This window comes from Humulus lupulus, chromosome 1 (assembly GCF_963169125.1).
Source record: "Humulus lupulus chromosome 1, drHumLupu1.1, whole genome shotgun sequence".
NCBI classification, from domain to species: domain Eukaryota; kingdom Viridiplantae; phylum Streptophyta; class Magnoliopsida; order Rosales; family Cannabaceae; genus Humulus; species Humulus lupulus.
The window spans coordinates 134,853,431-134,925,519 of NC_084793.1; the positions used below are offsets into that span (position 1 = coordinate 134,853,431).

The following is a 72,089-nucleotide window of genomic DNA, read 5'->3' on the forward strand; positions in this document are numbered from 1 at the left end:
TGTCTATTGTTCTTCAAGGAAGCATCAACTACACCTCATGGGTTCGCTCAATCAAGCTTTCTCTGGCTGGCAAAAACAAAACGACCTTCGTTCTTGGCACAATTTCCACCTCTCCTATCAATGATCCCAATTATAATTCATGGACTCATTGCAACTCTATGGTTATGAGCTGGATCATTAGCTTTGTCTCTCCCAGCATAGCCAGTGGTATCATTTACCATGATAGGGCTTCACCTATATGGCAAGACCTTCGTGACAAATTTCATCAGAGTAATGGCCTAAGAGTTTTTCAAATGAAATAGTATCCATCTCCAATCTTCAGCAAGGTGAGGTCGATATCACAACCTATTTTACTAATTTGAAAACCTTGTGGGATGAACTCAATGATTGTCACCCAAATATTGTCTGTGACTATGCTTGTGGTGGAGGCAAGGAAATCCCTGATTATCAACATAAGACTATGTTGGAACTTTGTTTTTCAAAAGTAAAAGTGGATTATTAAAAATTGGAAAAAGTGTCTTTTGTGTGTAATATGTGAAAAGTCTCACATATATTGGGAACACTCTTCCAAGAGTGTATATAAGATGCAAGTGCTAATCCTTGGAGTGTGCCCGAAGGGGTACCCAGTTTTGTGCGCATGGGTGAGGACTCACACACTTGACCACCACACATGTGCGTTGCTTTTTTACCGATCCGAGCTGGGCGGGTGGTGTGGTGTCACACTTTATTTTTTATTTGGAAAAAATTATTTAATAAATATAATTTTTATATTTTATTTAAAACATGCTTAGTGCAGTCAAATTGGGAGACTGAAATATCTATTCTTTCTCCTTAATTTTTTGCACGATACGACTTCTCCCCCACATTCAGAAAAATGTTTTCTTCTTCCTGTTACTTCTCAGATATGGCTTTTTAAATTCGATAATTATACAGATTAGAGAAACTGAAGAAACATGCCTTTTATAAAACAAAAATATTCTTTTTTATTCTCTAGATTTTCTTGAGCAATTATGGGGTGTATGTGAACAACTTCCTTCAGTGCAGAGGGATATCGTATAGTGACGAACTGGGTTGGGGACAACGTTGTTGATAGGTTTTTGTGCACACTTGGGGCAGAGTTGCGAAACGTCTTAAAGAGAGCGACTTGATCTGCGACTCAACTAAGAAAACTATATCGGTAATTTTGTTCCTATTTTATTCTATGCAGCAACAATTTTAAGACGTTGTTTCTTCCATGTCTACTACTGATGAGTTTTCTAGTTCTGCTAGTGTTGATATTAATAAACCATTTCGATTTGAGGGATTGCATTTTAAATGTTTGAAACAAAAGATGTTGTTTTATCTTACCATAAAAAAGTTGCTTCTATTTTGACTACTGAAAAACCTGTTGTACCAGAATCATCTACTGCTATTGATAAGGATAAAAAGGATAAACTTGAAAAAATGATTAAGGAATTAGAGTCTTGGGTTGAGAATGATTTCCTTTGTATGAATTTTATATTGAATGGTCTTTCTGATGATCTATATGACTATTATGATTTTGACAAATCTGCCAAGGAAATCTGGGAGGCATTACAGAAGAAGTATGATATAGAGGAAGCTGGAACAAAGAAATATGATGTTAGTCACTACCTAAAGTATCAAATGACAGATGACAAATCTGTGGAGGCACAACCCATGAGCTTCAAAAAATCGCACATGAGATTATCATAGAAGGTACGACTCTTGATAAACAATTTCAAGTTGTTGTTCTAATTGATAAATGACCCCCTTCCTGGAAGGATTTTAAGACTAAGGAGTTTTCCTTAGAGAGTTGATTACCCGCCTTCGCATTGAGGAAAAGGCATGAAAGCAAGACCCGAAAAAAGAGGTGCTCAACAACAACATCTCATATAGAGCTACTCCAATCGTTGATTGATAGTTATTGTTGTATGAAAACTCAATCAATGGAAGATACTTACTCCAGAACCCCTTGAAATCTAATACACATGCCCTAAGTATATCCTCCAGCATCTTAATCGTCCTCTCAGACTGCCGGTTTGTCTAAGGATGGTGAGTTGTCCTAAACTTCAGTTGAGTCCCCATAGCCTTCTGCAGGACTCCCCAAAAATTGGAGGTAAAGATTGGATTCTGATCTGAAATTAGTGATTTTGGAACCCCATGGAGACGTACAATCTCCCTCACGTAAAAATCTGCATACTGGTTCACGGTAAAGTTTGTTCTCACAGGCAGAAAATGAGCTAACTTGGTATATTTGTCTATCATCATCCATACCAAGTCCTGTTTCCCCACTGCACATTTGGGTGGTTGTATGGCTGCATAAATAGATTGAACATTGTTGAGTGTTGTTTATAATTATTAAGCATGTTATTTATAAGTGTAATATGTTGATTGTATGCATGCTTAATTGAGTTTTCTTGCTGGGTCTTGGCTCACGGGTTCTACGTGGTGCATGTAAGGGCAAGGTGAAGTTGGACCAACAATGAGTTGGAGAGCTTCGATGGCAACGTGTACATATGCAACATGCTCGACCGCCGCGGTCGAGACTTCTTTTGGAGATCTAGGGTTTAGTTGTTTTGCCGCTTAGGTCGACTATTGTGTACCTTGCTTATTTTTGTTTGTATCTGTTGTAAACTTTCTTTTTGGGATCCCGTGTACATACCAAATCTTTTAATGAAAAGTCGAATTCGTTTGACCAAAAACTTTTATACCAAATTTTTAATTAACCCTAATTACATGTTTTAGTCCAAACAACTCGCTTAACGAGTTGAGCACAATTTTAAACATACAGTGTAACGGTCTTGGTTTAGGAGGGGCGTTACATGGATTGTTGGAACTTTTTTTTCAAAAGTAAAAGTGAATTATTAAAAATTTTAAAAAGTGTCTTTTGTGTGTGATACGGGAAAATCCTCACGTGGATTTGGAACACTCTTCAAAGAGTGTATATAAGATGCAAGTGGTAATTCTTGGGGTGTGCCCCAAGGGGTATCTAGTTTTGTGTGCATGGCTGAGGACTCACACACTTGACCACCATTCACGCGCGCGGCGCCGTCGCAGTCTGTCTGACTAACCAATCCGAGTTGAGCAGGTGGTGTGGTGTCACACTTTATTTTTTATTTGGAAAAAATAATTTAATAAATATAATTTTTATTTTTATTTAAAATGTGTTTAGTGCAGTCAAATTGGGAGACTGAAATATCTATTATTTCTCCTTAATTTCCTGCACGATACAACTTCTCCCCCACATTCAGAAAAATGTTTTTTTTCTTCTCGTTACTTCTCAGATCTGGCTTTTTAAATTCTATAATTATAAAGATTAGAGAAACAAAAGAAACACGCCTTTTATAAAACAAAAATATTCTTTTTGATTATCTCGATTTTCTTGAGCAATTATGAGGTGTATGTGAACAACTTCCTTAGGTGCAGAAGGATATCTTACAGTGACGAACTGGGTTTTTTATCATGGGGACGACGCAGTTGATAGGTTGTTGTGCACACTTGGGGCAGAGCTGCGATACATCTTAAAGAGAGCTACTTGGTCCACGACTCAACCCAGAAAACTATATCGGTAATTTTGTTCCTGTTTTATTCTCTGCAGCAACAGACTACATCTTGCATTTTCTAATAGGGTTCAATGAATCATATTCTCAAACTCAAATCCTTATGATGGATCCTCTTCCCTTCATCAACAAATGTTTTTCTTTGGTCATTCTAGAAGAAAATCAACGTAGTCTTTCCATTTTGCATCCACCATTGGCGCCCATGTCCATGGTCCCAGAAACAATGGCAAGAAACCCCTGTTATGTACACACAGTGGCCTTCAAAATCACACACGAGATAGATGTTACAAGCTCCATAGGTTTCCCCCTGGTTGGAAGCCTAAATCAAAAGACAACAACCGACCATGGCCCAATCCCAAACAAGATTCTCATTAGAAGCATTCTTCTTACTGCTGCCGCTGTTTCAAATAAGGCCTCCACTTCCTCGTTCACTCTTGCCCATTTCCAGCAACGGCTAACCTTCTTGGGCAATCAGATGCAAGCCCAACCACCTCAAACAATACAAGACTCAGGTATGACTACTACCTCTTCTTCTTGGCTAATAGATACAAGGGCCAATCACCACATTTGCAAGGATAAATTTTTATTTGAATCATTTGGAAAAATACTTTCCCTAATTTTGTATCCATGCCTAATGCAATGACTACTCCCATGATTTATTTTGGCACTGATAAGATATCTCCTTGTTTAATTTTACACAATGTGTTGTATGTGCCCGCTTTCACACTAAATTTATTATTTGTTAGTGCTTTATGCAAACATTCAGACTATATTGTTACATTTAGCTTAACAGAATGCACCATTCAGGCAAGACTCACCATTCACTGATTGGGAGGGCTAATTGCATAGGAAACTTATATGTGTTGGACGTTCCTTGGATTGCTGCCATCTCCACTGATATATGGCACAAGAGACTTAGACACTTGCTTTAAAAAAACTTGCATCTTAAGATTGCTTACTGTCTTTTACTATTTTGAATAAACATGATAGTCCTTGTAGCATTTTTCATTTGGCAAAGCAAAGAATACTCTCTTTTCCTTCAAAGAATAATATTTCCAGTTGTATTTTTGATCTCTTACATACTAATTTACGGGGCCTTTTATACATGAAACTAGGGAAGGTTATAGATATTTTTTTGACAATTGTTGATGACCATTCTAGATATACATGGCTTTTTTTATTAAAAATGAAATCTAAACTTGCCACTATTATACTTCATTTTTTTTCCATGAATCATACTCAATTTGGTTTAAAAGTAATAGGAGTTAGGTTGTATAATTCTAGAGAAATAGCTTTTGATACTTTTTTGAAGACTAAGGCATAGTACATTACTTATCTTGTGTTGAATGTTCTGAGCGAAATGCAGTTGTCGAAAGAAAACACCAACACTTACTCAATATTGCTAGAGCTCTAATGTTTCAATCAGGTGCTGCTTTAAATTATTGGTGTGATGATGTCCTTACAGCCACTCCCCTAATAAATAGGCTCCCTTCATAGCCTTTAAAATAGTGTACTCCATATGAGGTATTATATTCTAAAACTCCCACTTATGATTATTTAAGACGCTTTGGTTGCTTGTGTTTTGCTTCTGCTCTACCTAGCTCAAGCCATAAATTTTATATAAGAGCAAAGACATGCATTTTTTTAGGATATCCACAAGTTATGAAAGCCTATGAGATTTTGGATCTTGAAACTCATAAAATTTTTATTTCTAGAGATATCATTTTTATGAGAAAGTTTACCCTTTTTATCATAATTCTTCTATTAATAAAATAAAATTGTTATTTTCTAACACAATTCTACCTCTATCTGTGCATGCGGGCAATCGTGGAGCTGCTAATTCTACACTATTTTTTTTATGAACAATGACTCAGAGAAATCTCCAACACATTAACCCAACCTTGCCACCATTTCCAACAACCCTCCAGCAGTTACCACTCACGCGGGGAGACCTTCTAAACCCCTTGCTTTTTTGCAAAATTATCATTGTTATCATCTACTGCTTCACAACACAAGGCGCTCCATTTCTGGGTTTCGTGTATTCTTCAACAACTCCTTAGTCTCTTGGAAATCAAAGAAGCAACACACCATCTCATGTTCTTCCGTTGAAGTTGAGTATCGATCCATGACAAATGCAACCACTTGAGCTATTTGGCTCCTCTCTCTACTCAAAGAACTCGACTTTCCACAAACAAAACTGGCTCTTGTTTACTGTGATAGCCAAGCAACTCTTCACATCTCATCCAACCCCACCTTCTATGAACGAACAAAGCATATTGAAATAGATTGTCACTTAGTTTGGGACAAGATATTGCAAGGCATCATAACTCTCCATGTCTCTTCACACACCCAACTAGCTGACATTCTTACAAAAAAAACAAATATGCAAATTCTGCTAACAGGTACAAAACAAGTATATATATAGGAACACGAACATGATAATCAACGGACGGATCTGCATCTTCAAATATGGCAGCCAAAACATAAATTTTTCGTCAAGGGAGTAAAAACATAATTTTTTTTTAAAAAAAGGTAAATTATAAACAATTCTACATGGACAAGCTCTTACATAAAAAAAACATCGTTTTGATCAAAAATCAAAATTTCATAATTGCATTGCAAAACTATCGAAATATTAATTTTGCATTGGAAAAAAATTATTCTGGCAAAAAAAATTAAGTTTTCATTATTGCATCGCAAGAACATCGAAATTACATTTAATTTTGAATCGAAAAAATATTATTGTCTTAAAAAAATCAAGTTTTTATGATTGCATCACAAGACCATGAAAACAGCATTGATTTTACGTCAAAAAAATATAATTTTAGCTAAAAAATAAAATTGTCATAATTACATCGCAAGACAATTAAAACAATATCAATTTTCAAGTGCATCAGATTCAAATTTTGCAAGTTTCGGATGAAAAAAATTGTATCAAATCCAGTCCGAATTTTTCTAGTTTTTGTTCAAATTTAAGTTTCGTCAGATCGGGCAAGATCAAATTAGGGTTGGGCTGAGCCAAGGAGGCTTTGGGCAGAATATGGACATTGTTACAAATTTTTCAAAAATATAATTTTTTTATATTTTTTTTAATTTTTAAAGTTTGTTGTTAGTTTTGTTCAACTGATTAAGAGTAGTGCCCCCAATGTGGCAGCTTTCTTTTAGCTTGAATAAAATCTCTATCAATGCAAAAACAGATATATATATATATATATAGAATCCCAATGAGCAACTTGAATCTGATTGTTCTGTGTTTCATTTACCCAAAAACCTTGGTGATGGAGGGTGGAAAACATGGGCATCGAATTCTTAGGTTCGACCTAGTTAGTCGGATTACTGAAATTGACTCGATCAATTTATGTCTTATCATTTCATCATCAGACTATCTGATTTGAAAGAAGCTAAAGACGGTGTTCACTCTCAAAAGTGCTTGTTGGGTCCTTAATGGGCGGCCTCCCAATCCATTCAAAAGAAGATTTGGGAGGCCAAGATTCAAGAGAGAAGCAAGCTGTTACTGCTGCAGGTTTTTTTTCCTCCCTTTAGTGCAATAAGCACTTTTGAGAGTTGACCAGATCCAACAGTAGAATTTCTGAATACGAAAAATAACCATATATAAAATACTACGTATTATACCAAATATTTATAATGATACAAATCGAACAGTTGTTACAAAAAACACCATCGGAAAAAGTCTGGAATTTAAAAAAATAAAAAAACTCACTTTCCATGTGAACACTTTAATCCTTGTTCACAATATCGTATTTGATGGAAGGAAACAAGAACACAAATTATATTGGCTTAATTTGAAAGGACTAATTAATAGTAGTAAAACAACATATCACAAAAAAAATTGTATTATAGATCATAAATATAGATCTTCATTACGACGAACGAGACCATAAATATAGATCTTCATTAACCCCTAAGCTCCTTCGCTCAAAACTAAATGAAATAATGTTCACAGCCGTTTCGCTATTTGAGCTATCGCAACTTTAATGAGTCTAAGATTGGTGCATATAGAAATTTCAACAATACATTTGTCTAAATTTAATATTTTAGCATCCACCGCTAACCAAAATCAAAAAGCTGCAAACAAATCTCAAGGGTTTACATCTGAAGAGCACAACAAGAAAAATTATAGGACTCAGAATATGGATTATCGGCAAGGACTACAACAGTCCACTACGACGAACGAGACCATAAATGAATATCTTCACTGTCCCTTCTACCAATTGTTTGCAATATGTAATGATCATATCAGAAACTGCATTCCTTCTCCACTGTCGAACACTATCAATAAATACATACTTCTTCATATAAAAAAAACAAATTAAATAAAAATTAATACCAATCATGAAAAAGAACCAATAAAGCAGAAATATGTATATAAGCTAAATTCAAAGATATAGGTCGTCAGATAGGAGCGAAAGACTAAGAAATATAATAATCACAGATATTCATCTGAACTATGCATTATAAATCATCATACGACCATACTTAAAATTAATAAAATAAAAATATTTAAAATTTAGCCTCGGAAGGAAGGCAGTAGTGGTATAATGTAATCACATTGATTCATCAATTGGATAATACCAGTCTTTTCTTCATTGGCGATTTTCAAAATTAAAAAATAAATAAATAAAAACACTAGAAATCCTTGTTATTCTCACAAACCCACATAAAAAAAAATTAAATCAACCTTATTTTTTTATAACAGGGCCTCATAGAGAAGATTAGTGAGTTCCACACAGTAATTTCAGACATATGCTTGTCTAAATTTAATATTTAATCATTGGCCCCAAACAAAATCAAAATAAAAAACAAAAGCAACAGAAAAAATTAGGGTTAATGAAGGGACACGAAATATGGATGGTGATGATATCACAGAGTGGTCGGAAAGGACTTGATAGCCCATTTCGGCTAACAACACCAGAAACTCGGCCATCCACAAAATTAATTGTCCTAATTGATGAACCAGGACAGAGGTTGAGGAGAAAAACCTAAAACTCTCACACCGTAAACATTTGAAGTAGTAATTTGATCTGAAAAGAAAATAGGTCGGGAAATGATTAAAAAAAAGTGGAAGATTATCAACTGTTACAAGCTAATCTCATAAAAAGCAAACATAAGATAATGTATGCATACATCAAAAAGAAATAACAAATGGTAAGTGTGAGAAAGAGCATGAGTTGCTCAGTTGAGTTCCTGCTACATCTAGGTCAAGAGGCGGCTTAAGGGGAGGTGCGAGGCAGCTAGGTTAGAAATTATAACTTGGGTTATACATTGACAGGGGTATATATATAGAACATTATGGAGAAATAGAGATGGTAGCGGTATTATTCTAATAATAAAATATTAATATTTTTAAAATGTTGTATTTTTATTTATCGTAAATATAAGTAATATTTTTATACCAAAAAAATTAGTAAATATATTCAATCTTTTTATAATATTGTACTTTTATACTTATTTTTTCTATTTTCAAAAATTATAAAAAAAAAATGAAAGAAAAATATAAAGTTTTAATTATATTTTAAATTTTAAAATATTTTCACTTTTTTATTCTTTCTCAAAATAATAAGAAAAAACATTTAAGATTTTAAAATTAATCAAAATAATTAAAGCTTATATTTTTCTTTCATTTTTTTTAATTTTATTAATTTTAATAAAATATATATTAATTTTTAATTTAAAATAATTATTTTAAGGAATAATAAGAAAAGCAACCATAGGTACTCTTTTTTTACGGCTAAAATATCTTCCGTCACACTTTCTTGACAACCATAGGTACCTCGTCGTTATGTGACACCAATAGTGCCACATGCCGAGATGTCATTGGTCCGCATCATTGAAAATATGTCCAGTCAGCAACTTGCATCCACATCATGAAAAAATGTCACATAAGCCATGTCATGTCATTATATTTAAAAAAAAAAATATTTGAAAAATAAAATAAATGTGATAATTAAAACCTAAATATCATATGCAATACAACCATTGTTGTCTGGAACAAATAAGAAAAACACAACAAAACTATTATCGTCTTCAATGGAATGGTGGTGGTGCGATTGCGAGCCTCCAAAACCAGTTGTCCGTATTTTCGTCAAGATGACACGTGGCACTCGTTGAGTGTTCATAATTCTCGGGAAGTTGGTTAGTTGATCATTCTCGGGAGATATTCATGCCCCAGTCCCAAATAAGGCTTCCTTAGATCATTCTAAGTATTCTTTAGCCTCTTAGTCAAAGAGTTATAACGTGACGGTTCACCGCCCCGGAGAATGATGCCAGCCGTCAAGCATAACATCTTAGGGACCACCAACAACCTTCTCACACATGCCACGCTCCGCATGTAGTGGTGTCGTTTCCATGCTCGAGTCAAATAGCATGTCCCGGTGCACCGCCTGACACAGGAAGATGTGCAGCCACTCTCTGACACTGTTAGCAGCGTGTCCCCCAAAAAATTGGTGGGTTGATACCTCGTAAATGGGTCGCGTGCGATCTGTACAGGCCTTCCCGTTTATTATCACAAGAATTGTAATAATTGGGACTAAGGTCTCATCATTATGAGAAATAATAATTATTAAAGTCCCACTTAATTATCTCTAGCCACTATAAATAGGGCGGTGATACTCCATTGTAAGGGGTTCGACTATTGTGTAATTTGAGCAGCATATACACTGCTAAAAACCTCCATTGGAGCTTGATCTCTCAAGCTTCAAGCATCTCAATGCAATAGACTCATGGACTAGGGTTGTTTTATAACTTGAACCACGTAAAACTCTATGTCACTTTCATTTTCTTTCAAGTTCTCTTTATTTAAAGTTGATAGCAAAAAAGACAATAAACATTTTGGCGCTTTCATTAAGAGATAGAAAGTGTTGGGAATAGTGCCCTTAAAGCAATTGTAGTTGACAAATGTTTTAAATGAAATAAATAATTGAATTGAATTATTATATATATAGACCATGTCCGATATTATATGATAATATTAAGTGAATATCAGAAAATTCCCAAGTTTATCTATGTGGTCTTAATCTCATATTGGTATGGGAGGATCGAGATTAAGATAATAAACTTAAATAGTTTGCAGTAAAATAAAGTTATGGAATCTTTTGATTAATTACTGCAAGTACGGTCCGCTAGTATTATGAATACATGTGACTTAGATTTGGGTTACTAGTGTAGTAGGACACTTTAGTGGAGGTACTTTGCATGCTGAGAGTATGTAGAACTGGACTAGATGTGATTTGTTAATACTTGTTTAAACACTATTTCATAGTATTAATCAAACACATCAAACGATGATCATATACACGATGATCTTAATCCTGAGATTGCTATGAACTCCTATATATGTCATCTAATTATTTGATTCATGCGTTAAGGTTTGTCAAAAATGATCAGGCTAAGAACAATTGTTTTGGGGACTCGATGATGTATATGGTTAGGGACGTAGTTTAACAAATATGGAATATATACATTCTTATAGATTGAATAATGGTTCCATATTAGGCTGACTTTTGGAACTGAAAAGGTTATGAGCACTCACGTCGCAAACATGTTATGACACAACCTTCACTAGTAAAGTCAATGGTACTCTAGGAACAAGATATACCTAAAAGGGTAAAACGGTAATTTTATTCTCTTTTAATAATGAACCATTAATAGAGGATTAACGTTGTATGTAATGATTATATCAATGGATACTTTATTCTTAAAAAAGTACTCAGTAATTATATGTCTATGATTATCAAAAGTTAAATCTCATATTTTTAGTGGAGTAATCTTGAGATTAATAAATATGATTATTTAATCAAAAAGCTTTGATTAATAATATAATATTCACTGAAGCTTGATATTATAGGTTCATAGGTCCTCTGGGTGGCTCTATCAACACCATATCAAGGTAAGAGTTGATACAAGGGTATAACTGTAATTTGGGAATTGGAGAAGAATTTTGTTCTTCGGTCAAGTATGCAATTATATGATAATTGAGGTTGAATAATTCATTTAGATTTAATTATTAATTTCAAAAATATATATATATTAATTTAAATATATAAAATTTCCAATTTCATATATATAAATTAATTAATTAATTTTTTAAATTAATTATTTTATTTGAGTGGGAGAAAATAAAATTAGTAAGTCAAAAATAGTTTTTGATTTATTGAATTTTAAAAGATGGTGATCATCAATTTAAATTTAGAATTTAGAATTTAAATTTTGAGTTTAAATTTTGAAATATGGTTGTCATATTTTCCTTAAAAAGATTAACATCTTATTTTGTGGGAGATTGATTTAGTTAAATAATTAAATAAAAAAATGGAAAATCCCTGAAAAGGGAATAGCAGTACACGCTTGACACAGTCCAAGGACCGTGCCATGCGTGTACCACTATACAAATATTGTATTCGTGTAGTTTTTGTTTTATTTATTTAATTATTTAATAATTTGAAAATGATTTTTCAAATATTGTAAGTTAGACTTTTACCTAAAATCTAATCCTATCATCATTATTATAATATTTTATATTACTATTATTATTAGAAATAATAAAGTAACATAAATCTCTATATATATGATATAGAAGAATAATAAATATACAAGAGACACACAATAATATAGAGAAAATTTATAATAGTTCTCAGACCTTTTGTTAGACAAAAACTCTCTATATTTCTTCTTCTTTATTCCAGCCATTCTGAGTCCATAATCCAAGTTCTCATGTGTTGAGAAATACTTGTGATTCCTAAAATACAAACACATGTTCTCTATGTGCCCACACATATCTTGAGGTGTAGAGAACACTCCGGAAGATCATGGTTTGAGTACTCAAAGTTTTGGATAGGAAGATCGATAAAAATACGAAAAGACTCAATGACACTTGGTAGACTTCAAGAGGTAAAAGTTCATGTTCTTGATATTTTGTGTTTATATGTTGTATATATAAATATATTGTATATATATATATTTGTTGCATGGTTAATAGTATTGTATGATAATGTTTCTGGATTGTTTTCTTGGTCTTATAAATTATTTATTAAGATTATTGAACATTTTTGTATTTTGTTGTTGTTTTGTTTCATAAAAATAAATCAACAACGGCCCCACCACGAGAAGTTTTTTGTTGCGTGCTCTGATTGGTTTTCCAACAGAAGGAAGCGTTGAAAAGTTCAACAATGGTCACAACAACAAGAAATGCCAACGATGACACTTCTCCTCACAATGTTATTGGAAGAGAAAAAAATAGTTGGTCACCTCCGCCTGCAAACTCGGAGGTAGCTCAAGACGATTACCTTGAAAATGTCGAGTACAATGCTGAGTATGGTACCGAGTACGATGGCGAGGACAATGGGTATTACGATGACAATGACTACACCTAATCCATGTACACGGAGGAGACACCAGAGGTGGCGCTTAAAGGCCAGATTGCCTTTCAAATGCAGAAGCTTGATACCCATGAGGGGAACATAACTTCCCTACAAGAGATAGTTAATGCCATGAGGGCCACTTTGGCAGCCCAAGGGATGCAAGTGGACCCCCATGGCGAAGTACCACCAAGACAGCCAGCTAGCGTCCCTCCCGTGCACCCGGTTGGGGTGCCACCTATGAATTCCGAAGGTGTTCCTCATGAGCACCCCATGGACAGGGCAGACGATCTGCCAGCAGGCGTGCCACCAGTGTAGCCTGCTGTGCTGGTTTTTGATCACGTGATTGACAATGCAGTGGAAGCATGGGATAATATATCAATGCAATAATAGCAATTATTAAAGCATAAGAACGAATCACTCTAGGAACCATAACTAGAATGAGATATTTCTCATGCACATGAATCTGAATAAAATAGCAAATTACAAATACATTTTCTAGATATAGAACACGTGTATATCAAATATCGTGTTAGCCTCCTAACCCACCATCTTCCATACAATGTCTCGCACAAAGAGAAGGAGACAGGTGGATGTCTATGATATTTGGTAGGATACACAAGAACACACTTTTGAATCTCAACACATGATCACAATTCCAGAGAGAACAAAGTTCTCTATTTTTCTCTCTTGGCAAATCTATCGTGAAAATTGCATCTCATTTTTTCTTGATGTTATACTCAATTAATATAACAATAGAAATAAGACCTAGCCCTAATCATATTAGGCCTATGCGTGGGCCACAGTCCATTTGGACTGTGGTTGGCGCCAACTACAAGGCTTTGGGCCTTGTTGTATTTTATCTCTATAAAATGCTATTTGTTGGACCTTTATCATATTATTTTATGTAGTATACAATTATACCACAAAATTAAATATGATTAAATTAATTTTCAATAAAAAATACTTTTACAAAATTATCAATATAATTTTATTTGCCATTAAATATTATTTCACAAATAATATTATTTATTAAGATTAAAAATAATACTCTATTATTTTTAATTATTTCCTTTTAATACAAAAATCATCCATCTGTGTTATTGAGCTAGTATGAGGACAGTATGGACCCGTAGTTCTAAGCTCCAATAATTTAATTAATTTCACTAACTCTTAGTTCCATTAATTATTTATTAACTATGAATTATTCCACTAAAAATTCATAGTTGAACTCTCAAAACTATAGTCTTATATTATTAGAAGTTACAACTATAAAGTCGTCCATTTATTTAGTCATTGCATGAGTTATGACCCTCTGCTAGTTGTTCATATTAAAGCCATGTCTTAATGTCCGTTAACCTCTCTAATTATGTCTTTATCAATTAGTTCCATTGATCCTCTAATGAATATTATTCTATAAATTTAATTATAGAATGAAATTTTTGTTCGATAACAAAAATTGAGCGCTCTATATTCAAGTCTCAAATCAACAATAAAAGGAACAACTAATATGTTTTCATTTAAGTAAGGGGTAGATTTCATATTTGTGAAGTATGTTCCTAGCCACTTGTAATCTATGACTCCAAGATATCATGAATTCGGTCGTAGGAATATTGAACTTTACCCAATAAGTCAAAATTCATAAAATCAAAATAGGAGTTCATTACTCACTTCAGGATTGAGCTCAAATCTCAAATGACCATCGATTGATGAATGTTGAACTTATATATTTTAACGAAGTTTATCAGAAGTTCTTTCTTTCATCGTGTCCCAGTCCAATAAAATCTATATTGTATACGATATCTCTATCTCTTTGTGTCACTACACTTAACAGTCTGGATAAACTGTTCTGTCTTAAACAGAAGATAGACCGTACTCATAATCTTTACTAAATAAAGTTCCCACTTTATTTAATAATTACGAACAATTTTTATATTATTATCTTGAAATAAATCATTTTGTACATATATCACTATACACACTACAACAAAACCCCCTTTCAATAACACATCATTATAATACATTTAAAAAAGTATTATAGTATATATATAAAGTAAGTCAGTAAAGTAACACATGGCAAAGTGAAAAAAAAAGCGGCAAAGTATAAAGTAAATGCCTAAGTCTTTTCCCTATTATGTACAGTAGACTCCCATTTTCATCTCTTTCTCTCTCTGTCTCATTTTCCTTCGTGCTATACCCATTTTCCTTTCTCTTCCTGCTATACCCATTGACTCAACCTTATCACCACCTCCTCCTCCTCCTCTCTCGGACCGAACCACCTCCTCATCTCTTTTTTTATTTTTGGAGTTCATCTATCACCGAGACGTTGGCAGAAGTCTGGTGGGGCTCGATCGGTGTAGGCGGGGCGGGCTCGATTGGCACAGCTGTAGAGGGCTAGGACTTAGGGACTCAGGGACGATTGCGGATGGCTACAACGCGTGCGAACTAGCAGCTGTACTATCCTCCAGTCGCTCGAGATGACTTTTGCCCCGACAATCGATGTGGTGACAGGCTTTGTCGGGGGCTCCGAGCTTCATGGAAACAGGCTTTGCAGCGACAACTTTGGTTGGGGCAAGGTATATTTGTTTTTTTTTCTTTAGTTTTCTAGGATGAAACCGATCAATTTGACATTTGGTTCTTATTATTTTTTTTTTTTTGGAAGTTTCTCTGTATGTGTATTTTGTGACCTTTTTTCTTTCCCCTTGGTTTCAATAGAGAGTGAGCAAGGGATATTTGAAGAAGTATTACATGGTGACCTAGACTTTTCAACAGACCCATGGCCTAGTATTTCTAAAGGTGCCAAAGATTTAGTAAGGAAAATGCTTATTAGAGATCCCAAAAGGTGGATATCTGCACATGATGTTTTGTGTGAGTTTCTGTCACTGGTTTGCTTTCATAATTAAAATTTTTGTGTTTGACCTGTGTTGCTACTAAAATTAAAGGGGACTCATTTCAGTTGCTTTCCATGAAATGTTTATCACAAGTGATGAAGTTCCAGGGGACTCATTTCAAAAGATGTCGTCCTAACCCAGCAAATGATGCCCCTGAAAGTGATAAGGACTTGGTTAAGCACAGATCTCCTGTTATTCCAGATGATTTTAGGTGCCCAATATCACTTGAGTTGATGAAAGACCATGTGATTGTCTCCACTAGACAGGTAATAATATCAAGCCACCGCCTTCACAGATTATAACATGTGTATATTGACAATCATTTTAATTTTAATTGTCTAACCTTTTTGCAGACATATGAAAGATCCTGTATTCAAAAGTGGATAGACAGACCTGGCAGTACCAGGGATTGCATGTCCTCGTCCAGTAACAGGTCTACTCTAGTTATCCATTTTCTCAAGTAGGACTAGTTATTTTTATTTTTTAATATAATGAAGAAATCTACTTTTAGGTTGGTGATTTATGGCTTGTTCGGAGATTCAAATGGCTGTAAAGAATGAAGATTATGTAACTATATGGGTGTCTAAGATATGGAAAGACAGTCACTTGACATTTTCAGTATGCGACTTCTAGGGGCTTAGGTTTGTTTTCTATATACTTAATTTCTTTGCCAGAACCTTATTTTGCTATAGGACATAATTTCTTTTAGGCATATAAATCAATATCATTAATGCTCAATGCCCTTGGTATACAAATGTGTATATATATATTTATATACAAGAGAAAGTTTAATTGAGTTCAAATATATCATTGAGAATTTTGTTGCTGTAGATGGGAATGCTTGATTTTTTTTTTCCTTTTGGTAATTGGAATGATGGTGGTAAGTTTAAAGATGCGGCTTGCAAATGATGGAAATTATATAGAACTTAAATGGTTTATAGCTTGGAAACAAAGAGAACAAATTGTTGACTTTCAATTGCCATTTGAGATTTTCGGGGCTGTGTAACAAAAGTGAGCACCATTTTGTTATGACTTCATTCAATTTTTAGATGCATAAGTCCAAACTTAATCTAATATGTTGAAAAAAATAATTTCTTTAAGTTCTTACTAGAAAACTTGATTATGGGATTGGATTCTTAGTTGAGTGACTCATTTTAGTTTGAAACTTTATGAAGTTAAGATTAAGTTTTATACAACAATGCTTATGGTTTAAGACAATAAAAAAATCTGCACTCCATATGTTTGGTGAAATACCTTAGAGACATAATATAGAGTATTGATGTTAATGTTACACATTAATTCAAAAGTTCAAGTGCTTTTTTCTTTCTTTATTTCTATTATACATACTTTTCTATAGTTTTCTTCATTATAGGCTTATTGTTTACCGAACAATTTTTTTCTTTGCCATTGTTATATAGTGGTATATGTTTCTTTCGTTTATTATTTTATTTGTCATAGAGGCATTGTGCTTTTATTTTTTGGCTTAGTTTCCTATATATCATTTCACTTTTAGCAATTGGTGGAATTACTAGTAGTGAATAGAAGCCTCTCTTGTCTTAGAAGTAGGCAGTCCATCTCATCTCTAGCTACACCAAAAAGCGATATTGGTTTGTGATTTTTCTCTATAAATATTTGTAATCAATTATGTCTCTTAACATAATATGTTTGTTACAATGCCTCTAAGAAGCTTGTATAAAAAAATATCAAATTTGTTGCTTGTGTTGTGTACCAAAAGTAAAATATCTCTTGCTCAAGATGTGATATTTTTCACCAATGTGTATGTTGTGTATGTGACATCATGAATATTTAACTTGTTGACTTACATTATTTATGAATATTTTGCTAAATAGGTTTATCAAATTCATAATTAAATTTTCTCAAAGATGTATGTTTATTTTATTATTGGATTCTATGTTTTTTTTTGGAGATTTTTTGCTTCATTTGTTATGTAACCTAATTATACATATATTTTGAGACATATAGCCATGAATGTAGCGTATTAATTTTATTAATAAAACTAGTGCATCATGTATTTTTATGTTGTTGAACAGAACAAGTCTTTGCAAACAACTTAGATTTCGCTTTATTTCATTTCATGGTGAAGAGATCCAATTTATATGTAAATACCTCTTGGAGAAGACCTCTTGTATCTTATTATGCCCAGCTCACCCATAACAACTTGTATAGGATTTATATATTAAGACATGAATTAGTTAGATCTCAAGATATGTCATTCGTAATGTGAAAATTGGACCTTTTATTTGGTTAATGAACTTGAAAAATGATTTGTACTTTTACTTTTTCTTTTTTGATAGAGCATTTGTAGAGAATAATTTCCATAATTTGAAAGCTTATATTTAGTATTATGGTATGTATTTTATAATACTTTTTTGGTCTTCTTGAAAGCAATTTTTCTTGAAGTGGACTATGCTTTGATGTTTTTTGGAACTGTTGGTGCTTGCATCCATGGGGCTACTCTTCCTGTTTTCTTTGTATTGTTTGGTATGGTATTATGGTCTGGTAGGTTGGGCTGTGTTGGATTTGTGGGCTGAAAATGAAGTATCAACTATTGGCACCTACCACTTGTTATCATTTGACCCACCTTATGTCGGTGCTGTTATTTTCTTGAAATATCTAAGCGAACACGTGAATGAGGTAAAGACACATTTATATAGAATCTTTTCATTAAGCTGAAAAGTTCAATGTGTTTGTTTACTATGATTACATATTTTGATATATTTCATAAGTTAATTAAAGTATGTGATGATTCTCAATGAATCACTGATAAGTGAATTGGCTATATGGAAGTTTAGTTAGTTATATAAACTAGTTCATATGCTGTTAACTTTTGAGGCTTAAGTTAAAAAAATTGATGAGAAATAAAGAGACTCTAGTTTTTTACAGAAGATGATCTATAAAAATAAAGGTCTCTCCCCATCTTTCCGTGCTATTGGGGGCTATTGTTTCTCATCATTTTTTAGTTTCTGGTATAGGAACTTGAAAAGGAGATAGTTTTTGTTGTGCCAAGTATATCAAGAAGAACTCCACAAAACAGAAGCTTTAATCAAGATACAAATTTAAAGACCAAAAAAATTGATCAAACAAATAACAGTAAAACAAAGAATAATAAAATAACAGGAAACAACACACTAGAATTTACTTGGTTCGAACTAGAGCAAAATTGCTACTAGTCTACATTTAAGGGGCAGCCACTATTATTGATTCTTTCTTATACAATTCTCTTTACAACCTTGACAACACTCTTGTCTTTGTTCCTCTCAAGATGTTACAATTTTAGAGAATAAAACTTGTTCTTTTTCACGACTAGTGAAAAAACTAAAGTAATACAACAAACTTAAAGAAATAGAACCAACAAACTTAACAGAAACAATTAGAAGTTAGTTTCCTGGACCAATATAACAAATTTCCTCCTTGGTTCAAAAACTAAACTTGAACTAGTGACTGCCCAAATAGCCCCGTAGGGCCTATCCATCTTGTAATTGAATGAGATCCAAGCAGTGATAAAACTTGCTGCCTGGAAGTACAAGCAATAGCAGTTTTAAAACTCTTAGGTTCATCATCAAGGGAGAATCTTTTATCTATGTAAGAAAGAAATCTAATTGTTGTTCTCAAATTGATGATTTTGCTATCAGCCTATTATAAACTATATGTGGTGCCCCCTTGCTTCTCTGTCATTTCCTTTTTGTTCTCAAATTGATGATGTTGGCTTGTGCTGTTATAATCTGGATTGGGATGGGAAAAAACCCTATTGATTCTACAGTGGTGGCTCGGGTATGCACTATGCACATATCGATACATTTTGTATTTTTCTTTCCTTGGTATTATAATAGAATGCTGTCTAGATTTTCCTGACTATGAATTGATCTTAGTTTTTCTTTTTATTATGACATGAATACATATGAAATGGTTAATAATTACGCTAAATCTCTTTTTCCTATGCTTCCAACATAGTTACATACCAGGCATTATAGCCAGTATAGCGGAAGGCTCAATCATTTTTATTGTTTCATTTTTTTATTTATAATTGTATGCAAAAATTCCAATTTAGCTTCCAAAAGTAGCGAAAAAAAAATATAAATAGCCCCCTTTAATAAAACTATGGCTCCATGCCGGTCCAGTACTGTTTATGGTCCATGATTAAGTTATTGCTTTCTAAGGCTACTTAGGGATTTCTAGTTGCTTTCCCACATTTAAGGATTTTCCAATGGCTTATTTGTGGTACAACATACACTGTAAACAGGAGATTACTTTTGCAAAGTGTTCAAATAAGATAATTGGCATGTCTAAGATGCTAAGTTAAAACTAACTTTTCTTATTTTGTGCTTTCTATGAGTTAAATGAACAACTGTTAGTGATAAATTGCTATAACCTTGATTGCAATATCTTCTGATAGAACAAAGAAGGTTATGATACTTTTACTTCTTCATGGATTAACATTATATTGGAGTTGTGACAATAATATTATTGATTTACGCAGGTATATGTAGAGGTTTTTGCAGGAGCAATGCTTTTATTAGCTGGAGCACTAGCTTGTTATGGTAAGCAATTTTCGTTCAAGTTTATCTGCTTTCAATTGTCAGAAGTTCTAGTTATCATCTGTTTTGTTCATTTTCTAGTAATTTTTGTTTCGGTGTAGGAACTAATTAGGTCATTGTTGGTTATTTTTGCTTGATGGGATGACCCAATACATAGTTTTTGTATTATGGTGTCAGAACTTATTACACTTCACAAGATGCTATTGACTTATTTTTAGTTGAATGAAGTAATATAAAGGTTAATACTTAAAAGAATCGGAATTCCACTTGCTTCCATATTTACAAGAATATGCAATTTAAGTATGATGTATTTCATTTACAATAAATAAAATAATAATTTCTGACAGCTATAAAACTATAAAATATGTCAAGCAAAAGTAAAGGATTTGCCCCAAATTAACAGGACCTCACATGTAATTTCAAATTCAACACTGATGCTTCCTTGATTTTCTCTATTACATTGAGGCGTTAATATTGACTCAGATTGTTTCAATTGATTCAGAAAGTTTGAGTTACCCATTTTTTCTCAGAAATTGATGGTTTTAATTCCTTCCAAAGAAATCCTAGAGAAAAAATAAAATCATGATCATTAGAGTCTATTTTTAATGGATTTTGTTATTTGTATTTTTCATCATAAGGTCAAAGTGTTTATATATAATGAACTCTCAGGAGAAGTCACTATTTGGACACTTTTCCATATGTTTGATTTTTCAGAAATTGGAAAAGCACAGGTTGTTTTACACATGTTTTCTTTTACCATTAGTGCATGCTAATTATTCTGTTATGTGGTGCGGTGAATACTTTTTACGATCAAAACAAATTACTTGGGTCCTTTATTATTATTATTTAAGTTATAATTTTTTTTTTGTCTTTCTTTTTTTCAAGGAATATTACTATGCCTGAAAATGAGCAAAGTCAGAACTGAAAGAGCTTCTTCAGAGCTTTGGAAGGTACTTTTTTCCAATTCATTCTTAATATGATATTACCTTCTTTCTTAGCTGCTTTGAGTTTTGCCATCTCTGATGCTAAACATTCTTTACTTTTCAACTTTATCCAGATATAAGATTGCTCAAAAGGTTTGTTTTTTGGCATATAAATTGAAAACCTTTTTATGAGCACTTTCCATGTTTTTTTTTCATGAAAGTTGTTAAGTTGTGCTGAATGAATGTAACTTTGGGTTTGCAGGTTGCGGGTTTAGTTGTTGTTTGTGTTATATGTTTCACCTCTAATGCTTTTGTGGCTTTGTTAACTGACATTCCTGTAAGTTCCTATCTATAGGGCATGTAATGCCATTCATTTTTCATTCAAACATCTAACTCGGTCTAATAGATCTCTAGCAGTTCATTCTCGTAATTTTAAAAAAAAAATTTGCAGATGCTTTATCACTGGCATGACCAGGAAGTGAATGGTGGTTGCATTTCTCTTCTAATTGTGTATTATTTTGTAGGTAAGTAATGCTAACTAACCCTTCCAAATTTAGTTACTTTGTAGATTGCCAAGGTTCTATTGTTAGATCTCTCCTTAGCCCCCCTAATGATTACTTGGAGTTAAGCATTGATTAGCAGAGTTAGATGTAAATTTTCTTGTTGATAATAAATAATAGCTCTTACAGGTTGAACATGGTTAAAATATTGTTCTTCTCTCTAGTAAAATGCTCTTGGGAGAATTGGTAAATTGTCTGTTGATTTGTTTTATTCACTTTTGTGTGCTTCTAGGTTCATCAATCCCCTCAGCTTTTTTATTATGGGTAATGAGAGAAGCACCACCATTAATAACAGCTTATGTACAACAAGAATCAGTTACATTAACTTTCGTAAGTGATAGTACAGCAGCAATACCAAATCCTCAGCACTGGACGACTGCGCCAAGTGTGAGAAATCAGGTCTGTATTATTCTCCCTTCATATTCTTCATCTATGTCATGTATATAGACACTGATAAAGTCAAGTTTTTGGAGTTGTTTATGTATCAAAGTTGAAACTTTGTTAATGATTTTATGAACCATCTTTGAAAAATAAAATTTCATCAGGGTGATAAAGTCAGAGTAGTACAGACTCTACTGTTTGTTGAAGGAATTAACACACTTCTTCAAACTCTCTTTGGAACCAGACTTCCTACTATTATTGGAGGGTCTTATGCATTCATGGTCCCTATTATATCTATCATTCATGATTCATCATTGGCTAGCATTGAGGACCCTCATGTCGTAAGTGCAACCCTTCTATTCTTGAATAAGGCATTTCCTTTTCCTTGATATCACTAAAGCATTCTTTTATGGTATGACTTCTTTGCTATCTTTGTGTTGTAAGGAAGCTTACTTTTCTTGTACATTTTTCTAGAGATTTCTCAACACCATGAGAGCAGTCCAAGGTGCTTTGATAGTAGCATCAAGCATACAGATTATCCTAGGATACAGTCAAATTTGGGCCATCTGTTCCTGGTAGGATTTATCAATCTTGGAATTAGAGGTAGTTGATTCAGGTATAATGCTGAAACCTAAAAACAACAGTATAATAGCTTGTGATTCTTGCTATTCAAATGGTTCTTTAGAGGGAATAAAAATTGGATGGTTCCTATTCCAAGGGGGGAAACAATGATTCCTTTGTTTTTAAGTGTCAAGTGCAGTACCAATCTTTCAAAATCCTGATATTTCTATGCAATTTATGGTATTGAACTTGGTTTGGTCACATTTTTAGTCTTATTGAACCATTTTCTCTAGTTCAGACATGATATGGACTAGTCCTTTATGAATGCTGAATGGACATTTGACCATATGGTCCCCATGCATTTTTCTGTTGAAATATGTTTTACTGTACATTGGCTTTAAGGTCTGTTAACTATTTTTTGCACTTTGGAATTGGCACAAATGGGAATCTTCAATTTGTTGTGTTTTGATTATTTAAAAATTTGCCAAGAGTTTCTTTTCTTGATAGGCTTGTTTGATTTTTCTATAAATATTTTGGTTTACCTTGTTCTTTCTATTGATATTTTTTTTCTTTATGCTCTAGGCGGTGTGTTTTGCTTTAATGGGCATTGGCAGCTCATTTCATGCTCAAGAAACTGCTGTGAGTGGGTAATTGGAGAGTCGAGTGTGGTAAATACTGTTTTTTTCCTGTGTACTATGTTATGTTTGGGGTCATTTGGGACATGTTACTTTCTGATTCTTTTGAGATCTGCATGTAAAAGCCTCAACTTATCTGTTTGCAAACATTTGTTGAAAACATCAGGTTCTGGCCTTCGGGTACTATGTGACTTCAGGCCATCAACTACAGAGGTTAACATAACAATAAAGCTTTTACTTGTGTTGCTTTTCTCGACAGTGGAGTTTTGTTGTCTCAGTTCACGTTTTGGTGGCATGATAAACATGGAATCTGTCGAGGACGTGGCTAATATTTCTAATGTGTCTGGGATTACTACCCATTCTTTGCAACTGTACAGTCATTGCTGACCACTGGACCATCTCCCTGCAACTGTACAGTCATTGCAACTGTTGTTTATTTCTTTGTGTTGAAAGTAGTAACTTTTAACTATGTTGAATATTTAAGACTCCTTGAATACTTAAAGAACATTTTGTTGTTGATGACAGTGTTGAATGTTTTAAACTAATTTGTGGATTGTTAATACAATGTTGAATGTTCTTACTTTTTGTTATTTGAAAATCAAGTTCATTTGATGATGCTAGTATATATTAGAAAGCTAATTTTAATTATATAAAAAAATTAAAATATAATAGAATAAATTAGTATTATATAAATAAAATATATAATGAGAATTTAAACTTATCTAAATATTAAAATAATACAAAAATTGTGTTATAATATCTATTATAATAACAATTTTTATGCAAAGAATTGTGTTATGCAAACTTCATTATATAACACAAATAATGTGTTATACTAAAGTGTAGTATAACAGAAAAAATGTGTTATACTACACTTTAGTATAACACAAACAATGTGTTATACTAAAGTGTAGTATAACACAAATTTATAAGTATTGAAATGTGTTATATAATCGACTATAAATAACATAATTAAACACTTATCTATATATTAAAATAACACAGAAAATGTGTTATCGTTGACAGTATCATAACACATCTGTATAACAATGATAAAGTGTTATGTAAAGTACCCTAACCTACGATAACATAGTCGGTGTTAACACATCAGAAAGTGTTATGGTATGTTTTGATAACACATTTTCGGTGTTATTAAAAGCATTTTTTCTTGGAGTGACATACACTTTATTCAAGACCACATCAATAATATTGGATCTTCATGATAAATGACGTGTATTATTAAATACAAATATGAGTGCAAAATATTAAATTTATTTAATTAACAGTAATCGTTCATACAAAAATACGCTTTAATGGCACAAATCCCAACAATCTCTCACTTGCCCTAAAGAAGATGAGACATGTCGCGTAATCCTAAATCAAAGAAATGACTATCAAAACTCGTAGCAGGCAGTGTTTTTGTAAAGGGGTTAGCATGGTTGTTTGCTGATTCAATCTTCTGAACGATTACATCCCCTCTTTCTACTATCTCTCTTATGAGATGGTACTTACGCTCGAGATGTTTGACTCTCTTATGGATTCTCTGTTCTCTTGAGTTGGCAATTGCTCTACTGTTGTCACAGTAGAGTACATATGGTTTATCCATGTCTGGAACAATTTCCAGATCACCCAAAAATTTCCTAAGCCATACAACCTCTTTGCTGCTTCTCTTGCAGCAACATATTCTACTTCCATGGCGGAGTCAGCAATGTAAGCTTACTTCATACTCCTCCATATAATTGCTCCACCCCAAGCATGAAAACTAATCTAGGCGTAGATTTCCCAGAATCTTTTGGAAGTCAAAATCTGTATATCCGATTGGAATCAAATTCTCTCTGGAATATACTAGCATATAGTCTCTCATTCTCCTAAGATACTTGAGAATTTTTTTGACTGCTACCCAGTGGTCGAATCATGGATTTGACTAGTACCTATTGGCTATACCCATAACATAGCAAATGTCAAGTATGGTACATAACATTGCATACATTAAGCTTCTTACTGTGGAGGCATAGGGTATCCGTCTCATTTCCTCTTCCTCTTGGAGTGTCTTAGTACATTGGTTCTTGGAGAGGTGAACACCATGACGAGATGGGAGATTTCCCTTCTAGGAGTTCTACATTGCATACTTCACAAGTATTTTATCTATATAAGATGCTTGAGACAATGCCAACAACTTTTTCTTGCGGTCACAAATTAATCGTATCCCAAGAACGTAGCTTGCCTCTCCCAAATCTTTCATTTGGAATTAGTTGGCTAGCAAAACTTTTACTCAGATAATTTATTCACATTATTCCCAATGAGTAATATATCATCTACATATAAAACTAGAAACACCACTTTGTCCTTATCAATTTGCTTGTATACATAGGTCTCATCGACATTTTGATCAAAATCATAAGAATTAATAACTTGGCCAAATCTTATTGTAATTATCCAAATTTCCTAATAAGGCTTAGGGCCTTGATTAGGGGGCCAAGATGGAAAATCTTGGAGTTATATGATTATGTGATATTTATGTGTATCATTATGTGATTATGTGAGTTATATTATAATATGACTAGATATGCATGTTTATGTGTAATAAATATGCATGTGGGCCCAAATCTATTCAATTGGAAAATTTTCATATTTTGGCCATTTTGGGTATATTTGGCATATATGTGGTATGTGTGTGGTACTTCATTATTATTTGGTTATGCTTGGGTTACTCAGCATGAGGCGATCCTAGGAAGCAAGCTGGTGGGAAAGTCACAAAGGGATTCATACTTGACTCGGAGTGAGTCAAGGGGTATTATGGGTATTTAGCACATTACTGGGATATTGGGTAATGGGAATAAATATTTGATGATAAATTGGGAGTTAGTGAGATTAGGAGAGAATTATGAGAATTTTGACTATTTTACCCTGGGGGGCATTTTCGGGACCCCTGGCATTAGGATTTGCTTGAGGTTACTTAAGCTTGAAGTAACCTGTTAGAATTATAAAATAGAACATTCAGAACGTTCTCTCTCTCTCCTATTCCCTTTTTGACATCGATCGCATTTTCGAAGGAAACTTGATCTTTAGGACTTGGATTTAGGCAAGGATCGAGGCATAGCAATTCTAGGGAAGATTAGTATCTTTTTAGCTGGAGAATTTAGTTGGGAAACGACTTAATCAGAGGTAATCCAAGTTTTAAGTTTTGAGTTTTTGCGTTTTTAAGTTTGAATTGGATTTTATGTTTGGATGATTTGAAGCTTGGATTTTAATGGTTTTGGTTAATTAGGATGTTTGGGAACTTTGATTTTGGGATTTGGAGATGTTTGGATAGGTTTTTGGACTGTTTTAAAATGAAGAAAATGAAGGTTTTTGGCTGGTTCGTGGTTGAGCCGCGACCCTGCTTTAGGGCACCGTGACCCAAGCTTGATGAAGAGGATGAGGTTGGCTGATGGGTAGGTAGGGCTGCGGCGCAAGGTTGGTGCGCTGCGGTGCAAGGTGCAGACAGAGAGGTGGTCTGGCTTCTATCTAGAGGCGGGACGCGACTCAGGGTTTGGGGGTCGCGGCGCTTAAGGGCAGTTTTGCCCAGATTTGGTTTTTAGTCGTGGGAACTTAACTCTAAGGGCCTGAGATCAATCCTACTACCCAGTTGAGTAGGATTCGACATCCTAGAGGCTTAGGTTGGGTTTGGAAGTATTTTTTTACTCATTTTTGATGAGGTTTTATATTATGGTTGTGACTAGGTTATCGCTAGGGGCTTGGAATCAAGATCGTGCTTAAGGATTGTTTATTGGTAACTTGTGCTTGGACCAAAGGTAAGAAAACTGCACCCAGTATGTGACATGTAGGGTTATTGATGAGGCATGTTGAGTACTCTATATATGGACATTGATTGCATTGAAAATGCATAGCAGCACATGTGATTAGGACATGACATGAATATTGAATATGGAATTGATCAGAGCTTAAGTCTCTATAAATGTGCATCATAATTATGCTAGTGATTGATGAGTAAGCATGCAGAATGCCCTGTATTTGAATATTTGACATATGATAAATGCCTAGTTGCATTGCTTACTTGTGAATGGTACTGACTTATTAGTCAGCAACGGCAATGGTGTCAGTATTGATTGTGAAACTATGACTTATTAGTCAAGTTCGGCAGTGGTACTGGGCACTGGTAGTATGGTATTGGCTTATGAGTCAAGAACGGTATTAGCGTGTTTAACGTAAGCTGAAAAGATTAGATCTAATCGACATAAGCATTATCAACATAAGCATGAAATTCTTGACCGACCCCAAGTTCGATGAAAACAAAAGCGCTTGTCTGGTCTAAACGCTAGTTACATAGAGCCAGGGCCAAAAGGCTCAGGTGACTGTAACATCACATGGCTTAGGGTGCGAAGCCCAAGTTCGTGACTTATTAGTTACTTATCTGGTTCAAGTTCGTGACTTATTAGTTACTTATATGGTTCAAGTTCGTGACTTATTAGTTACTTATTTGGTTCAAGTTCGTGACTTATTAGTTACTTATCTGGTTCAAGTTTGCGACTTATTAGTTACTTATCTGGTTCAAGTTCGTGACTTATTAGTTACTTATCTGGTTTAAGTTCGTGACTCATTAGTCATCTATTCAAAGAACATATTCTCAGATTGACTTGATAGTCATCTATACAGGAGGGCAGGGTCCACAATCATTTATTTGGACTTGCTTACATGCATGAATAGGGCTATTATTGCTAGGCATGCTATTATGATTCAGTGACATGTTATCCTGTTCATGAGCATATTGAGTTTTCTTGTTGAGCCTCGGCTCACGGGTGCTATGTGGTGCAGGTAAAGGCAAAAGAAAGCTGGACCATCCTTGAGTTGGAGAGCTTAGGTGACAATGTGTACATATGCGGCTGCTCGACCACCACGACTAAGGGTTTAAAGAGGAACTAGGGTTAAACCTTATTTTGTCACTTAGGTTGGCTGGTTGTAAATGTTTTCTTGTAATTAACCTTTAAAATATATTTTGGGATCCCAAAGTATACAGCAAACGTTTTTGTGAAATGTTGTATCTTTAACAAATTTTTTTAACCCTAAACCGTTAATCACATTTAGCTACACAATTATGGCCAAATGACTTGGTTAGTGAGTTTAGCACTGTTTAAAATGCACACCGTAACGGTCCCTGGGTAGTAGGGCATTACACTTATGTTCCATGATTTGGATGCTTGATTAAGTCCATAAATGGACCTTTGTTGTATGCAAACCTTTGTTCTTTGCCTTGTTCTATGAAACCCTTTGGTTGTACCATAAAGATACTTTCATCAATGTGGTCATTCATAAAAGCCATTTTGACATCCATTTGCCAAATCTGATAGTCAAAATGATTGCCAATGGATAAGAAGATCCAGATGGATTTAAGCATGGCCATAGGAGAAAATGTTTCTTCATAATCCACACCTTCTTTCTGTGTGTAGCCTTTAGCAACTAGCCTCGCTTTGAAAGTCTCTTCTTTCCCATCAACTCCTCTCATTCTCTTGTATATCTATTTGCACCCAATGGGTTTTATATCTTGAGGTGGGTGATATTGATTTAATATGCACAATTATATGCAATCATCTCAAATAATATAGATAATAAATCCAAATCGTTCCCACAGAGACTATAAGAAATTACCAATAATTAATTCTTAATTTCTATTTGACTGCTAAAACTAGAATGATTATTAAACTAAATTGCAAAATTCAAATTAAACATAAACAATAATAAAGAATAATTCAATAATTAAAATCCTAGGGTATATTAATTTCATAAACTTTTCCACTTATCATTTTTACTTATCAGAACAATCAATTCTTCAATTTTTTATCCTAATAGCAGGTTAACAAAAACAATCTTAATTATTTTTCAAGGTAAAAAGATCTCAATCTATATGCAAACTTTCCACATATCTGTGATAAATTTTAACATATAGCAAACAATAAATGTAGAAACCCTCAAATGATATAAATACTATCGTCCTATATGCAATTTATGTCTGTATGGCTATAGAATATTCAGTTCTCCCCTTTCGGATCTCGAATCAAAATCATTGAACATGTAAATATTGATCGGGTATTCACAAGCATTAAGAACAAACCATACAAATATAGGATAAAAGAAGAAGAAATTCATTGACTTTCATAGAAAATTAACAAGCATCCAAGTGACTACATTAAACCCTAGAACTAAGTGTTTAGTTCATATCAGACATGACAGACAAAAAAAAATAATTATTCATACTCATAAAATTTAATAGTTTGAAGAAAAAAAATGAAATATGGAACTACAGAAAAATAATATCTAAGAGTCATAATTGCTCACAAATTCGTAATCAAAACATCTAACCTCTCTTTTTTAAAATCTAAATTCTGAACTTATATAAAAAAAAAACTAATCCCTCTTTGTTAGCAAGGCGGTCCAGGACTTGGCCTTTCTTAAGTCGCGGCCCGTGTCTTTTCTAAGGCATCTCAGCATTCGTTTGGGCCTTCAGGCATCGTGGCCCTCTTTAGCCAGGTCGCGGCTCACGTCTTCTAAGGCCTCCTGGAATTGTCTCGATTTCCTCCAACACCGCGACCCTCTTGACCAAGTCGCGACCTTTAAACTCTTAACAAATTAGGCAGCCTTTGACTTTGCTGAGTCGCAGCTTGCTTGACCAAGTCGAGACCCTAATTCCTCGTATGCTCAATTTTCACTTTTTAGCTCTTTTCTCCACCTCAAATCGTCTTGACTTCTCTCGGATGATAAGAACTAATGCCAAATGACTACAAACATCATTAAAATTGCCCATTTTTGTCCACAAACTCCGCTTCTTTCCATTCCATCCCATGATTCATAGAAAAATCTAAAAACAAAACAAATGCGTAATATTGCACAAAACACACAAATAGACTCAAAACCACTATAAAAATACACTCTAAAATGACCCTAAAACGAACTTATCAAACTCCCCAAACTTAATCTTTTCTCGCCCTCGAGCAAAAGACACAAACTCACAAAACATAGCTTAAACACAAAACATAGTTTTAACGTGAACCCAATGAACGAAATTTTTTTTATATGCCTCAAAGTCATGAATGTAGATCACAAAATTCTCATAAAATTACTAAACATGAATTACAACCCAAATTTTCAGTTAAACTAATCCTCTAAAACACTTTAACCTATAAACATCAATGACAACCTACTCATTCCCAATAAATAATACACTCAACTCATTCATGCATATCAAATTCCCATCCAACAAACCAACTTTCCAATTATTCCATAAGCTCACTTACTTGCCATTCTCCACTAATATAAATCAAAATATGCTCATAAATCAATAGGACTTTGTAAGCTTATAATGTTAGGCTTAGGTATAGGTGGATAACAAGATAATTTTTTTAAGATAAAAAATACCATAAGCACATGAACAATCTAATTACAACCTGTTATCCATATTTTCCACCTTGTACACGTGGCATGGCCAAATGGTTTCCATGGGCTCCCAGGAGAGATCCGGGCCCAACAAGGGCGCAATGTCCGATGAGCAACCAAACCTTGTTGTCCCAAACCATGCCGAGCCCAATAGCTGGCGAGTAGCACGAGCATAATAAAGGGACTAGAATTGAGATACAGGCCCAAACCACCTTCCCGGGAACATGTAACCTCTATGCCCCCGGATGTAAATTATGGTGGCGGATGATCCAGTCCGGGAGACGAATCCCATCGAGTGGGATCCAAGTGAGGTTTCCAGATCCATTGCCAATGCTTAAACTCGCCATCAAGATGTCCACCCTGGTAAATGAACACGGACCACATATCCGAGTAGAACAATCCCAATCTTTCCTGCAACTAACATGTGCCAAAGAAATTCGACATTTGGTCTCTTTGACTAACCTGCAGAATGGGGTATGCATGGAACGTACAATGTTCCTAGGAAACGGTACCGCCATTACTCTGATAGATCCTATCCCCAGGATCCCCTTGGTAGCCCACGCGGCCCAGTTTGTGCCAACGTACAAAAGGCAGTTGTAAGGCTCTACCACACCTAGACTAGCCCAACAGGCCTAGATTAACAACCTTTAATCATGTTACATTCTTGTATTATGGCTCTATTAACAAGCATTTATAAATATATCCTTATTGGGCCCGAATTAGTCTGGCCCAAGTCACATGAATGCCTATAAATAGGGTCATTCGTGCATTGTAGCAAGGGTCTCAATTTTCTCTTGTAAGCAAAACGCTGCTGAACTTGCAGAAAACCTCCATTGTTAAACTCTCTAAAGCCTAATACTAGTGACTCGTGGACTAAGGCTCATTAACGCCCCAACCATGTAAAAATTGTGATCTTATTCATTTCCTAGCCTTTCTTTTTAGCTCTTATTTTTCAATATATTTATAGTTTCCGAAAATCTTGGAAATATTTTGGTACTTTCGTTGAGAGCCTGAAGAAAGCTTGAATCAATCTTTGTCATCAACGAAGATGGTGAACACCAGACATACCGTGTTTGATCCCGCTCACCACCAGCAACAAGACAATGGAGAATCATTACAAAACCAACAACTTCCTCAGAACCAGCCAGAGGATGTGCCTTATCATGGGCCTCTGCCTGAAGACTCCCAGAACTTTGGAGAAGGGGTTGAATATGATGAAGATTATTATGAGGAAGATGGAGAGGGGTATGAGGACCACGAGGTCGAGAATCCTGTTGATCTTGGCGAGAATTATGTTGAGCTTGAACGGAAGGATCCAGAAGTGGTCCGTGTGAGGCAATAGGTCCTCGACAAAGAAGTAAGGATGGCGGAACAGCAAGAGATCAATAGCCAGATGCAAGAGTCCCTCCTAGCTCTTCAAGCTTTTATTGCTACTTAGGGACTTACAGTCGTTCCTCCCCCAGGAACACAACCGCCTATCCCTCCTACAGGGATTGGCGTACCCAACAACACTACAACCCCTATTCCTCCTTGGGAATGATCCCCTCATCTTGGAGCCGGTCCATCGAACCCAACTCAAGAAAAAGGGAAAGACAAAGTGGTCTTTCCCATCGAAAAAGAAAACCCACAAAAGAAATCTCCTTTCGCTCCAAAAACTAGGGCAGACCCAGGGTAATTCCCTAGGAAAGAACGGATGAATCCTGTCCTAGGAAGGAATCATCCGAACAATCTATAGGGGAAATACTCACAGGGTACTAAGCCCCGGAATGTCCCTAGATAGGACGATCAGGGAAGGCGAATTTATCCCAATGCCTCTGTGAACAAGGATCACGAAGGACGTAGATGCGGGGAGGAGCCAAGAGTGGTCAACTCGAGAGACGACACTTCTGCATGAATTTGCGAGTCAGACTCAATGCCCTGAAGGAGCAGGCTCGAAAAGAAAAGATTTACCTTTGAGGAGGCAACTTGAGGAATAACCTTAATGACAGGGTCAACGAAAGAGCTCCCCTTGATGATGGAATGGCTAGGCAATTCATGGAATAGCTGGCCGCTCTCAAAAAGGTCATAGACCGCTTGGTCCGGAAACAAGAAGGTGGATGTTCTGATTTTGAAGACAAAGAAAAAGAACCATGCGCCAAGCACATCTTGGACATCATGTTACCTAAAGGGTTCAAGATGCCGGACATACCCACCTATACCAGAAGCACTGACCCTAGAGACCATCTATCCCACTACAACCGCCTGATGACTGTAGCTCATGTATGCGACAATTGCAAGTGCCTGTGCTTCTTGATCACCTTGGCCGGACCCGCCAAAGAGTGGTGGAAAAGGGTCAAGACAGGGTCGGTCTAGTCTTGGTCCGGATTGCAGTCAACTTTCCGTAAACAATTTGTGGCCGCTGAAAAATTGGACATGGAGGTCAGTGCGCTGGCCAACATTAAGCAACACCCCACTGAAACCCTTAGGGCTTACATCCAATGCTTCACATAAGAAGCTTCAAAGACTAAGGTGGATGATGGGCAATGCCTAGTAGCTCTCCAGTCCGGAATCAGAGCTGGATCCCCTCTCCAGGATAACATGCAACCCAGCAAGGTGGCCACTCTTGAAGAATTTATAAGGAGGGCATAAGGCTTCATCAACTGGGAAGAGGCTCGAATCCAAGCCTATGGATGGAAACTGACATCTCAACCAACAACACAAACTCTTCCCGGGTATGGAGCGCAGTACCCAAAAAATCTCTATTCGGCACCTCTAGAGATGTCCGGACTCGCTGGAACACTCGAGATGCTGTTCATGACGCTGACCATTTATGGGCCCACTTCATCGAGATATGCTCCAGCTCTTTCAACCCCTTTCTCTGGATAGGATGTGGCACTAACTGGATACAGTGCTACTCCCGGAGGTGCCCAACCATCCTAGACTGAAGCAACTAAGGCGAGCATAAACCCTTCTTGGGGAAAGAGATTTGGAAAAAGTCAGAACTGGTCCGAACCCACAAAGAAGGGAAAAGGGGGTACGAGCCCCAATACACAGAGTATACAAACTTGGTGGATACCCGGGAGAACATCTACCTTGCAACGGGCAATGTAGTCCATTACCAAAAACCAAGCCCCATGTTTAAAGGGGGAAAGAACCTGAGGGACGCGAGCAAAATGTGTGCCTATCACAAGGACACAGGCCACACAATTGAAGAATGTCATCATTTGAAAGATGAGATTGAAATTTTGATTAATCTGGGGCACCTTCACCAATGGTTCAGGATGATAACTGGAGTTTTGAGACTGCCCATAGCTCTGAACAACCTTTGGCCCAGGGAGCGCAGGTACCATACTGAACTCCGTAGGAAGGGTATGTTCTAGGATCGAGAGCACAAGCCCCTCAGGGGTCCCCAATAGTGAAATCACCTGGAGGTCCTATGGCTTTCGGGTCTAGGATGCCATATCCCCCTAGAACCGCACCTCCTCGATTAGATGGCCATGTAGCCACCATATCAGGAGACCCGCACCTAGGAGGACCATCCCAGAATGACCAGAAGAGGTTCCTTAATGAGCTTGACCATGAGCATGAGGTGTGTGCATTATTCTAGATCCCGACCTAGCTACTAAAGCTGATGAATCTGCTAATAACGTTCATGGAGGAGGATGCCCAGAATATTCACTTCCTGCATCATGACCCCTTGGTCATTGATGCTCAAATTGCCAACAAAAGAGTATCTTGATTGTTGGTGGAAAATGGGAGTTTTGTCAATGTCCTATTTAAGTCGGCCTTCACAACAATTGGCATAATAGAAGTAGACCTAGCCTCGTGTCCAACGCAGATCTACGACTTCAATGGGGATTTATTACACCCGATGGGCATGATTCAACTCCCTATCACGTTGGGGAACGAGGTTCAGAGCTCATTCAAATGATGCAACTTCGTAGTGGGGGATTGTCCCACTGCGTACAATGTGATTTTTGGGCGCTCCGCTCTAGTCGACTTCAGTGCCATCACCTCCATCCACAACCTATGCATGAAGTTCCCGTGTGATAACGACGGAGTGGGGACAGTACGAGGTGATTAGAAGAGCGTGCGAAAGTGTTACCACATCTCTGCCCGACCAATCTTCATGGTTGGCGAAGAACCTCTCTGTTATCACTCAAAATTCAAGAGATGACATGGCGAATGAGAAAGCAGCACGTGGCATCACAAGTCATGGAAAAAATGGCAAAGTATTGAAAAAGGACTGATGAACAAAGATGGATTGGTCTAGGACCAATAGGGAAGTTGTAACGCCTTACTTCCTTAGAGTCGTTACTAAGTGAGTCTAAAAACGTGCATTCAACTCGCTAATCGAGGTTTTAGGTCAAATAGTGTAACTAAGCCATAAACAGAGGAAAAACTTTAGAAATAATATCGTTTCATTGATAATCATAAAAGTTTAACACTTGGGATCCCAAAATACAGTTTAGAAACATTTACAACATATAAATTGAACCAAGTCGACTAAACGACAAAATCTAGGTTAATTTACAAACATCTCCCAAAATCCACTGGCTGTGGCAACCAGGCTGGCCAAACATGTACACGCTGCTTCACGCCTGCTACACTCATGGTTGGTTGGCTTTCTCCTTACCCTTACCTGTGTTGGTTTTTATTGATCAAATCAGAGATTATACGCAGCGGAACAACAATCAAATTGTTAGATTAATCCCATAAGATTTCTAGATCTACTTCTTCACATGCATATATATATTGAATCAAGGACATGAATAGAAAAATTACCTCAGGTCTTTCCTTGCTGCTATCTTTTCGTATGTCTAAATCCTCGAGATCTCACACCAAGATCTTCCAAAATGTTCTTAGGCACACAAAGAACGAGTGTGGGCTCGCTATACAAATAATAGGCAATAAAATATTTATCAGATGTTCTCAACACATGAGATCTGATAAAGTTTGGACCTAGGTTTTGTGAAGAACAATGACTTTTGATTATGTCACTGTTCTCTTTTTCTGAGAGAGATTTCTAGATATTTTTCTATCCCTGAAAAGTTATGTTCTGTGAAAAAACTGATATCCTATATATTAAAATATTTGTTATTTTAAACAAATTCAAAATAACTAATCAGTTATCAGATTTTTGTTTAAATAATAATATTTTAATCATATTAAAATATCTCATTATTTATTTAATATTTAAATAACTAAAATTGTGGAATCAAGAGACTGAGTACACTCTCTTATGCGTGTAGCACAGTGCCTGTGCACTGTGCCACACGTGTACCACATGCTTGTGATGGCATGTGATTTTTCCCAATTTTTATTATTATTTAAATACCAAAAATCTCAAAAATAAATTAATTATATTTTTGTTAAATCAAATAATTAAATAATTATTAATTAATTAATTACACATAATTAAGCAATAATTATGTTTGATACATAGAAAAATATTTTACTTGTCACATAAGTCCTTTTTGCCCATTTTTGTATTTACCTTTGTCAGTGTTTGTTTGAGCCATTTCGGGGACCATGGACCTATAACATTAAGCTCTAATAAATTGAAACTAAATAATTAAACTCTTTAATTATAATAGTTAATTTATTAATTATGATATTACTCCACTATAAATTCAGAATTGCACTTTTTATGTTATAGATATACTTTTACAGAAATCTTTTCTTAAGTCGTCCATTGATATAACCATCTTTCAATAGTTCAACCCTCTAATTAATTAGTTCATAAATTAGAATGGAAGAATTACCATTTTCCCTTTCTAATTTACTTCTTATTCCTTAAGTACCATTAATTCACTAGTGAATAATTAATCTATAATCTAAATATAGATTTGAGCTCAAAATCATTCACTTCCAGAATTAACCCTTAAGGGAACTAATATACGATCCGTTAGGAAAGATTAGATTCCGTATTGTTGATACATGTTCCCAGCCATCCATGATATTAAATCTCCAAAACAAAAGTCATTAGCCTCATTCTTTGAAGAGACCTTAACGAATGAATCAAAAGATTTAATAAACATGAACAGGAGTTCATGAACACTCAAGATTTAGGTTGATCTATAAATGATCATCAGTTATGATATGAATTACAAGTCTTTATTATTAAATGGTTTTTGGATAAAGACTTTAATTCATATCGGTCCATGTCATATATAATCAGATTATATAAAGCACCTTTACCGAGATGTCTTTCCACATCAATAATCCGAATCTAGATTATTTGTATCATTATGATACTCAGTAAACCGTACTTACAACTCCAATTAAAGAATTCCATAAATTTATTTTGTTGTTGTTGACTATTTTTATTCATTCATGTGATCTTAATTCTCTTGTACTAATACAAGATCACATCCTCAATAATGAATATGGAATATGGAATTTTTCTGATATTTACAAAATTATTCAAACAAGAATTTAACAATATAAATATGACAATAATAATAAACCATTGTATTTATTTATTCATAGAAAAAACAAATGTCTTTACATGCTTTTAGGACACACTCCTAACAACCTGCACCACAGAGCATCTGTGAGCCGAAGCCCAGCAAGAAAACCCACAAACAGATAACATATGCAAAACATACACCAAGCATATATAACAGGCCATCAATAGGCTAACACATACGGCCAAGCCGTCCCAGACGCTTTACCAGGCTCTGGGTTCGCGATCCACACCGTGAGGATATCCCAGGTATCCTTTAGGGACTCACCCTGGAAACTCGCACTCCACGTGCTCAGCGCTGCTCCCGGCCCCTTGCTGTACTCGGCCTTGAACTCAACATGCCTAACGCCGTTCCCGGCCCCTGTCGACCTCGGCCTACACCGTTCCCGGCTCTTGCCGATCATTCACATAATTGCACTCATATCATAATAAACAAGTACAGAATACTAGCAAATACAATAAAAGGGGCAATGCCCTGCAATTCAAACACATTGGGCTCAGCCCTGCATATAAGCTCTATGGGAACAAGGGTTTTCTTACCTGAGTCCCGAGCTCTCCGAGCACCGATGTCCCGAGCACAGTTCTCTAAATTGAGCCTCGCCGAAACCCTAGTCACAACACATTAATAATATCCATCCATCAAGTTCTAATCCAATAAATAACTTTGAGCTATAACCCTAACCTCCGGGACCTTGAATTCTATCAATCTGGGTGATAAAATCCATCCCGAGCCTAAACACCTTAAAAACGCAAGCTGGCATTAAGAGCCGCGACCCTACCCACAAGCGCTGTGGCTAGCCTCAAAACAGAGGCTAGCACCACACTGCCACCCACACGGGCCGCGGCACGCATAAAACTTCTCGGCCTCCCATGGCCGCGCGCGCACACTGGCCGTGGCGTGCCCATCCTAGGGCCGTGGCCTTCACCTCCAAACCCAGAATTTTCATCATCTTCCCTGCATTTTTCCTCAAACAAACTCACCCAAAGCTTATCTAACAGCCCCAGATATTCAACACAAGCATCCAGCTCAGTATCAACATCAAAACCCATCAAAATCTGCTTCAAAACTCAATTAAAGCATTCAAGAACAGATCAAAGTTAACTAACATGCAAACTCTAGCAAACCAGCAACAATTCTAAACATAACCTTTATAATTAAAGCTTACCCTTGCTTGAAAAAGCCTCAGAACCAATTCCCTATGCTCCAAGCTTCAAGCTCCCCTGAATCCCTAGCTGCAATCCCTTAGCTTCAACTTAGTTTCCCCCAAGTTTTCCTTGAGTTTGTCTTAGAGAGTGAAAGAGAGAGGAAGATGAAAGCTATCTTCAGCTGAGAAGGAAAGTGTATGTCGGTTTCTCCAAGTTTCCCAACTATTCCTCTACTTTGTTTTATTTAACTTAATCTATGTGGTTACCTCAAGGCTCGGGGTACCAAAACGTCCCCGAGGGCAAAATGGTAAATTTCCCCAATATTCCCTCCTAGACATTCTATCCTCAAATATATCTCCAAATATTTATTTTCACAGCCCGATAACCCCATAACACATCTAATACCCGATCTACCCCTCGACTCCCCCCGAGTCGGAATCTCAACCCTGTTGTGACTTTCTGGCTAACCGCTCCCCAGGACTGTCACGGATCGTGCTGCACAGACAAATCACATATATATATATCATTTATCGCATCTATACCCCTTGTTGACCCAGGATTTGGCCAACTGACACGGAGTCAGAATATGCTTGATATGAATGAATATGTAGAGAAGAACGTAATGACAAAAAGTAATAACAACACGATATTTTTATAGTGGTTCGCCCCCAGGATCTTGTAATAACCTACGTCCACTTAGACTGTTATTGATATGAGAACCAAAGGAGTGATCAAAGAACAAGGGTTCAATGAGTTTCACTAACCTCTCAAGAACAATACAATATCACTAGGAGAATTACTATAGTCTCAAATGATTCAAAAGCCAAAAAGTCCCTTCCTTGAGCTATCTTTTGCTATTTATAGGCTCAAGGGGGATTACATAAGATCGTTACAGATATTCTTTCCTGAATAATCGAATACTCAGGAGATTGTGTGAGTTAAATTCGGGATTTACAAAGATCTTCTCATTAATGTTGCTTTGTATGCGGAACTATCGACCAGACTGGTCGCAGGTAAGACTAGGCTGCTTACTGCTTCTAATGCATCTTCTGGTCGATACTCTAGCAAAACTTTTCCAGGTGTCAGCCACGTGTCCAGGGATCACTTGCCACATCATCAATGCTAATTTTTTGGATAACACCCCTAATATCCAAACGGGGCCCACATGCACATTTAACTCAACTAAACGTGCATCATTATCATATATTCACATAAATCCACATATTAACATATTAAATCATTTATTGATCTCCTGGCACACTAATCAAGGCCCTAAGCCTTATTAGCAAATTCGGGTCGTTACAACTATCCCTTCCTTACAGAAATTTCATCCTCGAAATTACTTGAACAACTCGGGATACCGCTCCCTCATCTCTGACTCAAGTTCCCATGTCGCCTCCTCAACCTTGCTGTTTCTCCACAGCACTTTCACCAAGGCGATGGTCTTGCTCCGCAAGACTTTATCTTTTCGATCAAGAATCTGAACCGGCTTCTCCTCATAAGACAAATCCTGATCAAGCTCCAGATTCTCAAAACTTAGAACATGCGTCGAATCTGACATATACTTCCAGAGCATGGACACATGGAAAACATCATGAACCTCTGATAAAGCCAGAGGCATCGCTAATCTGTAAGCTACCTCACCTACCCGTTCCAGAATCTCGAAGGGGCCAACAAACCTAGGGCTCAGCTTGCCTCGAACACCAAACCGTTTCACACCTCTCATGGGTGAAACCCTTAGGAACACATGATCACTAACCTGAAATTCCACGCTCCTGTGTTTCAGGTCTGAATAACTTTTCTGTCGACTCTGGGAGGCGAGCATATGCGCTCTAATCTTCTCAATCGCCTTATTGGTCCTCTGAACCATCTCTGGACCCAGATATCTCCTCTCACCTGTCTCATCCCAATGAATAGGTGATCTACACTTTCTTCCATAAAGCATCTCGTACGGAGCCACTCCGATGGTCGCCTGGTAACTGTTGTTGTACGAGAACTTGATCAAAGGGAGATACTTACTCCACGATCCCCCTAAATCTAGCACACATGCTCGCAACATATCCTCCAATATTTGAATCATCCTCTCAGACTGTCCATCCGTCTGAGGATGATAAGCGGTACTAAACCGTAACTGCGTGCCCATAGCCTTCTGTAGACTCTCCCAAAGCTTGGAAGTGAAGGTGGGGTCTCTGTCGGATACTATCGTCCTCGGAGCCCCATGAAGTCGAACAATCTCCTTCACATACAACTCAGCGTACTGCTCCACAGTATAAGTTGACCTAACAGGCAAAAAGTGGGCGGACTTAGTACACCTATCCACAATCACCCACACCGAGTCATGCTGTCCCACAGTTCTCGATAACCCAACCACAAAGTCCATAGTAGTGTCTTCCCACTTCCATTATGGGATCCCTAGAGGCTGCAGCAGCCCTGTTGGCCTCTGATGCTCAGTCTTAACCTGCTGGCAAGTTAAGCACTTGGCCACATAATCCACCACATCCCTCTTCATGCCCGACCACCAATACAGAGCTCACAAGTCCTGGTACATCTTCGTCGTACCTGGGTGCAAAGAATAGGGAGTGGTATGCGATTCATCTAAGATCTCTCGCCGGATATCAGAATCCATCGGAACGCAAATCCGACCCTTGTACTTCAGTAACCCCATCTCTGAAATGGAAAAGTCCTTAGTCACTCCGACTAAGGCACTCTCCCTATGACCTCTCAACTGGGAATCTTTCCCTTGCGCTTCCTTGATCCTCTCAAGGAGTGTAGACTGAAGAGTGATGTTGGCCAACTGATGAACCACTAACTCTATACCTGCTCTGGTCATCTCCTCAGCTAACTTATCTGATATCTGCCTCGAACTAAACAACTGTCCTGGGCCTTTCCGAATCAATGCATCAACCACTACATTAGCCTTCCCAGGATGGTATAGGATATCATAATCATAATCCTTAACCAACTCTAGCCACCACCTCTGGCACATATTCAGGTCCTTCTTAGTAAAGAAATACTTTAGGCTCTTATGGTCGGTGTATATCTTGCACTTCTCACCATAAAGATAATGCCTCCAAATCTTAAGTGCAAACACCACCGCTGCCAACTCTAGATCATGCGTAGGATATCTCTGTTCATATTCATTTAATTGTCTCGATGCATAGGCTATCACCTTACCAGCTTGCATCAGCACGCACCCCAAACCCTGTCTGGATGCATCACAATAAACCACAAACTTTTCATTCTCTGTCGGCAAGCTTAACACTAGTGCAATGATCAGTTGCCACTTCAATTCCTTAAAACTGTTCTCACATCTGTCCGTCCAGACATACCTTTTCTTCTTCTTTGCCAGTTCTGTCAATGGCATAGCTATTTTGGAGAACCCCTCAACAAACCGCTGATAATACCCTGCTAAACCCAGAAAGCTTCTCACTTTAGGAACACTGCTCGGTCTAGGCCAATCTCTGACCGCCTCAATCTTACTTGGGTCAACCAGAATCCCCTCCTTACTGACAATATGGCCCAGAAATGTAACTTGTGGAAACCAGAACTCACACTTACTGAACTTAGCATATAACTTATGCTCTCTCAACCACTGTAGAACCAGCCGTAGATGCTGCTTGTGCTCTGTCTCTGACCGAGAGTACACTAGAATGTCGTCGATGAATATAATCACAAACTTTTCCAGAGAATCCTTAAAAACCCTATTCATCATGTCCATGAAGGCTGCTTGGGCATTGGTTAATCCAAAGGACATGACCAGGAATTCATAATGCCCATACCTCGTTCGGAAAGCAGTCTTTGGTATGTCCTCCTCTTTAATCCTTAACTGATGATAACCTGATCGGAGATCTATCTTGGAAAACACTGTTCTTCCCTGTAACTGGTCAAATAAATTGTCGATCCTAGGCAGTGGATACTTGTTCTTAATGGTTAACTTGTTTAGCTCCCTATAATCAATACACATCCTAAAGGATCCATCCTTCTTTTTAACGAACAACACTGGAGCACCCCATGGCGAGAAACTTGGTCTGATGAACCCCAAATCAAGTAACTCCTGCAACTGAATCTTCAACTCCTTTAACTCCGCTGGAGCCATTCTATAAGGTGTCCTAGATAATGGCTCCGCTCTTGGTACCAACTCTATAACAAAGTCAATCTCCCGCAGCGGCGGCAACCCTGGTAGATCTACTGGAAACAAATCCAGGAACTCACACACCGATCTAGTCTCACCCGGTCCAACCGACACCACCCTAGAGGTATCCACAACGCTCGCTAGGAATCCTATGCAACCTTCTTGCATCAGGTCTCTAGCCTTCAATGCTTAAATCGTTAGTACTCGCGGTCCACTAACTGTCCCCACAAACACAAAGGGTACCTCCTCTTCTGGTTCAAAAGTCACCATTCTGCGCTTGCAGTCAATCGTTGCCCCATACTTTGATAGCCAATCCATCCCTAGAATCATATCAAAATCATCAATCTCTAATTCAATCAAATCAACAGACAGTTCCCTTCCATCTACCTCTACTGGCAATGCTCTAATCCACTTCCTAGAGAATACCAATTCTCCCATTGGCAACAAAGTCTGAAATCCCCTAGCATACACACCACTAGGTCTACAAAGCTGATCTATCACTCTAGCAGATACAAATGAAAGAGTAGCCCCTGAATCAAACAATGCAGTATACAGAGAACCCGCACTAGAGATCTGACCTGTCACAACTGAGGGGCTAGCCTCTGCCTCGGTCTGTGTCAAAGTGAATACCCTGGTAGGAGCAAGATTGTCACTCTGCCTCTGATCCTCCTTCTTAACTTGAGGGAAATCCCTCTTCAGATGACTGGCACTCCCACAAACAAAGCAGGCCCTGATCCTGCACTCACCCTGATGTCGTCGCCTGCACCGCGGACACACTGGAAAACTCCTCCAGTTGTCACTGCCACCCTGACGGCCAGTGGAAGCACCCCGTGCCCTCCTATCTGAACTGGGAGGAACAAAGAAATCTGGGGCCTTCCTCTTCTGCTCACTAAAGCCACCACCATGACTGGACCCAACGAAAGGAGGCACTGTCCTCCTGGCATCGCACCTAACAGCGCTTTCCTTCCAAATATGATCTTCAACCCTCTCAGCAGTAAGAGCCTTGTCCACAACTTGGCCATAAGTAGTAGTCTCTGGATCCAAAGTAATATTCACATCGCGGGCAATCATAACATTCAACCCCCGTACAAACCTGTCCCTTCTTACCGCATCAGTCGGCACTAAATCTGGCGTGAACTTCGCCAATCTGTCAAACTTTATAGCATACTTTGTCACTATCGATCGGTTCTAAGTCAGGTTGATAAACTCATCAACCTTCGCAGCTCGAACTGCCACACTGTAATACTTCTCGTTAAACAAGTTTCTGAACTCTTCCCAAGTCATAACTGATACATCCCTTCTCTGAACCACCATGTCCCACCATATGCGGGCATCCTCTCTAAACATGTAGCTAGCACAAGCTACCCTCTCATTCCCCTGAACTCTCATAAAATCCAGAATCGAGGAAGTCATATTCATCCACTGCTCCACCCGCAGTGGGTCTGATCCACCCTCGAAGGTGGGAGGATGCTGCTTCCTGAACCTCTCATACAAAGGTTCCCACTTATTCTCCATGGCAGACTGCACTGGCACTGGCGCTGCAACCTGCTGCACTGGCAGCCCAGTAACCTGAGGTGGGGCCTGCTGCCTCAACTGTCGCAACTCTTTCTCTGTTCGATGCAGTCTCACTTCCATCTCAGCAGACATCTCTTGCCAATTCTGTGGGGCAGGTGGAGGGTCCTGACCCTGGTTGTCATCCTCGGCCCTACTGCCGCGGAGTCTAGCTGATTACCGAGGCATCTCAACAAATATGCCTTCAACCAACGACGCCACTCATCAGGCATGATAACATCATCCAAAATCCACCTCCCACACATTAGCCATCCGCAAGCAATAACTCATATAGCATATAATACACAACGGGCCATGCCCTGGCATCATGCATATGTTAACTCATTCATCATGCTCTATATAAGATAAGCAGGCAAACAGGGCATTCAAACACATATTCAGGCATATAAGTCAATCTTACCAACCAACCCTGAGTCGAGCTTGTCACTGACAGCGAGTGTACATGTTCGGTCAATCTCCAGAACCAATAACCTTGGATCGCTTTGATACCAAGTTGTAACGCCCTACTTCCTTAGAGCCGTTACTCAGTCTAAAAACGTGCATTCAACTCGCTAATCGAGGTTTTAGGTCAAATAGTGTAACTAAGCCATAAACAGAGGAAAAACTTTAGAAATAGTATCTTTTCATTGATAATCATAAAAGTTTAACACTTGGGATCCCAAAATACAGTTTAGAAACATTTACAACATATAAATTGAACCAAGTCGACTAAATGACAAAATCTAGGTTTATTTACAAACATCTCCCAAAATCCACTGGCAGTGGCAGCCAGGCTGGCCAAACATGTACACGCCACTTCATGCCTGCTACACTCATGGTTGGTTGGCTTTCTTCTTACCCTTACCGGCACCACAGAGCATCTGTGAGCTGAAGCCTAGCAAGAAAACCCACAAATAGATAACATATGCAAAACATACACCAAGCATATATAACAGGCCATTAATAGTCTAACACATATGGCCAAGCCATCCCAGACGCTTTACCAGGCTCTGGGTTCGCGGTCCACACCGTGAGGATATCCCAGGTATCCTTTAGGGATTGGCCCTGGCAACTCGCACTCTACGTGCTCAACGCTACTCCCGGCCCCTTGCCGTACTCAGCCTTGCACTCAACGTTCCTAACGCCGTTCCCGGCCCTTTGCTGTTCCCGGCCCCTGCTGATCTCGGCCTACACCGTTCCTGGCTCTTGCCGATCATTCACATAATTGCACTCATATCATAATAAACAAGTACAAAATACTAGCAAATACAATCAAAGGGGCTACGCCCTGCAATTCAAACACATTGGGCTCAGCCCTGCATACAAGCTTTATGGGAACAAGGGTTTTCTTACCTGAGTCCCGAGCTCTCGGAGCACCGATGTCCCGAGCACAGTCCTCTAACTTGAGCCTCGCCAAAACCCTAGTCACAACACATTAACAATATATATCCATCAAGTTCTAATCCAATAAATAACTTTGAGCTATAACCCTAACCTCCGGGACCTTGAATTCTATCAATCCGGGTGATAAAATCCATCCCGAGCCTTAACCATTGAGTTCCCGAGCCTAAACACCCTTAAAAACGCAAGCTGGCACTAAGAGTTGTGGCTCTACCCACAAGCGCTGCGGCTAGCCTCAAAACAGAGGCTAGCACCACACTGCCACCCACACAGGCCGCGGCGCGCGTCACCAAGCGCCGCGGTGCGCATGAAACTTCTCGGCCACGGCGCGCCCATCCTAGGGCCGTGGCCCTCACCTCCAAACCCAGAATTTTCATCATCTTTCCTGCATTTTTCCTCAAACAACCTCACCCAAAGCTTATCTAACAGCCCCAGATATTTAACACAAGCATCCAGCTCAGTATCAACATCAAAACCCATCAAAATCTGCTTCAAAACTCAATTAAAGCACTCAAGAACAGATCAAACTTAACTAACATGCAAACTCTAGCAAACTAGCAGCAATTCTAAACATAACCTTTATAATTAAAGCTTACCCTTGCTGGAAAAAGCCTCAGAACCAATTCCCTATGCTCCAAGCTTCAAGCTCCCCTGAATCCCTAGCTGCAATCCCTTAGCTTCAACTTAGTTTCCCCCAAGTTTTCCTTGAGTTTGTCTTAGAGAGTGAAAGAGAGAGGAAGATGAAAGCTATCTTCAGCTGAGAAGGAAAGTGTATGTCGGTTTCTCCAAGTTTCCCAACTATTCCTCTACTTTGTTTTATTTAACTTAATCTATGTGGTTACCTCAAGGCTCGGGGTACCAAAACGTCCCCGAGGGCAAAATGGTAAATTTCCCCAATATTCCCTCCTAGACATTCTATCCTCAAATATATCTCCAAATATTTATTTTCACAGCCCGATAACCCCATAACACATCTAATACCCGATCTACCCCTCGACTCGCCCCGAGTCAGAATCTCAACCCTGTTGTGACTTTCTGGCTAACCGCTCCCCAGGACTGTCTCGGATCGTGCTGCACAGACATATCGCATATATATATCATTTATCGCATCTATACCCCTAATATCCAAACGGGGCCCACATGCACATTTAACTCAACTAAACATGCATCATTATTATATATTCAGATAAATCCACATATTAACATATTAAATCATTTATTGCCCTCCTGGCACACTAATCAAGCCCTAAGCCTTATTAGCAAATTCGGGTCGTTACAGAAGTCAACTAGGCCTAAACCCCCTAGGGGTGGTTGGCCTGGCCCTAGCCCCCTAGGGGTGGTTGGACTGACCCCAAACCCTAGGAGTGGTTGGCCTAGCATGCTCATGAGCCACATGGGATGGTCAGCCCACCTTATTCTTCATAGGGTGTTCAGCCTAAACTCCCAAATACACTCTGCTGGATAAAGTTCACGCTTGTTCAAGCTGAAATCAATAGGCCTAGCACCCAGAATATCAACAGGCCTAGCATCCAGAAGATCAACAGGCCTAACACCTATGCTCTAAAGGGTCATCGAGCCTAACACCTAAGTCTCATAGACCAACCAAGAGTTAGCATTTTCCCGATGGTTTCAATTGTGCATCGTCAACCACGATCCAGGGAAACGACAAGAAGACCCACGATCTCATAATCATGGGAAGGTGGACACGTATCTCCACTCCCAATGATCATGTACCAAACCATGATCCCCAGTCTTGCTGATCATGTAAGAGCTCCTGAGTACTATAAATAAAGGACCCAGGGCTTCATTTAAGGGGATTTGATTTTGAAAAAGGAGAGACTTTGGGATCGATCATTTGATTAACTTCTGGGCAAATCCATTATGAGTGAACTCTTTAGTTCATCTTTGTAATTGTCAATTGAGTGATTCAATACTAAATACTAAGTGGATTAGGTTAATACTGTACATCATAATAGGGCTGAACCACTATAAATTTCTGTAAGTTTTGTTTAGATATTTTTACTCTGTCGTATATTTACATTTATATCGTTCAAAAGGTGTCGTATATCGTACATACGACTGTTGGCCAATTTCACAGGTCAACATTTTGGTGCTTTCGTTGAGAGTACGAAATCAAAAAACATACTTTCATCAGTTTTACGATGCCTCCAAAACCTAGTAAGACAAAGAAGATGGCTCCCACGAATTCCACCACTCAGGATTCCGTCGATCCCATTAACGAACCTCAGGTGGAAGTTGGAGATCAACTTGATGTGGAGAATCCGCAGGACGCTCACTAGGAGGAGATGGCGCAATTTTTGGCGAGGCAGGAGGCCTTTGCTGCAGAAATTTCCCTCTAGAGGGCGACTATGGAACGACAACAATGGGAGATAGATGAGCAGGTCCAGAGGATGATCCAGAGGGAGGAGGAAGCTGACTGGAGGCAATAGGAGGTTGCTGTGGCCCTGGAGGCGGCTACCCAGTTAGCCTGAGCTAACGCTGAAGCTGATGCTCAGACAGTGAAAGAGGCTCAGGCCAAAGCAGCAGGGATGTGTGACAGCATTAACAGAGAGTCCCAGGGGAGGATTCAAACCCCAAGGATGCTCTCAGAGCCACTTACCCAAAGACAAGAATAGGAGGCACAGTCCAAGACTACCTCCTCCATGACTAAGAAGAATAACACTTCCTCTTGGAGTAAGAGTGTTACCAACCTAAAGGCCTCGTCAAGGGGGACAGATGAAACGACAAAAGAGAGGAAGGTCAGACATCTAAAAGGTGTGATAGGAATGGAAATGGTCGCTCAAAGTCATAGAGTCATGTAGGAGGAGAGGCTTGGGGTAGGATTACATCGGCAAGAGCAAGGTGGACCTAACACCCCTACACCCTCAGTCTCGCAAGGGAAAGGAACCGATGAACAACACCAATACCATGCTCGATAGGCTCGGGAAAGATGCACAACCTCAGGATCTAAGGGAAGTCATCAACAACAGAACCAACGCTTAGGAGGGGGTACTGGGGACGTCTACCCCACCTGGAGCAGCGATCCTACCAGCAGTGCAGGCTTAGATAGATGCATTAACCATGACTGTTCAAGGCCGAACAAAGAAACCTTTTGATATCGAGCTGGCTCATTGAAGTGGGAGTCTCTTTAGTGCCAAGATCCAAGCTGCTCAACCACCATCGAAGTAAAGACTCCGAAACTTCCAACATACATTGGGAAGGAGGACCCAGTGTGACACATTGGAAAGTTTGAGGATTAGATGGAGTTACTCGGTGTGGAGCATGATTATAGGCGTAGGGTATTCCTTACCACTCTCTCTGACTCAGCTTAGGAATGATATCGGAAATTCAAACCTGGATCCATCACTTCCTGGGAGCAATTTAGGAAGGAATTTTGAAAGGTCTTCAGTGCCGGGCGGATTCAACCAGTTTATGCCAATTAGCTAGCTGACATCAAGCAAGGGAAAGATGAATCCCTGAAGGACTACATCCAAAGATTCATGAGAGAAGCAAACTGAGTATCCACGGTAGGATATGAGGGGAAGTTCATTGGCATCTAGGCATGAATCATTTATCGTAGTCCCTTGTGGGATATTGTAGTCCTGGACGGAGCAGACAAACACATGAAGCTAGATGATGCTATCATGAAGGAAGAAAAGGCATAAACCATCCAACCACTATCAAGGCAAGCAAGAACATCGCAAACCCTCAGGGAAGCAATGGGAGCAACAACAAAAAGAGTAGTACCTCAGGGGCCTAGCAGAGTGGAGAAAAGAAGGCTAAGTCAGCACCAATTGACAAACAGCCTAAGCACCAACCCTACCAGCCTAGGTTCACCAACTATACTATCCTGAATGCAACAAGGGTTGAGATTTACTTAGCAACATACCAGGAGGTACCATACCGAAAGCCACCACCCTTGCGCTCAGAAGGAAAAAGAGACAAGAACAAGTTTTGTCGGTTCCATAATGATTATGGGCAAGACACAAATGAGTGCAAACAGCTGAAGGATGACAAAGAGTTTCTCCTTCAATCAGGAAAAATCTTGAGGTACCGAGTCAAGACAGAAACCCCAAGCAAGAATCCAGAGTTCCGAAGGCAAAGGAGTCCACCACAAGAGCCATTGGCCGTGGACTTCACATTGGACACCATATGTGGGGGGCCCCACAGAGTAGACAACAGTAACAATGCTTGTGAGCGATATGCAAGGACCCTAAGACATGAGGTAGGGGAATCTTCCCAGTGCATGGCCGTCGAGGAGCGGTCTCCAAAAAATTCGAAGTATGAAAGTGAAACTCTTACTTTTACGGTGGATGACACCATGCACGTGAGGTACCCCTACAATGACCCTTTGGCTCTTACCATTCAAATCGCCAATGCCTGAGTGAAGAGATGCTTGGTGGATAAGGGATGCTTAGTAGATATCATCTACAAATCATCCCTCGAGAAGATGAAGCTCACGGTCAAGGACTTGACACCTTTTTCCCAAGTGATATATCGGTTCACAGGAGAATGCCTAGCATCAGCAAGAACTATCAAACTACCTGTCACTGGGGGGGGGGGGGGATGCTCCTAGGCACGAGACTGTGATGACAGAGTTCCTGGTGGTAGATTTCTTATCCGCTCATCAGCTTACAACGTAGTGATCGGGAGACCCCTCCTGATGGCATTACACGCAACAGTGTCTATCTGGCATCTGTCTTGAAGTTCCCCACAAGCTCCATGCAAGGATGCGTACAAGGTAACCAAAGGGAGGCATGTGAATGATATAATGCATCAGTTTTCAAAGCAAAGAAAGGACCATGTGTAAACAACATGGTGGTGACCTGTTGCGAAGGGAATGAAGGAACCTGTTGATGCCGTTTTTCATCAACTTAAATAGTAGAGCAATTAAACAATAAAATATTGGTGCAAATGAATAAAGAGGAAAACTAGAGGATTTTTACGTGGTTCAACAGTTAACTCTGCCTAGTCCACAAGTCTATGTTATTAAGACTTGGGAGTTTTCTAGAAACTTTTCAGAGAAGAGTTGCCCAGAGTTTTCTCTCATGAAATCAGAAATCGGTCCCCTACAAATGGTGTTTCCTTCTCTATTTATAGATAAGGTTATCAAAATTCATCCCCACATATTTCGGGTAGATATTCTATAAATCAATTAAGATAATGTTATTTAATGCATTATTTCCTTTATACACGGAAACGTTCCAAGAAGATTGGGAACGGATAACAGATTAAATGATATCCTTTAAATATTGGGATTGTTCAATAATAAATATGTTCACACGTAACTAATTATCCAAAATGATTCATCAAATATTTGAGATCAGCAATTGGCATTGAACTTGCCGAGACCATGAGTCAACCACGAGCTCGTCACCTAACTCCGCGTTATGTTCGGAACAAGTAGATGGTGACGATGCTGTTACACCCGGGCTTGTACTTCCCAAGCTCGAGCCATCTTGCCTTAAAGAATCAAGGAAAAAATATGTACAAGTGTCATTCCATAACCATTGCGAGCTCAGAACACACTTGAGGCCACACATCCTCAAGGTCGTTGTTTACTTCAAAAAGGTCCAACGGTGAAATCATATGGTGACCGTATATGTTTCAAGCTCACACCTGACGAGCCCAATTTTCAGGGTCATAACTTCTTATCTCAAAATCTGGGTGTAACATTTTGCCCCCTCAAAAGTATTAGTTTGAATCCCATGAGAAGGAAACTTTTAAACTGCCCTTCTTGGAAACTATACCATCAATTGCACTCGAGTGTGGACACGCGTCAGGCGGGTATTGGAAGATCAGAGTACTTGAGTATGTTTGCACCATGCCCATGTCTCCTCATCTGCCACCTTTTTGCTGCCATCGCCACGCCAATACCCGTTTGTTCGATCAGATACCAATCTCGTCCAACGGTTCAGATTCAATTTGCCATTTGACATTCTGCTGTGGCCTATAAATATGCCCATCGTCTTCTTCATTTCACTTTTACGCTTCCAAGTTTTCAAAGAAAAGGGAAGGAAAAAAGCCAGAACTTAAAACTTGTTCTACTTTTGTATGTTCTCCAAGCCAAGGAAACAAAGCACCATTGGCCTGTTCGACTCAGTGAGATCGTTTTTGCAACCTCTCCTTCGGTCTTCAATTTCTTTGTACCCACAAGCTACACTGTGTAAGTATCTGTTCTATGTTCATATACATTCTATTTTTCCATGCATGTTTATTGTTGTAGTAGCATTTGGACACCAGTTTTAGTATCAGAATGCTTTAGTCAATGTCGTGTAGTTTTTAGGCTCTTATGATGTTACGACTTTCTAAGCCCAGATTTTGCATAAATGATGCAAATATGGCTTTTACTGGGTTATCTTGATTTCGAATATCATATTGTGTAGACCAAGAAATTGGGTATAGGATTAGGGTTTTCAAATTGCACATTTCCCAAAAATATCACTTTTTGAGTAACTGCCAACTTTTTCCCTGAAAATCTGGGATTCTAAAAAATAAATCCACTTTTCCCCTTTACGTGAAATACATGCTCCGAGCCTGATCTCAATATTTTGACCGAGCTCATTCCATAGTCTCGAGCGTTCGAGCTCGGACCGTCTTGATTAATCTCTTGTTCGTCTGGCCCTCACCCTTTTTCTTTCTTACTAGATGTCGCAGAATTTGGAAAAGCAGTGGGGGTCAAAACTCGCAATTCCTTATTCACCGGCAACCCTGATCCCAGAGTCACCTTTTACTCAGAATCAGCGCTTGATTCAGGAGCAAGAATTAAGGTGTGAGCAAGAGGACACCCGAGCTCACTTTCGACGCCAAATTGACGAAATTGAAGAGAAAAAGAGGAGAAAACTTAGGGTAACGATCTATCTAGACCCGGATCTCGAGCCCAGACCAATACCTCTCGACCCTACTCTTAAAGTGACGGTCACATTCCAACCAGGCGATATCAAATTTTCACTGATGGAAGAACCATCAAATCCCCCATCTACCTCGCAGCCAATCGTTATTCCCACCTCGAGGGGAGAATTTTTCGAGGCCGGGCATTATTGGAGCTCGGTCTCCTCATTGGGGAAGATATCCAACATCCTAGCATGCCACGACCTAGGATTATCAGGGTCATTGAGGTGTCGAGCTCCGACCTCCACTGAGTGCAGCTGCCGTGCCCCGGGAGATGGTAATCTTGACAATAAGCTAAAGTTCACGTCTTGGAGCCACGAGCATATGAGGGCAGGGGCCTTATTTCCCTTGAAGTCCTTTTTTAAGGACTTTCTGGATTTTGTTGGGCTCACGCCCTTCCAACTCCAGACCAACTCATACAGGGTCTTGTCAGCCCTCAGGTCGCTTTACCACTAGCTAAAGTGGGAAGGACCTTCACCAAAAGAGATTTTGTATCTCTTTTGCTTGAAAAGCAATCCCTCCTGAGCTCGGGGAGGAGATGGATTCTACTACCTCTCGAGTTATCCCAGAGAGAGGAAGATCTTCGAGGATATGCCCAACCATCCTCCCAACTTCAAGCTGGCTTTCTTTTGGATGGACGACCTAGCTCCTTTTAGATACTATTCGTTCAGGCGAATCTGTAAGTATACGATCTTTTTTCTTTTTATGCTTGAATTTTCACTTAAGCTCGAACCACTCATAATATATCCACTTCTTCAGCCAACTATCATCGCCCTACTCCCACGGATGAGATGAAGGAGCACAGGGAGACTTTGCTTCAACTCCCTTATGGTAGGCGCTCCCTTTCTTATCTCCTTCATGAAGATAACCTTCGAGCCTGGGTCTCTTGGAGAAGGATCAATCCACAGATGATAGGTCCTACAAGAAGTACACCAAGTGGGAGTTTGTGCCTCTTCCAACTAGTAGCCTTCCCCCAAGGCGAAACACTAAGGCACGATCCCTAGTTCGCCATCGCAGGAGTCCTGGCTCGGGGAACGATGCTAATGACGAGGCATCGAGCTCGAGTGACAGAGGTAAAGTCATTCTCAGCTCAGCCTTGTGGTCTCCTTCCCTACTTAAGCATAAGCCTGACACCCTAATCTTGTGCCTAGATGATAGGGACAATTTTTATGTATGGTCTTGGGTAGAGGATAGGGTCAATAAGTTCGATAGTTGGCTAGGGAAGTATGACACAATGTATAGTCTAAATGAAGTTTGGGACGGAATAGCTGTCCAATATAGGATGAATGACTATAGGGACCTTTCGAGGTTGACTTCCACATATAGGGAAAGGACTCCCCCTGCCTCTTCTGAAGATGGGCGAATTACGTGGTCGCCGAGCACGAGCTTAGGGGACAGTTCCAGTTAGGTTCCTCGTCTGTTGTCCTTTATTCCTTGACTATCTGCATTATACCAAATTTTTGCATCTTGAATTTTTTTATAATGTGGTGTGATTGTGCAGGTATTATGGATTATGATCTCGAGACCGTGCATGCCAAGGGTGAGGGGGCCAAGAAGAGTAAGCGCCCGAGAGCCTCGCAAAAGTCTAATCGGCCTGCTAAGGTCTCCAAAAGGACTGAGAAGACTCCTCCTCCCCCAACTCCCATTGTTATGAGCCCAGCCACAGATCCTACTTCCCAGGTCGATGCTTCCACCACAGATGCTCCTCCTTTGCCTCCTGCCATCAAGATTCTCCCCACGCTCGGCCCACCTCCGAAGAAACCAACGACCTCCAAAGGGCACCTATTGTCGATTTCTACTCATGTTGATGAGTATGTCGTCGAAAATGCTGCCGGGACTCATGGAGCCACACTTGGCTCGGATGTCCTGTCTCGGGTAGGTCAAAGCATCAGTAATCTTGAGGCACTCCAGTGGCAGTTTTTGGTCAATGCTCAGGACTGCAACGTCCTTTATGACAAGTGTGTCGAGCTCGCCGCTGCGGTAATCTCTCTTACCTTACTATTTGTTGTAATTGTGCTTAGTGTATGTTCTAACTCAATCTGTTTGTGTGCCAGTCTCTTACTAAAGTTGCTCAGCTGAATTACAAGTTGAACAACGAGGTCCATGCGAGAATGTCCTAGGCCTAAGAGTCGAAGAATCTTCAACTCAAGCTCGCGGATGAGTTTAAGGCCACAAAATCAAAGCTGGAGGCTGAGGCCGAGCAGATGAAGGCCAGGATAGCAGAGCTTGAGAAGCTGAATGCCAAGCTCGAGGAGCTTGAGAAGGTCAATGCCAAGCTTGAGGAGGAGAAAAGGGCCACCTTTGAGATAATGGAGGGCGAAAAGGCTCGTGTAGTTGACCTGGCCATGTACAGGATCTGGGCCAACAATGATGATCTCGACACCAGCTTCCTAGGCTCTTTTGAGGAAGAGCTTATGGCTAAATGGCAAGCTCGGCTAGATGTGGAGGAGGCTGCTTAGGAGGATGTTGAGAAGGCCAAGGAGGATGCTGAGAAGGCCAAGGAGGATGTTGAGAATGCTAAGGAGGGCGCTCCTTCCTCCTAAATCTCGAACCTGGGCTGCGTCCCTTTGTGACTTTTGTAACAGTTTTTATCTTTTCCCTTTTATGCCCTTGGGGCTAAGACAATTTATTGCTCGTAAAAGAGCTATTTTCTTATGATATTCATAATACCATATTTGACTTTACTTTAATATTTTTTTGCTTTACATCTCTTAAATCGAAATATTTTAAGCAATTTATATTAAAAGTTTGCCTTTATGTTTGTTTATTCATACAAACACATGGTGGATTTAAACTCGAGTTTCAATACATTCATGCACAGTTTACTCGATGTATCCGTGTCCGATCTTGTTATTTGTCAAGGTCAGAACTTACTTTTACCATGTAATCGAAAGTACTTATATGGCGTGTAAGGTGGGTAGTTTAGTTATATCCTTCTTTTCTAGTTACTTTTTCTCATCCTCAGGTAACTTCCCTAGGTTATGAGGTCGAAACTATCCTTTTGCAAGATATTCTAGCCTCAATCTCGACTTAATTTGAGGTGGGTTTATCTATGTCTCATCTTTCTGTCGATTAGTTTTAGCTGGTTTGTTCCAAACCTATTTAAGTCGAGTTTAGTTTGTAATCCATACACTTATATATTTTCGATCTAGTTATATCTAGATCACGTATTTGGTTATATCCAAATTATCTTAGCTCGTGTATTTGGTTATATCCAAACACTTTATTCTTTAATAATTTGGTTATGTCCAAACTATCTTAGCTCGCATATTTGGTTATATCCAAACACTTTTATTCTTTAATAATTTGGTTATGTCCAAACTATCTTAGCTCGCGTATTTGGTTATATCCAAACACTTTTATTCTTTAATAATTTGGTTATGTCCAAACTATCTTAACTCGCGTATTTGGTTATATCCAAACACTTTTATTCTTTAATAATTTGGTTATGTCCAAATTATTTTAGCTCGCGTATTTGGTTATATACAAACACTTTGCTTATTTTTGTGTATGCTATTTTTTATTTTTTTCAAGCTTACAGTATATATACCACTAATGCCCCTTAATATCCTATGATTGTGACCATAGGTTATTAAATTAAGAGAGTTTGCAAAAAATACAACATATTGAAATGAAAATGAACTTTATTTGGAATTGAACAATTTGTCAACAAAAGCGTAGTAAAGATAAATAAGCATGGTTACAGGTGACATCATTCCTACATTATTGATAGTAAGGTCGCAGATGTTCGCCGTTCCATGCTCGTGGTACCAATTCCCAGTTTAATCTTGCCAATTTGTAGACGCCAGGTCAGATAACTGATTCGATTTGATAGGGTCCTTTCCAATTAGGCCCGAGCACACCAGAAGCTGGGTCCCGCGTAGCTAGGAAAACACGCCTTAGCACCAAGTCTCTCAATCCGAATTTTCTGTCCCGAACCTTGTTATTGAAATATCGGGTAACTCGCTGCTGATATGCTGCATTTTTTAGTTGGGCTTCGTCCTATCTTTCTTCGATAAGATCCAGACTTACTTCGAGCTGGGATTGGTTTGAGGCTTGGTCATAAGCATGGTTACGAATAGTGGGTATTTCAACCTCGATTGGTAGCATAGCCTCGCATCCATATGCCAGAGAAAAAGGGGTATGTCCAGTACGAGCTATGGTCCGATATGCCCACAGAACTTGGGGCAACTCCTCGGGCCATTTTCCCTTAGCTTCTTCCAATTTCTTCTTCATAGAACTCTTCAGGGTTTTATTCACAGCTTTGACCTGGCCATTTGCTTGGGGATGGGCCACAGAGGAGACGCTATTTATTATCCCATTTTTCTCACAAAAATTGGTAAACAGTTCACTGTCGAACTGAGTACCATTATCTAATACTATCTTCCTTGGAATTCCATATCGACAGATTATATTTTTACCACAAAGTCCAAGACTTTCTTTGAGGTAATTGTTGCCAGAGGTTCGGCCTCGGTCCACTTTGTAAAATAATCTACTGCGACTATTGTGTACTTAACTCCACCTTTGCCAGTTGGCAATGAACCTATGAGGTCAATTCCCCAGACCGCAAATGGCCATGGGGAGGTCATCATAGTTAGCTTGGAAGGTGGAGCTCGTGGGATTGTACCGAACCGTTGAAACTTATTGCATCTCTTGACATAATCAAATGAGTCTGCTTTGATAGTGGGACAGAAGTATCCTTGGCGTACAATTTTCTTTGATAAGCTATGCCCCCCAGTGTGGTCCCCACAGAATCCTTCATGTATCTCTTCTAGGATCTTCTTGGCCTCAGGTGGAGTCACACATCGGAGTAGTGGCATAGAGTATCCTCTCAGATATAGCCTTCCTTCCACAATAGTGTATCTGGGGATTTTATACATCAGTTTTCGAGCCTTGTTCCGTTCTGCTGGGAGAATACCGGTTTCAAGGTACTCAACTATTGGGGTCATCCAGGTTGGCTCAGAGTTAATCATGCAGACTTCTTCTTGTTCAGGCTTGCTTATACTGGGTGTCGACAGATACTTGATTGGCACAACATTCAACTTGTCGACCTCGGTGGATGTGGCGAGCCTGGCTAGGGTGTCTGCATTCGAATTTTGTTCTCGGGGAACCTGCTCTATTGTGTAGAACTTGAAATGTTCGAGTGCTATTTCTTCTTTTTCTAAATATGCAGCCATTTTTGTTCTGTGAGCCTAGTATTCCCCTAAAATTTGGTTGACCACCAACTGCGAGTCACTGTAGCAATGTATCGCCTTCGCCTTGAGTTCCTTGGCTATTCGAAGTCCTGCCAGTAGAGCTTTGTATTCAACCTCATTGTTAGGTGCTTTGAAGTCAAATCTCAAGGCGGAGTAAAATCGGCTTCCAGTTGGAGTGATCAATATGATTCTTGCCCCCAATCCGTTTTTGTTGGAAGATCCATCGACATAAAGTTTCCACAGCTCGCGGACTGGGGTTATAACTTCGTCGTCAGCCTTTCCAGTACATTCCACTATGAAGTCTGCCAGGGCCTATCCTCTTATGGTTGTCCTCAAATGATAAGTGATCTCGAATTGTTCGAGCTCAATAGCCCATTTTAATAATCGGCCCGGGGCTTTTGGCTTTGATAAGACTTGTCGTAGTGGTTGGTCAGTTAGCACATGGATGGGGTGTGCTTGAAAGTAAGGTAGGAGCTTTTGAGACAAGTGAATTAGGCTAAGAGCCAATTTCTCCATTAAGGGGTATCTCGATTCTACCCCCAGTAACTTTTTGCTAACATAGTATACTGGTTTTTGTACCTTCTGGTCTTCTTGGATGAGCACGGCACTGATGGTGTGCTCGGTTGTAGCGAGATATAGGTACAGAATTTCTCCTGTGATAGGTTTCGACAAGATAGGAGGCTCCGCGAGGTGCTTCTTGAGCTCCTGAAATGCTAGATCGCATTCCTCTATTCACTCAAATGTTTTGCCCCCTCTCAAAAGGTTGAAAAATGGAAGACAACGGTCTGTAGATTTCGAGATAAACCTACTCAACGCCGCCATCCATCCAGTAAAACTCTGGACATCTTTATGCTTTCGAGGTGAGGGCATATCAATTAACACCTGGATCTTGTCAGGATTAGCCTCTATTCCCTGTGCATTCACAATGAAACCCAGGAACTTCCCCGATGATACTCCAAAAGAGCATTTCTAGGGGTTGAGCTTCATGCTGTATTTTTGTAGCACAGCGAAGCATTCTTCAAGGTTGTCCACATGGTTATTGTTATGTTTAGATTTGACCAACATATCATCAACATAAACTTCCATGTTATTACCTATCTGCTCAGAGAACATCATGTTTACGAGTCGTTGGTATGTGGCTCTAGCATTCTTGAGCTTGAACGACATGACATTGTAGTAGTACAGTCCTTTGTCTGTCACAAAACTTGTATGCTCTTGGTCTGGGGCATGCATGGCAATCTGGTTATATCCAGAATAAGCATCCATGAACGACATAAGTCCATGCCCGACTGTGGCATCTACGAGCTGGTTGATCCAAGGTAGGGAAAGCAGTCCTTAGGACATGCTTTATTGAGGTCTGAGTAATCGATACAAGTCCGCCATGTTCCGTTAGGTTTTGGAACCAGCACCGGGTTGGCGACCCAATCAGGGTAGAAGGCGTCTCATATGAATTGATTCGCCTTTAACCTATCGACCTCTTCCTTCAGGGCTTTCTTCCTGTCATCGTCTAGGAGTCTTCGTGTTTATTGCTTCAGGGGGAAGCTCTTCTAATGTTAAGGGCATGGATTATCACATTCGGGCTTATCCCTACCATGTTCGAATTAGACCATGTCAAGACATCCTGGTTCTTCCTCAGAAAGTAGATTAACTGCTACTTTGTTTCTTTTGATAGGTTTTTCCCTACCTTCACAGTTTTCGGGGGATCGACCTCTTTGAGATTGATTTCTTTGATCTCTTCTAGAGACTCGAGATCAGCCCTTTCTTCTACTCTTGGATCGATCTCTTCGTCTATTTCGAAGACTGTCCCATCCTTATTCTGAATTACGACAAGTGTTTGTGTACTTGTCTTCTTCTTTCCTCTAATGGAAATGCTATAACATTCCCTTCCTATGAGCTGGTCCCCTTTCAGAGTCCCGATGCCACTAGAAGTCGGAAACTTGATGGCCATATGCCTTACAGACGAAACTGCCCCTAGCCCTACTAGGGCGGGTCTCCTGAGCAGTACATTGTAGGCCGATGGAAGATCCACTACTACAAGCTCCATCATTTTGGTTGTCGAGATTGGGAATTCTCCCAAGGTTACGGGGAGTTCGATGGATCCCATACAGGCAATCCCTTCTCCTGAAAAGCCGTACAACGTCGTTGCACATGCCTTTAGGTCGCGAAGCGCGAGTCCCATCTTTTCTAAGGTGGCCTTGTAGAGGATATTAACTGAGCTCCCGTTATCAACCTGGACTCAGTGTACCCTCTTGTTTGCGAGCTGAAGGGTGATGACCAGCAGGTCATTGAGAGGGAACTGTACATGAGACGCATCATCCTCAGTAAAAGTTATGGGTTAAGATTCAACCCTTTGCTGTTTTGGAGCTTTGGGTTCGGGTTTGTAAGGAGACCCGTCACTAGTTTTTAGCTCATTGACATATCATTTTTGGGCGTTCCTGCCCGATCCTGCAATATGTGGTCCCTCCGAAATGGTTATGACATCTTCTCCATCAATCGGAGGGGGTTGCTCGTCCTCCTTTGCTCGGGAGTTGTTATTCTGGGCAGGTGGTGGTGGTGATGCCCTCTGGCTAGTGGAAGCTTGATTGGGGTTTTGATTCCTAACATATTGCCTGAAATATTCTCGAGATCAAGCCTTTGATCTCATCTTTTAATTGCCTGCATTCATCAGTTGTATGTTCGATGTCTCTATGGAATCTGCAGTATTTGTTGGAGTCTCTTTTTGCCTTTTTGTTTCTCATGGGTTCAGGCCGTCTGAAAGGGACCTGGTTTTCATTAGCCAGGTAAATATTCTCCCGAGACTCATTGAGCTCAGTATACACCTTGTATACAGAGAAATATCTTTTCCCTTTCTTCTTCTTTCCCTCTTCCACCTCGGGATTATTCCCTTCATTCTTCTTCCTTTTAGAAGGGTTGTCCCCAGGGAGTTTTGAGGTCATAGGATCCACCGAGGTCAAGGCAGAGTTTGCATTTTTTGTTGTAGTTATGGGCTGAGAGGTCATATTCAATGTTGATCTCGCCTCTTCTACATTAACAAACCTCCGGGCTCGTCGATTGAACTCGGTTAGGGACCTTACAGGCTTCCTCTGCATATCCTCCTAGAGAGGACTTCCAGGCATTACTCCGGCTTGGAAAACCATTAAATGGCCACTGTCATCGATGTCACGAGCTCGGGAAACTTCCAAATTAAACCTCGTGAGGTAACTTTTCAGTGTTTCATTCGGCTGTTGTCGGACATTGGTCAAGACAGATGCCTCGGGCCTAATGCTGACCATGGCCTTGAATTGCTTCTTAAAATATCTTGATAATTGATCTTTAGAAGCAATCAAATGTCTCTTATACTTTTCAAACTAGTTCTTCGCTGGTCCTGTGAGCAAGGCTGGGAACAACATGCATCTGAGCTCGTAGCCCACATTACTGGCTCGCATGATTGTGTTGAACGTGCTTAAATGACTGTACTGATTCGAATTCCCATCAAATGGTGGGACATGAGGAATTCTGAATCCCTGAGGAAACAGGGCGCTAGAAATATGCGGGGTGAAGGGCTCGAGTTCTTCATTGAACTCTTCGTCCCGTTCCCTACCTTGTTCATTTTGTAAGAGCTTGAACACGCATTCCAATTGTTCAATCCTTTCTTGGACTGGATCTATGGGGGGTCTGACTTGAAGCAATGGGAACTGGTTATCGTTGATTACAACTCCAGTTTCGCGCCTCGGCGTAGGGTTCTTATGCCTGTTGAGATGATCCCTTGGATCTGGGTTTGATGGATTATCATTCCCCCGATTATGGTTCAGATGTTCTCATAAATTTGGGTGATTTCCTCGATACCCAGTATTTCTACATTCTTGGTCATATATACTAACCGATCTAGTGTCTCCCGAGCCTTCATTGACATGGGTCATTGTATGGTTGTTTCGAGACGGGTTTCTTGCCGGTTGCCTCGTCTCAATAGTGTGAGACCGAGACATTTGGCTTCTTGTGGGTTGGGGACCCCTATGCTCCCTAGTAGTCTCCCTATTTCCATGTCTTCGCCCAGCTCGCCTTTCCTTATCACCATGGGTCAGTTGTGTGTTCCTCCGAGTTGGTGAGGGATACCTTATCGACGATAGTGGGTGCCTTATTGGTGATGGTGGCTGCCATCCATTACGGGGCCTAGAAGGCCCTGAGTTTGCTCGATCAGGTTCTGCAACATTCTACGCGTTACCAGGATTTTGGGTCTGAGCCTCTGAGGGGGATCGGTTATTCCCTACTCCGGCTGGTGCCTCCGCGGTTGGGTTGGAAGGATTTCCAGCCCGGTTACTTCTCCGGGGCCTCGGCGGAGCAGGCTGTTTTGCTGGCAGTGGAGGTTGCTTCGCTCTTCGAGTGGCAGCATTTTTGCACGGCAGCCCTCGAGGCCTACGTGGTGGAACATGGACGTCCTGCAGAGGCGGAGCCTGGGCCTCTGGCAGAGGTGGGGCCTGAGTCGCCTGCGCTTCAGCAGCTAGTCTGGATAGCTCTTTGTTGCGCTTCTTGGCCTCTGCCAATTGCTTTCGTAATTGATGATTTTTGAGCTCCACTATCAAGACATATCATTCAGGATTGTAGTACATGTCCTCGTCGTCCCTGGGGGCTAGTGGTCCCCGAGAGTCGGATGAACCACTCCTCTCATCAGGGTCTGAATTCACCATAGGCTACTTTCCAGGGCGTCAGGGGTAGTCAGCTTCATCTAAAATTTCCTCCTCAGGAACATTGGGATCATTTGCTGCCATTGTTGATTCGGGAGGCTCTTTGACTGAACAGACTCACGCACGTACTGTTTAATGGCTCTCAATGAAAGCACCAAACTATTGACGCCATTTTTCGTCAACTTAAATAGTAGAGCAATTAAATAATTAAATATTGGTGCAAATGAATAAAGAGGAAAAATAGAGGATTTTTACGTGGTTCAACAGTTAACTCTGCCTAATCCACGAGTCTATGTTATTAAGACTTGGGAGTTTTCTGGAAACTTTTCAGAGAAGAGTTGCCCAGAGTTTTCTCTCATGAAATCAAAGATTGGTCCCCAACAAATGTGTTTCCTTCTCTATTTATAGAGAAGGTTATTAGAATTCATCCCCACATATTTCGGGTAGATATTCTATAAATCAATTAAGATAGTGCTATTTAAGACATTATTTCCTTTATACACAGAAACGTCCCAAGAAGATCGGGAATGGATAACAGATTAAATGATAACATATTAAATGATATCACTTAAATATTGGGATTGTTCAACAATAAATATGTTCACACGTAACTGATTATCCCAAATGATTCATCAAATCTTTGAGATCAACAATTGGCATTGAACTTGCCAAGATCATGAGTCAACCACGAGCTCATCACCTAACTTCGCGCTATGTTCAGAACAAGTAGACATTGATGATGCTGTTACTCCCGAGCTCGAGTCATCTCGCCTAAAAGCATCAAGGACAAAATATGTACAAGTGTCATTCCATAGCCATTGCACGCTCAGAACACACTCGAGGCCACACATCCTCGAGGTCGCTGTTTATTTCAAAGAGGTCCGACGGTGAAATCATATGGCGACCGTATATGTTTCGAGCTCACACCCGATGAGCCCAGTTTTTGGGGTCATAACTTCTTTTCTCAAAATCTGGGTGTAACAGAACCGATGAAGTTGTCAACATGGAAGTTGACGTTGAAGGAAATACTGTACTGGAGCCAGGGACTCCTTTTAACACAGGTTTGTTATTGTAACAAGTTTCCCAAATCGAGGGAAACGACATCGATTCTCGCTTTGGGGATGACGTCATGGGGTTGGACCAGTCGAAGATCTTGGCAAAGTCTTACTAATTGAGGAGGACCCAACTATAGTAATCAAAGTCGAGAAGGAACTAAAGGTGGAAATTAAGGCACGGTTGGTAGAGTTTTTGAAGAAGAACTAGGACATCTTTGTCTTGTAACATAAGGACATGGTTGGAATTTATCCATCCATGATTAGCCATGTCCTCAATGTGGACAAAAACTACCCACTGGTGCAACAAAAGAGGAGACTGCTTGACAAAGACCGATCTCAAGCCATGAAGGAGGAGGTCGAGTGACTCAAGGAAAACAATTTTATAAGGGAGGCTTACTACCCAGACTGAGTATCAAACCCCGTGCTAGTCCCAAAACCAAATGGGAAGTGGAGGACATGCATGTACTTCACATATCTGAACAAGGTCTGCCCCAAAGACTGCTTCCCACTACCCAGAATAGACCAACCAGTTGATGCAACTGTAGGACATGAAATACTCTCATTCATGGATGCATATTTTGGGTATAATCAGATAAGTATGCACCCTCTCGACGAGGAACATACCGGCTTTCAAACAAACAAGGGATTGTACTGTTATAAGGTAATGCCATTCAGCTTGAAGAACGCAGGAGCCACCTACTAGCATTTCGTAAATGGTATGTTCCGAGACTTGATCGGCAAAAATATGGAGGTATATGTCGATGACATGTTGGTCAAGTACAAAGAAGCTAGAGGGCATGTTCAAAACTTGGAGGAATGTTTGCAATACTTAGAAAGTATCGCATGAAGTTAAATGCTCATTTGGAGTTGTTTCTGGTAAGTTTCTCATATACATAGTCAATTCATGTGGAATCGAGGCTAACCCCTAGAAGATAAAAGCATTGATCGACATGAAATCACCTACCACAATAAAAAAAGTGCAAAGTTTAATAGGGAGAGTAGCTACACTCAATAGGTTCATATTGAAGTCTACAGAAAAGTGTATCCCCTTCTTTAACTTACTAAAGAGCAGCAACAAGATCCAATGGACTGAGGAATGCGAGAAAGCTTTCCAAGCCTTGAAGGAGCATCTCACTCAACCTCCCGTCCTAGCGAAGCCAATATATGGTGAAGTGCTATTTATCTATTTGGCAATCACTGAGCATGCAATCAACGCTCCTTTGGTGAAAGAAGAGAACAGGGTACAACACCCTGTGTACTATATCAGTAAAAGGCTAGTAGGTACGGAGTTTAGGTATCCCCTCTTGAAAAGCTAGCCTATTGTTTAGTAATCTCCTCTCGGAAGTTGCGTCCATACTTCCAAGCTCACTCGGTCTGAGTCCTAACTGATCAATTCTACGACAAGTACTTCAGAAGCCAGAAGCCTCGGGACGGTTACTCAAATGGGAGGTGGAGTTAGGATAGTTTTATATCACTTATCATTCGAGTATGACAATAAAAGGACAAGCATTGGCAGACTTCATAGCCGAGGGCACCAACCTTAAAGACCCTTCCTACTAATCGGATAATGGAGATACCGAGAAAGAAGGAGATACTCCCATACGAAAGCTATATGTTGATGGAGCATCAAACAAACACAACTTAGGCGCAGGATTCATACTGATCACTCTAGAAAATCATCGAATTCACTGCCCTCTCAGATTTGGATTCAACGCTTCAAACAACGAGGCTGAGTACAAGGCATTGCTAGCAGGATTATGCTTATCTCAGGATGTGCGTGCACAATCCTTGGAGAAATTCAGCGATTCCCAACTAGTAGTGTACCAGGTACTGGGGGAGTATCAAGCCAAGGGACTTAGGATGGTGCAATACCTGAACAAGGTGAAGGACTTGTTGGCACAGTTCAAGTGACACTCAATTACACAAGTCCCAAGGGAGTAGAATGCCAATGCTGATGCCTTAGCCAAGCTTGCCAGTACCAAAGATGCGGACACCTTGAATGTCGTTCCCGTCGAATACTTGGAGAAAAGAAGCATAACCGAGTAGAAGGCACCACCTGTTCAGTTAGGAGATACATGGATGACCCTTATTATTAAATATCTCAACCAAGAGGTAGTACTCAGTTCTTGGAACAACGCAAGGAAGTTGGTGAGACAAGCAACACAATATATCATAGTCGAAAGGGTCCTATATTGACGAGGGTACTCCCTACCACTGCTAAGGTGTGTTACACAAGACCAGTCAAAGTTGTTAATGATCGAGGAACACGAGGGGTTTTGTGGAGATCACACTGGGAAGCAGAGCCTATCAAAGAAAATCTTAAGGGAAGGATACTTCTGGCCGACGATGAACAAAGACTTGATGGAGTATGTCAAAAGATGCCACAAGTGTCAGATTTTTTCCAAGATACCCTGAGCGACACCTAATGAACTAACACAAATGCAAAGCCCTTGGCCCTTCGCTGTATGGGGAATCGACCTAATCAGGAATCTACCCATGGGAAGGGGAGGAGTCTAATTTGTTGTTGTAGCCGTAGACTATTTCACCAAATGGAGTGAAGCAGAATTGCTCACCACCATCACCTCAAAGAAAGTCTTAGACTTTGTGGTGAAGAATATCATATGTTGATTCGGTCTACCGAAGAAGATAGCCTCAAACAATGGGACTTAATTCGATAGTGATATGTTCACTGACTTTTGTACAAGGCATAGAATCACAAAGACCTTTTCCTCGGTAGCACACCCCCAAGCCAATGGTCAAGTAGAAGCAGTGAACAATACTATCAAAGACACTCTGAAGAAATGCCTTGAACAAGACAAAATAGCCTGGCCTAAAATACTTCTGGAGGTCCTATGGTCACATCGAAAAATGGCTCGAACAATAATAGGCCATACACCATTCTCTTTGGCATTTGGGTATGAAGCCATGTTGCCAGTTTAACTCACTCCTCCATCGCATAAATGAGAGACATACGATCAAGGGAGGAACCATCAACTAATAGAAGAGTTGCTTGATTTATTCTAAGAAAGACGAGAAAAGGCAAGTCTTAGAGTAGTAGCACACCAGCTAAAAGTGGCCAGATACTTCAACTCTAGGGTGAAAGATAAAAAATTCCAAGTTGGAGACTTAGTACTTAGGAGGGTCTTCCTAAACACTAAGGAGACTACAACAGGGGTACTAGGACCTAATTTGGAAGGGCCATACCTTGTGGAGGAGGTGATCCCACCAGGGACATACAAGATAGCTTGACTGAATGGAGAACTAATAAAAAACTACTGGAATGGCTAACAACCCTCGCCAGTACTATCAATGAAGCTGTTCAGCGACAACACAATTTTTAATTTGCAAATGTATTATTTTTGAATTATCTATGTAACATCCATTGTGCTTACAAAGAATGAATGAATTTAATTTCTTAAGATTCGCTTAATTCTTTAAATTTATTTCAACTAGGGACTGTTCACTTTAGACCTGTCAACCCCATCGGATCATGTTCTATTTTGGTCCTTGAGGGACCTATCGATCCATAAGATCCAAACAAGAGACTGGTTCGAGGACCTGTCGCCATTATGGATAATGTTCGATCTTGGTTCTTGAGGAGCCTATCAACCCATACGATCCAAAAGAGAGACTGGTCCTAGGACCTTGTCGCCAAATTATTTGATAATGTTCGATTTTGGTTCTTGAGGAACCTATCGACCCATACAAACAACAAGAGACACTGGTCCTGTGACCTTGTCGCCAAATTACTTGATCATGTTTGATCCTGGTTCTTGAGGAACCTATCGACCCATATGATCAACAAAAGAGACTGGTTCGAAGATCAGTCACCATTATTTGATCATGGTTCTTGAGGAACCTATCGACCCATATGATCAACAAAAAAGACTGGTATGAGGACCAGTCACCATTATTTGATCATGATCGATCTTAATTCTTGAGGAACCTATCGACCCATACTGTCAAAAAAGAGACTGGTCCGAAGACCAGCTGCCATCATCAGATCATAATCGAATCTGGTCCTTGAGGAGCTAATCAATAATTTGATCTAAGACTCGTTACAGGCTCGATTAGCCCATCAAGACCTGATTGGTTCAACTTAGACATTTCTGTGTACAATCATTATAATGAGTACATGAAAGATTACGTGGATCGTGATTGACACTTGCTACACAATCTGCATCTGTGTATAGGTATCATTACTACTAAGTATGAAACCATAACCCAACTACCAATGAGGGACAAGCATTTGCTGCTTGCATCATTGGGTGAAAAGGATAGTACTATGTGTCTAAACGCTCGAAGCAAGGCATGGTGAAGTAGCAAGTGACCAGGGATTTTAAACCCATGATCACATGGGGGGCATATAGTACATACCAATCGGGGTATACATAAGCAATGAGGATGTGACCCTAAGTACTAAGCAAGTTCAAGTTTTTCTAGGACATTTGTTCAACATGTGTTCCGAAAGCACAAAAAAAAAAAAAAAACAAAAAAGGCATTGGTAGGGAGACTCCTAGACATGTCCCTTATAGGGTGGTCAGCCAAACCATCAACCCTATAGGGTGGTCGGCCTATCACCCATGGGGTGGTCGACCTGACTGTTTTGTTCGTGGTACTTGGTGTACCATGGTTGTTAGCATGAAAAACGTAAAGAAGTAAGGTTAGTATGACACGTGAAATACATGTGTTCAGAGTATACTGATACCTGAACCAATGAGGGTTGTGAGTTGATATACCTGGTAAGCATTGGAAAAAAAATTCAATCAATACGCTGAGTACTCATAACAAAAAAGCATAAAGGCATAAAATGTAAAAACTGTCAAGTACAAGGTGCCCCACCAATAGCACAAAAGGAAAGACAAAGAATAAAATACCAAAAGAAGACTAACTAGGGCGAAGAGTATCATTTGAAAGACCGCCCTGAGCCTTGGTAGCCTCACGAGCCAAACACTTCTTAAGCTCCTTCGCTCGCGTCTTCTCGGGGAGGAAATCCAAGTTTATATTTTTGTTGGACTTCCAAATCAAATATAAGCAAGAGAAGGCAGTCTCTGAATACTCCTCTAGTGCCTCGTCCCGGGTAGCCTTGACCTCTTGCTCCTTCTTGACAAGAGCATCCTTTCGCAGTTTGCATTTCAGCAATCAACTTCTCTTTCTTATCTTCAGACTGTTTAAGTTGATCGAAAAGTTTCCCCTCCACTTGAGGTACCCTGAGAGTCAACTCGGTCACTTCTCGCTGTTTGAGCTCCACTGTGTTGCGGGGAGTGCTGATCTCTTCATCTTTTAAAGCAATGTCTGCATCCCTAAAGCCACGAACATGCCTAAGGTCTAGTACCTCCTAGCGGATAGCTTTAAACTCAGAGTGAAGGTTGGAAAATGTAGAGGTATACTCCACAGACCTATCATGGACATGGGAGACCAACATTAGCTCCTGTAAAAAACATACAAGTGTTAGATAACATCAACATACAAGTTAACCAAACAAAAAGAAAACTTTAGAGGGCTTCACTTTGAATATCAAGGAGTGACTTTGTGAGGATGGTGCTCAAGTCCTCATTCTTAATCCCATTAAAGGTCATTCTCGTTTACTCCAGATGGGACGCTTGGTCCATAATGGCACCTAAATTTTGTAAGGCAGACTGTTGTGGCTCAGATAAGGGAACAAGCATAGAGGAGGAGGCATCTGCATCAATGATACTGGGAGGAACCGGCATGGGCAAGGATGGCTCTAACTCTGCGACAGGACTAAATGCTAGTGGAGCCAAAGGAGGCACCTCGGGAGGGACCTATGTTAGTGGCTCAGGCTCAACCCTGGCCCTCTTGGCCACTCGAACGGAAGGGCTAGTCTCGGTTGATTTCAACCTTTGTTGAGTGTGAAAAAAGACAAACATATCTGAACCTACAAAGGAAGATCAAATATTAGTAAGATATCAAACATAGACAAAACATAAAGTAAAGATGATAAAAGTGTCGAACCTTTTAAATGAGATTCGGGTTCAAACATGGCTTCATCAAAGTTATCTGAAGCAAGCTGTGAGTGCACAGATGCACCCACTTTGTCACCCTCCTGTCTAAATAGCACAGGAGAAGAAGGTACCTCCTCGATATGAATAGGCCCCGGGAAGTCTATGGCGTTCACGTGCTCGGTACCATCTTCATCCGGAACATCGACGACAGTAGAAGGAAACAGTACGATCTTCCTAAGGTTCTATGAAGTAATGAGAACCTTGACGTTCTTCTCCTCAGGGGTCATGGCAATCAATGCCTTGGTCCTAACAGTTATGGCATGGGTCGGGAGCGATCTATAAAAAGGCCCGACGTGCTTGAACTTGGAGTAGTTGACCTCTGCATCTTTAGTGAAGAAATAGTTGTCAACATATCTAAACACCTTGATGTTTCCAGAAATCTCTTTCAAGAAGGTGTCGGTACCCTCGCTTGTATAATGGTGGAAGTGGAAGTGCCCTGAGTTGCCCTGAGAAGGGTTCGTCTTTAGATCAAACAAGTAGTGGATCTAATGAGGTACTGGAGCAGCCCATTTCTACGATGACAAATAATGTACAACACAGATAACACCAAGATAGCATTGGGAGTCACCTGAGAGGGACTAATACCAAAATAATCTGCCACGCTTCAAAAATACGGATGAAGAGGAAGCAGGGCGCTAGACTTAATGGCAGAGCATGTCTAAGCGCACATAGCCATAGAGGGGTCCTCAGCTCTATTGTCCGGACATTGGATAGTGATGGAAATGCGAGAAAGGTCGAAGGCCTTCCTTAAGTTCTTTATCTTCTCTTCAGTCATGTCAAAGGCAACCCCTTTGAATCAAACCACCTTGTAATCGGTAGGGTGAGGCTTATCAACCGGTTTCTGTATGATCTCTCTAGCAAGGGTGGCCCCAGAATCTGATGGAGGGAACTCTTTCTGTCATCTCTTCTTCTGCTGCGTAGCTAGTGAGACTATCTTGCTCTTGGGATAGGTACGACCCACCTTAGGCTGGAACATGTGAATAGAATGCTCCTGAGGGTGAGTAGCCTGGCGATGAGAGCCCTTGATATAATTTTGCTAAAAATAAGAGTGATGGGGAATCCGACTGATATCCCTATGAGAAGGGTGTTGCGAGGAGTCTTGCTCACTAGATAGATTCCGCTGAGAGGAATGACCTCGATGAGATGTGCCCTGAGAGCCACGGGGAGTACTATGCTGAGAAGAGATCTGAGAAGAGCCAAGCGAAGAGCTCTGAGTGATGTGCCTGGCAATGTGAGGATCATCTTCGAAAGGTTACCGAGTTGTCTATTTTATTCTCGCCATTGGGCTATGCCTTCTCAAGAAATCTTCTTCACTTAATAAATATAGAGCAGAATGAGGAAGAGTCCTTTTCACCCTTTCCAAGAGCTCTTGGGGAGTACGCTCGCTCAAAGACTTGTCAGACGAAGAGGAGTTGGTCATCTGCAACAAAGAAAGGATAAAAAGTAAAGTTAGTATATCGACGTAATGAAGCTCCCTACCACGAACCATATAGGCCAGTAGCTGGGGGAATATCTGTTACTAAGGAGAAAAAGTGAAGAAATCAAAGGAACAATTGATCTAAGTCACAAGGGAGGGTCGGCCTAGGCCATAGGCTTACAAAACGGGAAGGAAAGGTCATAGGTGGTCGGCCAACCACCTTAAGCCGAACACCCTAGGATGCAAAATTCAGAAAAATGCCAGAGGGCTAAGGTTTAAGTCTCCAATAAGTCATACAGAACAAGGAAGACCCTAAGGAGATCAATAAAAGAATTTTTTTTAAGGGTCCTGGGTGGTCGGCCTATGATTGGGCCGAGCACCGTAGATTTTGGGTCCCTGAAAATCTTCCAGGGAGTATGGTGGTTGGCCTATGCTAAGGATTGGGCTGACCACCCAGGCCTGGGAATCTTGGAAATCGCCCAGGGCATAGGAAATGCTGCCTAGGCTTGGATTTCTAACCCTAGAAATCGCCTATGCCTGGATTTGTAACCCTGGAAATTGCCTATGTCTGGATTTGAAACCTTGGAGATCGCCCAATCATATGGTTTATAAGCTTGGAAATTTCCCAGGCTAAGAAAACCCTAGGGGTATTCAGCATGTACCCTAATCCCTTAAGCCTAGAAATCGCCTAGGCTAGGGAAACCCTAGAGTAGTCGGCCTATGATGAGATATGTAGGCCTAGAAATCGCCCAAGACAGGGAATTGGTCAGCCTATGATGAGATTTATAGGCCTGGAAATTGCCCAAGCCAGGGAATTGGCCGGCCTATGATGAGATTTGTAGGCTTGGAAATCGCCCAGGCTAGGGAAACCCTAGGGTTGTCGGCCTATGATGGGATTCATAGGCCTGGAAATCGTCCAAGCCAGGGAAACCTAGGGGTGGTCGGCCTATGATTGATTTGTAAGCCTGGAAATTGCCCAGGCTAAGGAAAATCTATGGGTGATCGGCCTACATACCTGTAAACCCTATAGCATCACGCAAAAAGAAACAAGGATCATGCCAATCTTTGATTGAAAACAAGTTTTTTGATCCAAATAAGTCAGTTGTTTTAAATCAAAATAGAGCAAAGCAAGGAAATTCAGGCAGATTCATCAAAGATGTAAAGATTGGGAGAGAGTACTTGCCCAAGAGAAGATACGCAGAGTTGATGAAGAGTTGGAGAATTTCAGAGCTCAGAATTTCCCTTAAGTATGCACATAGGTCAGGGATTGGATGAGTGAGTCCCTACTTATAGCCTCTAA

At 39.6% G+C, this 72,089-nt stretch overlaps 1 protein-coding gene, 1 long non-coding RNA gene and 3 other non-coding genes across 8 annotated transcripts; 1 reads left to right on the plus strand and 4 right to left on the minus strand.

The window, feature by feature from the left end:
• Positions 1-7,398: 7,398 nt before the first annotated feature.
• LOC133798083 (uncharacterized) lies at positions 7,399-8,842 on the minus strand. The gene is made up of 2 exons (XR_009875771.1): positions 8,706-8,842; positions 7,399-8,602 (listed from the first exon to the last, which is right to left on the minus strand). It is a non-coding gene; the product is annotated as an uncharacterized LOC133798083 (long non-coding RNA).
• LOC133813345 (small nucleolar RNA Z43) lies at positions 7,701-7,782 on the minus strand. Its single transcript, XR_009884367.1, has one exon. It is a non-coding gene; the product is annotated as a small nucleolar RNA Z43 (small nucleolar RNA).
• On the minus strand, positions 7,966-8,056 carry LOC133813342 (small nucleolar RNA snR60/Z15/Z230/Z193/J17). The gene has a single exon (XR_009884365.1). It is a non-coding gene; the product is annotated as a small nucleolar RNA snR60/Z15/Z230/Z193/J17 (small nucleolar RNA).
• On the minus strand, positions 8,091-8,173 carry LOC133813354 (small nucleolar RNA U83). Its single transcript, XR_009884375.1, has one exon. It is a non-coding gene; the product is annotated as a small nucleolar RNA U83 (small nucleolar RNA).
• A 7,400-nt stretch (positions 8,843-16,242) lies between the features above and the next one.
• Positions 16,243-24,023, plus strand: LOC133818644 (uncharacterized). 4 transcript variants are annotated; one of them, XM_062251662.1, is made up of 6 exons: positions 16,243-16,463; positions 20,321-20,381; positions 21,264-21,328; positions 21,564-21,638; positions 23,386-23,471; positions 23,605-23,955. In XM_062251662.1, exons 2-5 carry the CDS (start codon positions 20,348-20,350, stop codon positions 23,452-23,454), a joined length of 243 nt encoding a protein of 80 aa, XP_062107646.1. In that variant the 5' UTR covers positions 16,243-16,463; positions 20,321-20,347; the 3' UTR covers positions 23,455-23,471; positions 23,605-23,955. The 4 variants fall into 4 exon arrangements, 2 of the variants coding, with proteins under 2 accessions (XP_062107646.1, XP_062107636.1); XR_009886009.1 differs by lacking the exons at positions 16,243-16,463; positions 21,564-21,638 and adding exons at positions 19,563-19,614; positions 22,717-22,817 and having other exon boundaries at positions 23,605-24,023; XM_062251652.1 differs by lacking the exon at positions 16,243-16,463 and adding an exon at positions 19,563-19,614 and having other exon boundaries at positions 23,698-23,955.
• The last annotated feature ends 48,066 nt before the right edge of the window (positions 24,024-72,089 follow it).

Coding starts and splice junctions, on each gene's coding strand:
- LOC133818644 (XM_062251652.1), top strand. CDS start 19,576: ATGGGAAAAAACCCTATTGATTCTACAGTGGTGGCTCGG. Junction 20,382..21,263: donor TGGAGCACTAGCTTGTTATG/GTAAGCAATTTT, acceptor CTTTTTTTCAAG/GAATATTACTATGCCTGAAA. Junction 21,329..21,563: donor CTTCTTCAGAGCTTTGGAAG/GTACTTTTTTCC, acceptor TTGGGTTTGCAG/GTTGCGGGTTTAGTTGTTGT.